This window comes from Calonectris borealis, chromosome 2 (genome assembly GCF_964195595.1).
Source record: "Calonectris borealis chromosome 2, bCalBor7.hap1.2, whole genome shotgun sequence".
NCBI classification, from domain to species: Eukaryota; Metazoa; Chordata; class Aves; order Procellariiformes; family Procellariidae; genus Calonectris; species Calonectris borealis.
The window spans coordinates 2,620,777-2,692,865 of record NC_134313.1 but is presented as its reverse complement, the minus strand read 5'-3'; the positions used below and the strand labels follow the sequence as shown (position 1 = coordinate 2,692,865).

At 44.0% G+C, this 72,089-nt stretch overlaps 1 protein-coding gene across 1 annotated transcript; it reads right to left on the bottom strand.

Moving 5' to 3' along the window:
• Nucleotides 1–49,463: 49,463 nt before the first annotated feature.
• Nucleotides 49,464–55,707, bottom strand: ARC (activity regulated cytoskeleton associated protein). The gene is made up of 3 exons (XM_075144551.1): nucleotides 52,387–55,707; nucleotides 51,637–51,805; nucleotides 49,464–51,247 (listed from the first exon to the last, which is right to left on the bottom strand). Exon 1 carries the CDS (start codon nucleotides 55,174–55,176, stop codon nucleotides 53,962–53,964), a length of 1,215 nt encoding a protein of 404 aa, XP_075000652.1. The 5' UTR covers nucleotides 55,177–55,707; the 3' UTR covers nucleotides 49,464–51,247; nucleotides 51,637–51,805; nucleotides 52,387–53,961.
• Between the last annotated feature and the right edge of the window lie 16,382 nt (nucleotides 55,708–72,089).

Sequence of the window (72,089 nt, the reverse complement as noted above, 5' to 3'; positions counted from 1 at the left end):
TTCTAAACATAATATTAGGAAGTCTAACACAGCTTTAGGAAATGCTATTAAACCTCTTTCTTTATCACAAATCTATTTCAGACTCCTATCAGCATTTTAGAGTTGAAGTAGTGCCCCACATGTACCATTCACAAGAATGTTTGCATCTTCTTGCTAAAGACATTTGAATTTCAGTGAGGGGACTTAATGGTCATCACGGCCAATGCCTGTAGAAAACCATACCAGAGGGAGAATTGATGGTGTGCTGAGATCACTGGTTTTCATGCTAACGTGGCTGTCTGCTTGTCTGTGTCTTTTAACACTGTTTGCAAACTGCTTTATGCAGGAACAATCTGTTCGTTCAGTACTTACTGCGGTGGGGTTTTGCTCCAAGTCTGGATGCTTTTGTAACTAAAATGACACGCATTCCAAATGAGAATAATTTGGGTAGATTACAGACTCCAAGGGCTTGAAGAGCTGAACTTAAGAGGGGCTGAACAACCCACTGGAGAGGACCCTTTTATGCTGAATATTATTCTCTCTTTGCTAACTCACAAAAAAGTGAGTAGGATCATTTACCTCTTCAAATCAGGATTACAAATCCTATTTTATGCTCTGCCAGTCAAAGGATAGGTGAGAAAAACTCTGACCACTGATCTTGGTTATATTCAATGGAGGACTAATAACTACATTTTCTTCAATAAACATGTTCCTAAGATTTTCATCTAGACAAGTCTCTAGTCTCTTTTTGGAAGTCCTAGTAGAAACATAACTGCATATTGAGGGTAATGCACATGTTTATGAATGTAACAGTAGATAGTTTGTAGGTCTGGATGATTGGTAGATCAGCGTTGTCCAACCTGTGATGTGTCAACCACTAGATATTCTGCAAAAACACAAAATGGTACTTGGTAAATGATTGCAAGAAAACCCATCAATGAGGAGAAAGGATGATACAGCAGTCGGCATGACAGTGATAAGCCAAAACTGTGGGGATATAAACCAGTACATGGATAGTTAAAACTGAGACTCATTTTTAAGTGTCTAACAAACAAAAGCCACTGCAGCAAGACTATGCAAAATTTGTTCTGAAAAACGAGCTGGCTGTTATGTTAAAGAAGGTTATGAGTCCCTGGTGTGAAAGAGCAATTCTTGTGTTCCTTTGTTCACAGTGCTTATGCTTCTTAGAAAGTTTTGGGCAGAGAAGCTGGAAGAAAACCAGTTCATTTGACTAATTGGCTGCTGAACACTCTGTCAAAGGAACCTTACACTTCCATCTTCTCATTGAAAACAGAGATAAAATAGGTGAGACCTGGCCAGGTGGGAAAGTCAAGAATGAACAGAAACCAGGAAACTCACAGAAAACATGTGACCAAGCCTCATGGAAGGAAAGAGGCTTCTCCCTAGGGACCCCAAAATACAGTTTTGTTGCAATACAGAAAATACTGGAAATTGCTGGACTAATGATAGGAGAAAAGGACCTGTTTTCTAAGAAAATGATCAAAGGACATCTTTGTTTCCAAACCTAATTTTTTTCCCTTTTTCCCAGCAGATCCAAAGGTCTTTCTTTAAACAACACAGTTATCTAGCTTGAGTTCAGGAAAACATACCTTTAGAGACGCAAAGACAGCTTAATGCCTTTTTTGTGCTCACTTGAATTCAAGTTTTGAGAAGATCCACTTCAAAACTCTGTCTGACTCTAGGCCCCATCACATCAGCACTGAACGACCTCTCCAAGCCCTTCCAGCCATTTTGTCACCAGTTCTACCACGTTCTAGGGATGGTCAACAGGTTGCCTCTCCTTGCTCAGCTGGACAAGTCTCATGCTCCGAGATGTTATTAGGATGAGTGACATCTGTCTATTGCTGTTGCAGCATACATGCACAGCCTTTATCATCACAGGGCAACCCTCCCATCTCTCTCTCCATTGTACCTCTCTCTTCTGTCTCTCTCCGTTGCCTCTCTTGTATCTTCCTTCCGGCAACAATCACATGTCTGCTCTCAATTCCCTTCACCTGTTTCTGTTCTTGAATCAGCTGGTACTCATTAGGCCACCTCTTAATTCTTCTCCACATCTCCCCCTTTTTTGTTTATGATTTTGTAACATTGCCAAAGTCCTATACGAAACTCCCGATTCTAGAATTCTTCTCCACATCACCCCCTTTTTTGTTCTCAATTGCCAAATTGTCCGTTATGTTCACTAGAACAAGTTCATATTCAAATGAAACCTGTGACCCATATTCTTTTATTGATTTGCATACCTCCTTAATCACCTCATATGGTAGACAAACTTAACATATTGCTATTTAAGTCAACCGTGCCAAGGCTGTTCTTTATAACTGTGCATCAAAGGGCAAAACAGGAGGTGTACAGGGTTTTTAAGTAAGTGGCATAGGAATCCAGTTTTGGTAGCTCAAGGATAATTCTCAGTGTTGTGGAGTAGGGAAGATGGAGGGCTAGCTGGAAAAGACCACAGGGATAGTGTTGATATATGTACTAGACTGTGCCTAAAAGTTCGCAGAAAAAGGTATGTCTTTGTGAGTTTATTTATATAAATATCTCCATGGATCCCAAATCATTTGAATAGCTTGGTATATTTGTGTTGACTCTTAATTGGTAGATTTTGTGAGCTTTGCTTTTTGTTTTTAATTTCTTTTGTGTTGTAGTAGAGACTCATCTGTTACACGCTCCAGCCCCTGTGAGACACCAGCAGGCGAAATCTGCCCTTTGGTCTAATGCAAAAATAATGATTCACTGGAGTAATTGCTTTGGTTTCTGCAGTATTATAGAGACAGCCTTTCATTTAATCTATAAATCTTCCCCCCCCCCCTTCTTTCTCTCTCTCTCTTTCTTTCTTTCTTTTTCTTTTTTCTTTTTCTTCTTTCTTTCTTTCTTTCTTTCTTTTTTCTTTCTTTCTTTTTTCTTTCTTTCTTTCTCCCTCCCTTCCTTCCTTCCTTTCCTTTCCTTTCTTTATTCCTCTCTTCCTCTCATTCTTTTCCCTCTTTGAGATTTTTAAGAGCTCAGGCAAGTTTCTGTAAACCCCATCTTTGCTGACTCATGGGGATTGAATTTACTTCTCAGCCCTCAATTCAGTTTTCATATATTTTTAATGTCCAAATGGAACTCTTTAAAAAGTAGCATCTGGCTAAGCATCGGAGTTCAAGACCAAATCATCCACAAGTGCAACTGAATATAACAGCACAGAGATCAGAGTTGTATCTCTTCATTTTGAGACTCTGCCTCTCAGTTGCTGGCTTGGAGAAGCCTCCACTGAATCCTTAGTATCCCCTCTTCAGAAAACCCAAGCAAACAAACAAAACTCATAGCTTGTGTCAGGGTTATGGGAACTGAAAAAGATGATATAGTCTTAGGAAGTGCTAATAACAGAGTTAAGATAATCCACCGTCTGCATTCCTGTAAAGGTGGTTTCTCCCTGTAAACTAGTGTATTGTGATGTGCAGGTGACGGTATCCCTGCAACAGGCAAGCAAGAATGGCTGAAGATCAAGTTTTTAACTGGTGGCGTACAGGCCATATCCAGTCCATGCTAAATAACCAGATCACCTGTTGGAGAATAGTACGTAGGGAGGACAAACATATGGAAAGGGGGAAACTACCTCTATTTCTGAACACAAGGTCGTATCTAGCAGGATTCTTTCTCAGTCTCTAAGGCCACTGCTCAGCTCAGCTCATATGTGTATTCCCAAACACTGTTCCTCCCAAAATAAGGTGACTATATCCAAAACATCTACCGGACATAGTCTTTAGCCTATGCTGTTCCCCAAACCATACGTTGAGTTTGTCCTGGGAGAACTCTAGTTGGCACAGGCCAAAACATCCCAGAATGAAACAGGACGGACCATTGCAGGCCAGCATTTGCGCTTTCGTGCACCTCCCTATATTGAGATCACACAAAATGTTCTGTGGAGCTGTTCATAGGCTAGATTGGTCTCAAAGAGTACAAATAGCATTCAAAGAACTACCTTCTCCAAGTTCATTATTGTAACATCTTCTACATACAAGGAAGAAAGGTCATGCTTTTTGAAGTCTAACAGTACTTTATTTTGACAAACAAAGACCATATCCAAGAGTAAGTCACACAACAGGTAACAGGATATAGCATGCCCAGAGAAGCATCTATTTCCTATGCTCTCATATTGCTGCATCTCTCTAACCACGCCCTCTGTCAAAACAAGCAGCACCTTTCCTACTCCAATTTCTTTTTACTCCATCATTGGGCTATCAAAATAAACAAAAATATCCAACTGGTTGTTTTGCATAAAAGACTAAGAAGGATGATATCTTCAGAGACTTGCTGTGTCCTTCCTACAAAGAAGAGAAGTCTGGCATTTACAGGAGACTGCTATTTTTTGTGATCCCAATTCTATTTCCTCCTCTTTGTGTGTCATTGACACTGCGGGGGTGTTATCACTGAGAGGCAATTCTGGCTGTTTGCATAGCAGCATAAAACATATGACCATGGTAACTGCTGTACCCCAAGATGACTTGGTTTACCAACCCTACATGTATCTGGTTGCTTTCACAGGATTCAGTGCACCCAAAGATGCACGTACAAGAATGCTTACAGAAAATGATTTTCTATATTTCTCTTAGTGGCTTGATGCTTTATGGCCGTCTCTGTTTTATGCCAGTGAATTGAAGCAGAAGAGCCTGAATTAAACATAGACAGTCTAGGAAATGTGCCAGCTAATAAACGCTACAGTAAACAGGGAATCCCACATGCTTGCAGGTGTCTCTCTTGTTTTGTGGGACAAGAGCAATGTGTTTAGTACTATTATACTATTATAAGTCATTTCAATGAATCAATATTAGCACAGATTTCTCCCAGTAGAGTTCAAAGTGGAACAGAAGGATATGAATAGATGTGCATACAAGCTGAGAAACTCAGGTTAAATTGTTCTTTGGAATAAACTCAACATACAAGAAATTACATTCTCTGAACTATCTTTTGCCATTGTTAATATAAAAAGAACCCCAAAACATAAAAAAGTTTATTCTTAACATCTTTGAGAAAGATATGGCAGGAGCGTTGCTTACCCACTGCCAGATTTTAAGAAAACGAGAAACACAAAATGGTTGTTGTTTGGAAACTTCACAATTTTTCTAGTTACCTCTAGCTACCTAGGAGACTTTCAGGGTGATCTGAAGGCAGTTAACCCCGACTGCCAAAAATTGTAAGTACAGATACTAGGAAATGTTAACACCCTTGAGAGTGAGAGAGAGCAGGCAACAGAAATCTTGCTGATGGTGGACGAGCTAACCTAAAATATTGTATCTGCAACAAGCACCCACCATTTGTTAATGGAAGGAAGCCATCTTAATATTTTCCAGATATGGATTATTGATTCATCAGGCTGGGACAGCTAAAAATATGCAGCATTTTAGCTCTATTATACCCCTGTGATTAGTCTGCTTTCGCATGTACTGTGCATGCTTACAGTGACTTTGGACTGGATTCCTCTGCCTGAACAAGAATAACAGCCCAAGGCGAAAATCCATAACCCAGACCTTTGAGTAAAAAAAAATAAGTAACATCACTAGTTTTGGTGAGGAAAATGGGCCTTGCTGAGTGTGTCAGTACGACCTTCTGCACTTATCAGCTCTTCGTTGGGAAGAAGGGAATTAAATCTCTCAGCTTTCATAGCGGCCAGTATGGAAAAGTATTTTGGAAAACTGAGAACAATCAAAGCCCGGGGGACTTGTGCAAAGCATTTGACACTGTCCCACACAACATCCTTGTCTCTAAATTAGAGAGACATGGATTTGATGGATGAACCACTCAGTGGATACGGAATTGACTGGATGGTCGCACGCAAAGGGTTGCGGTCAATGGCTCGATGTCCAAGTGGAGACCAGTGACGAGTGGCGTTCCTCAGGGATTGGTATTGGGATCGGTGCCATTTAACTTCTTTGTTGGCAACATGGACAGTGGGATTGAGAGCACCCTCAGCAAGTCTGCCAATGACACCAAGCTGTGTGGTGTGGTCAACATGCTGGAGGGAAGGGATGCCCGTGCAAACCTCATTAAGTTCAACAAGGCCAAGTCCAAGGTTCTGCACATAGGTCAGGGCAATCCCAAGCACAAATACAGGCTGGGCGGAGAATGGGCTGAGAGCAGCCCTGAGGAGAAACACTTGGGGGTGTTGGTTGAGAAGCTCAACATGACCTGGCAATGTGTGCTTGCAGTCCAGAAAGCCAACTGTATTCTGGGCTGCATCAAAAGCATGACCAGCAGGTCAAGGGAGGTGATTCTCCCCCTCTACTCCACTCTCATGAGAACTCACCTGGAGTACTGCGTTCAGCTCTAGGGTCCCCAACATAAGAAGGACGTGGACCTGTTGGACCAAGTCCAGAGGAGGGCCACGAAGATGATCAGAGGGCTGGAGCACCTCTTCTATGAAGACAGGCTGAGAGAGTTGCAGCTGTTCAGCCTGGAGAAAACAAGGCTCCGGGGCGACCTTATAGCAGCCTTCCAGTACCTGAAGGGGGCCTACAAGAAAGCTGGAGAGGGACTTTTTACAAGGGCATGTAGTAACAGGACAAGAAGTAATGGCTATAAACGGCAAGAGGGTAGATTTAGATTAGATATAAGGAAGAAATTCTTCATTACGAGGGTGGTGAGGCACTGGCACAGGTTGCCCAGAGAAGTTGTGGATGCCCCCTCCCTGGAAGTGTTCAAGGCCAGGTTGGATGGGGCTTTGAGCAACTTGGTCTAGTGGAAGGTGTCCCTGCCCATGGCAGGGGGGTTGGAACTAGATGATCTTTAAGGTCCCTTCCAACCCAAACCATTCTATGAGTCTATGATTCTATGAAATCAAAGCTAGAATTTGACAAAAAGATTCACAGAGATGGAAAGGACTTCCTGAGGTCAGTTACTCCAGGCTTTGCCATGAGGCATGGTCAGTTCCACCTAGGTCCATCCTGATCCACTTGTGTAGGATGTGCCGTTATTCTTCCCACACTAAGCAGTTTGCACCCTTTCCAACAATCAATCCCTGTGCTTCATTAGCCTTCCTGATGGAAGGATTTTGATAACTTCCAAGCTTATCTCCCATGCTTGAATGTAAAGTCTCTCATTTCCTAGGCCATCCCCCATGGACCTGCACTCTGGACTGTTCCCTTTGTCCCAGCAAAAGGCTTTTACATACGTGAAGACTGTTTTATCAACTACTTCTTTTATTAAGCCTCACCATTAATGACACATCTGAGTGCTCTCCTTTACATAGTTATTGGCTAGGATTTTTGTGAGGTTTTGAACTGCAAATGGTGGTGGGTGAGCAGATAGCGTAGCCTTCAGTACACTTGCTACAAGCCTGGAACTTTGCTCTTGTGTCTCACCTCCAGATAACTTCTTGATAGCGTGGATTAGGCATTCAAAGGGATTCAGATGTTTTTGGTAGCCTTTGGTGACATAAAATTAAAAGTCTGGGTCATCAGTCCCCAAATCTCTGTCAGACTCTTGCTAGACTTTTGGCACCTATCTCAGGAGCAGATAAAATAACCCTGGTCAAACTGAAGACATGGTCCAAAACACTGATTCTGATTAGCCCAGGGCATTTCAGAATGACACCTCCCCCTTACAAACCCACTAAGCCTGATACATACATCCTGCTTTAAATGCAATACCTTGAGGAGAGATCCTTGCAGACAGCAACGCTACACTTTCAGGACATGGAGGGAGGCAATTAAAGGGTCAATGCCAGCCACACTAGGGTCTAAGTTCAATTAATTGATCCTTCTTCCACATGAAAGTAAAAGGGGCAGATGTTGTTGGAGAAAAAGCATTAGAGAAAAAGACGATGCTGCTGGTGAACCAGGTGCTCTGATGGTTTCTGGGATGATGGTTCGTACTACCTGTTAATCATACACTGACTTCCAATTGCTTCTTCCTTAATTTTTCTCTTTGTAGCCTGTTTAGGTATTCAACACATTTTTAATACTTTCACCATTCAGAAAGCTCCTTCTCGCTTTTCAGTTTCAATGAGAGGATTTCTGTTCCATTGTGATTTTCAGACACTTCACATTAATATCCCATAATACTTCTCACCAGAAAGATAGTCTCTTAAATTGCAATGTGCATAAGCGACATTTCAACATGACTGCTCTTCATTAACACACAGAGATTTTTCAAATCCTAATTAGGAGGCAGAAGAGGAATCTGTTCCAGTCCTTTCAAGACCTCCCTTCCCCCACAACTTCTGCTATAATTTTTAAATACCTTTCCCTCTGCCATTTTATCCTACACAAGTGCACGATGTCAGCTTTTCTGGATATCCTTTGCATTTTCAGAGCTTATGGGGCATGGAGGTATCTAAATCGTTTTCCATATGATCAAGAAGTGAAAGGTGTTGACAGCAGGTCAAGGAATCAGTGTGACGCCTGGTTGACAGTGATGTCCACAGCTGCACATTGGACCTCATTTTGAAATGTGTCATCACTTGCACAGTCCCCATGAGCTATTTTCCATGGTCTTGAAGCACTTTTCATCTTGGCTATTTCTTCTTATACAAGAAGCGGAAACTCCAACAACACAGAGTAGGAACTGGAACTGGGAAACCTGCCATTTTCTTCAAGCTTAAACAGAAATGTATATTATATTGTGTGTTGTATCTTACATTAATATGCCACGTCATATTGCATCGTAACAAACTGCATTGCATCCAATCATCTTGTGGTGTTCTGTATTACACTGTTGTGGACTGGACTGGAATGTAATCTATTTTGTGGCAATATTTTATGTTGTAGCGTACCCACCTCTCATCTTACAGACCAGACTGCGTTCTACCCTGGCTGAACTGATTAACCAGACAGTCCCGATAACCCCATGCTAGCAAGTGTTATTCATTTGCGAGCACAATCTGGACTCACTTGTCTCGCTGCCAGGTTCGGGGAAGGGTGGGAAAACAAAACTTCATGCTCTGACTTCTTTCTGTTGTTCAGGTGGGATCGCAACCACAGTTGCTGTGACGGCTTCTGGCAGGCTTCCAAGGGTTCAGAGAAATTCAGCCATCTGGAAAATGGGTCTTTTTTGTGATGAAAAAAGAAAAGGGGATAATGCCCATTTTTGGTGTCCCAGGCCAACAAAACCAGGTAAACTCCACATTGGTCACATTAGAAATAGGTAAACTGCACCTGCTCTTAACCACAGCCTCATGTGTTACAAATAAACATCTCGAGGCAATTCAGGCTGCTTTCTGCTCTGAGGAGAAGGTTGAGAACTGACTTGATCGGTGCAGGCGGTGCAGGGTCTCTAGGGAGCAGGGTTTGAATAGCAAGGGACTCTCTACTAACACAGACTGTGTAATATCCAGTAACTGCAGGTGGAAGCCAGACATTATCAGGTCAGTGTTAAGCATGTACTTCTGCCCTCCCATCCTCTGCAAGGAGGTAAACATGGGGGAGGTATGGAGATACAGAACATAAGGAGATGGAGACAACCCCAAGGAGGAAGAGATCCTTTCCCCATTTCCAGAAGCAGAGTAAAGCTTCATGTATGAAACCATAATACTTATTTTTAAAACCATAAGAGCATCCTGTGTGCTGCAGCCATAAATAGGAGAGGCATCAGGTTGACATGACATGGTAGCAGGATTGTTGGCACATCCAGAAACTGGCCATTCCTGCTGCCTTCTCTCTCTACCGGGCAGTTGCATGAGGTGTATGGGGGCTGCAGCAGGAGATGGGTTGCACAACTGGACTGCAGAGATGTGGGAGGTCCAGGCATGGCTGCAGAGAAGCTGGTGCATGAGTCAGGGTGAGCTGTGCAAAAGCCAACAGATTAAGCAAAGCATAATTTCAGCCTAAGGGGTAAAATGGTTTCTCCTGGGTGGTAGGTGGGTAGGTGATCCTCCTGTGGCTCAGGTAGGGCTTGCATTTGCTGTTCAAACCCCGTTTCAGACTGATCTCAATATTCATCTCAGAAAAAAAGGCTTCTTTGGCTGGTTTTGAAGAAGTGATATTTCTATGGAAATGTCTCCTTTCAGGGGATTTGACTTTTTTAATAAACTCCTTCCCCTTCACTCCAATCCCAAACCATCACTTGACATTTTTCAGTCTTCTACCAAAGCCCTCAAATTCTTACATTTCATCTGAAAAAAGTGCCAGTTCTGAAGAAACCCTGAAATGTTCTATGAGAAAAATAAAGAAATGTTGCAACCATTTTCCGTGCAGTCTTGCTTTTTCCTGTAGGCTCTGTTACAGTAAAATACATGAGTTTTTCTCGGTGCTGGTTGTAGGGAATTTTAATGATGTGGCCATCAGGATCCCAATTCCCTACTCTAGTTTGCTAAACATTTCTCTATGTAGCAGCATCGGCTGTTCCAGTGTTGCTCCTCACTTGTACCACTGAGAGAAGAGCCAGCCCTTGGGTTTTGTACATCGCGGTGCTCCTGGAGTGGCATGGACTGGAGTCCATCTGCGTGGTCTGCACATGTTAGTGTGTGCGTACGTGTGTGGATGCACATACGTGTTCTTCTGCCTGTGATTTCGTGTAAGTGTGTGGCCTTGCTTGTGCACATCAGTGATCATGGTGCTTTCATGCTTATGTCAGTGCATAGGTATGAAAGTCTGAACCTGTATGAATCTGGGAATATCCCCAAATGTAATTTTGGAAGGTTAGAAAACTTGTGCTATGTGCATGTTCAGTGTCCTGTGTGTGTGTTTGCATGTTGGCACATTAAATATTTAAAGCCTCCATGCGGTAAGGCTCACCTTCCATGTGATTTATATACTCCAACCTTGTCAGAGACAAATTTTAAAAACTGGTGGGACCTCTAAATTCAACTTCTATAAATTCTGTTGAATTAGCAATTGGTACACTGGAGAAACACAGCACAGGTCATGATTTGACATGTCATAGCAGCGCTCACATCTTTACAGAAACGTTATTCATTGCTACTGTGCTCCTCATTACAGAATTAATACATTAATCTGCTAAGAGAAGCGGATTTTGCAAAATCTGGTGTCATGGCGATTCAGTATGTCTCTGTACTTATGCTGCATTATATTACAGAACATTTTAACATATGTTAGGGTGTCATATTTATGGTGAATTACAGTTAAGGCTGGTTTTGCTTAGCATGGATGGCTTACAAGGCAGACCTGTCATTGTGCATATGGTGGGTTATAGCTAAGTCTTCCTTTATGTTCACTGCCCTGTACTTATATTTACAGCAAATGATTTCACAGATTTCCATTCTGTATCCTTGGGATTTATTTACATAGAGAGTGGAAAGAACATTGGTTTATTTTCTTTACTAATTTGTTGCTTTTAATGCTTGTCAGCTAGATTTCATTTTTGCAAATACACAAAAGAAGGAATATGCAAATCCAGCTTACATTTCTGGACATTTCCCCATATCAAAAGGATTCAGAATTAAAAGAAAAAAAAGAGAAAAGCTGAATTAATTTTATTTGGAAGGAACTCAATTGTACTTCAGTATTTCTTTACACAGAATTCCTGGTTTTCCATCAAAAAAAAACCTCCTTCCATAATTCCTTACATTTTTCACCCAGAATGTTTTCAGGTGTTGGAAAAACAAGATAGGTTTTTCGATATAGCTGCCAAAAATAAAAGCTGCTCACCTTTTAAAGTTGAAAATTCTCTCTTTCCAAAATCTTTTAAATCCAATTCTCAGGCTTTCCTATTTTTAATTAAAACTTGAAGAGTTCTGACAGATATGAACTGTTTGCATGAAAACTGATTCGATGAAAAAAGGTATTTTCCATCTCTGAATGTTTATTATTTCTTGCAGCAGTGCTTTGGAGTCGTAGGTGAAGCAAGATTCCTCTTACTCAGTATTGTGCAAAAGCAAAGACATTTTCTAGAGAGCTTGGTCAAGTTGTTATTTCTTGGTTGCAAATAGGGACTGTGATATGACTTCCTGCAGCATGTATGATAACAAAGGACCTCATTGCTCTAGATATTTTATACCACATTACTCATGCACCCCCCAAGCGTACACCCTAAATAGAAAGAACAGGCAAAGAGTCTCTTTGCCTTTTTCCTTCCCCTATTTCATGATGATGAACGTGAAGCTTTGGGCAATGAAAGGTACTATCCATAACATTTTTTTTCCCTCAGTAAACAGCAAGTAGATTTAGGAATATAAATTTTTTTCCTCTCCCCACAAACATATTTTTCAGTAACAGTGGTGGATGTAAACGTCGCACAGAAGACAATGACAATCAAATTACTCAGGTTTTTCACAGAGTGAGTGACTCTTGCTCCTTCCACCCTATCTTTTAACTGTCCAGGTTTTACTTTTTTAGCTCTTGCAGAGGCTTAATGAACCAATCTGATGAATTGCAAAAGATTTCTTGTCCCTCTGTAAGCACCGTGATTGAAAAGCCAATTTACCTATGGAAACAGGCCAGCGTATTAACCATCTTCACCTTCCCCAGGTTGGACTCTTGTTCTTTGGGGTGATGTAGGTCCAGCATGCAGAGGAGTCACTTTAAATGAGAGTCACTTTTACTGTTACCTTCCTTGGAGGAACTTTAAAACTGTTCAGTTTGCAGAATTTGTTTAAGTTTGCTAGTTAGATTAGAGGTTGTGCTGAGACTTACTTCGATACTCCCCAAAGAGACATACCCGCTGTGCTTCTGAGCAGCAGGAAAATGTTTACCCAGACCTTACACAAATAAGAGGTTTTTATTGCTGTCATTGCTAACAGCATTCTTAAAATTTATAAATGGACTTTAGATTACATTTTAAAAAAAAAAGATGAAAAAGCAACATTATAAAAATCTTAATAAGAAATGGTGAAAACACTCCTGCAATATTTGTTTCCTGTAAACACAGGCGAGCTTGTGAATGGGGAAGCTCTGGATTCCAAATGTTTATATACTGCAAATAAACCCCTATTTGTATTTTCACATCTCCAGGACATTTTGTGAAGGAAATTCTTAACCTTCACATATACTTACCCAGCACTGAAATGCAGCAAACTCTGGGCAAGGATTCATGTTATTGGAACGGGATCCACAATGAATGAAAAGAAAGAGAGCAGGAATGATACCAAAGAGAATTCCCAAATCCTTGAGGATTCCTCCAATGCATTTCCAGAGAGATTTGGCTTAGATGTCTTTCTCGGCCAGATGTATGACTAGACAGAGTCTTCTACACCTTGAACTCCATGGCTTTTTCATGGTCTTGCTCACAAGCGGATGACACACCACCCCAAACCTGCTGGGTGTTTTGGGAAGCTGTTCCAAAACCTCCTTTGGCTTTGATGCTTAGAAATGTTTGCATTTCCAGCCAACATTCATTTGAGATGAGTTTTTAGCTCTTTGTCCTGATGCCAGCTTTATCCTGCAGCTAAAATAATTCTTCCTCCTCCCTGCTGCTTGTCTAGAGGAAGAGTCTGTAGACCAGGCATACTCCTACTCAGTTTTCAGTTCAAGCCAGGCTCTTCTAGTCTTTTCTATTAAAAGAAGCTCTTCTTAGCTCTGACAGTTCTTCCAGGCTTTTCCTGCATGCATTTCATGTTGCACCCATCTTGCCTGAGTGAAGGTGAACGGGCTGGTTTGTAACATTCCCAATAAGCTCTCAGCTTACATATATAGGAAAGCTTTGTTCTCGCTACAATATTCTCTCCTGATACAGTTATACAGCATCACATTCACCTTTTTCACACCTTCAGCATGGTTATGGGTCATAACTGTCCTATGATTAATTTGTAAATCCAGGTTATTTTTCTTCTTTTCCTTCTTTTCAACTTGTGAGTCACAGAAATAAGGCAAGGAAGAACACGGAGGAGTGGCTTAACCTACTGTTTCTTGAACAGATCGGTAAGGTTCAGAAGGGGATCTGCAAAACGACTGCAGGAGAGAAACCCTCTTCTTCCTCTCGCCCTGCCACACACACTCACACACATACTCACACACTGCATTCACACAAATAAGCAAATACATAGGTGGAGGAAAATAAAAACAAATGACCACCATACTTAAGCCTAATTTACTTGACAGTAAATTCGGTCAGTGTCTTACAGACCAATTCCTGATTTCACTGCCAAGCTTGTTTTTTGTTTTAAAACCAAACCAAAACTTGAAGGGTCATCCTTGCACTCCAGAGATGGTCATCTCTTCCCACTCGAGCGTGAGAGCTTTTATCCCAACCTTTTCCTGAAATTCTCCACTCATGGAAGCTCATCTCCTTCCCCACCTATGCAGTGACTGACTGTCTTGCAAGGTGTTTCCCCTCATGTGTACGCCTCCCTTGCTGCAGCTGTAGCTCGTGACTTCTCATCTTGCACAATGTTTGTGTCCCATCCCTTTGGCACATTTAAGATATCACAGAGGTGGCAGTTAGATGGCAGCCATGTTGATGGCAATATAATTTACTGAGAGTTTTGTTTTGTGAAGCCAGCCCAAGACAATGATAAAATTATGATCTGAAAGTGGATAGAGGAACAATAGAAGGGATTAATCCCTGTTACTCACCCAAAAGATGCTCCTTCCTGTTGTACTCTTTTGGGACACTTCCCCTTGTGCTCACCTTAACTCCTAACTATGCTTTATAGAAATATTTCATTTTTGTGTTTGTACGTATGTATGCATATGCCTCCATGTTTTGGACTAACAAACTCTAACCCTTTGTTAAATCTATACTTAAAAGAAGACTAAGAAATGTTGGTGTGAGTCACAATGTTTTCAAGATGGTGTTGATGCAACCGGTTTGTCAGCCACTAGTGACTCCTTTCTCTTTTAACACATCTGCAACTAGCCAGCACACACTATTTCAGTGAAGAGAGAGAATCTCAGGACATGGAGTCACACGATCGTCTCACCTGAGGCCCAAGGTCCCACGTTACCCACCTACGCTAGGAGCCAGCTCCCAAGTCCTCCTGGCTCCTTGCTTACATCATAATAAAAGTGAATTCCTGCAGTTAATGATCACCTGTCTGCCAACTTCTTTTGCATAGAGGTCACTATGCAGTGGCCACTAAAAATACGTGGAAAAAGGAGAAAGGGAAGAGCTGCCAACAGAGTGATGTGTGTCAGACACCCCAACAGATCCCAAGGCAATGAGGCAGAGACCTCTCCCCAAGACTTCTTGCTTGGCAGCAGGGCACTGGGACTATCTGTCCCCAAACAGATGAACCCATGACTCAAGCTCATTTAAAACCTCCTTTTTTAATTAGGCAAACAGTTTTATAGAGCTGTTTTGGCTGCTGTGTGGATAAGGCTGAGGTAGGTTATGGTTTTTTAATGCCACAACGGGAAAAAGGAGTCTTTCACTCAGAAGTGACATTTTCTTTTCATTTTGTCTTTTGTAACTAAGATAAATAAAACAAGCATTCCAATTTGAGACTGAAGTTTGTTTTTTTGAACATCCTTCCTCTAGAAATGAACTTGCAAGAGAATTTTTTCCACCAGACAGTTCAATTTCTGTGAAAACAATGGTCTTGGGAAAAGAAAAAAGGAAAGTAATTTAATTTTTGTCTTTTATCAGCTGGTCACATGAGATATGACCATGCAGTCACTGCTGCTCCTCAGTGCCATCTCTCAGAAGGCTCAAATGCCTATGAAACTTAAACTTATCGGCACTACAAGACCATTTCATCTGGGTCCCATCTAATATGGTTGGTGCCTCCAGTTCTCATTAGCTCAGGATTAGGTGAATAATGAACTGTAGACACAAGAACCTAAGTACCAAGACATTTCAAGCTCATAGGCAAGTCAAGCAAGCCTTTTTTAAAAAAGATTCTTGAATACAGATGTCTAAATTCTGCTTACTTGGCTCTTTAGTCAAATATCTGTTATTTTTTATCTTGTTCTTTAACTAATCAGTGCCTCAGTTTCCTCTCAGGTTAAATGAGGATAAATAAGGTCATCACTTCAGAGGAGGAGATGGGAAGGGAAAAGGATATTTTAATCTTCCCAAAATGCTCTGAGGTCCACAGAGATGAAAATTCTCATTTTATCCATTCTCCAAGAGTTTTCATGATCAAGAGAGCTTGTCCCAAGCTCAGGTCTTTGTTCTATGTGATTCTTCAGCCACAGAGAATAAATTTCCTGCCATTGAGCACAGTCTAGAGACTTAAACTCCCCATCAGGGTAAAGCTGTAGACATGAACCAGGAAAGAAAGGTAAGTTTGGACATCAGTGCTGAGCTGAAACTCAATAGTTTCATACTCTTTCCAGGAAAGCTGAGAGCAAAACAAGCAGCTCATTCCTGTTTTCCATGGGTGTTACCATGGGGAGCAGAGAAAGTTCAAGTGCAACCCCAAGCAAAGGAGGGAGGAGCTGGGAGGGCAAAGGAAGATGCAGCAAGGGCAGATCTAGGGTGGGAAAAGACATGCCCTGACTTAGTCCTCCAAGACAGCCATTGTTCCCAGCTGAATATCTTTCTGCCAGTAAGAAAGAAGCATGGCCAGTTCATAAAGAAAATTGTGATGGGGAAAATCTTACCCCCATCCCCTTTTCCCACCTCTCACTCACCCCCATTGAAGAGGTGTGACAAATGCCCAGGGCTTTGTAATGGAGAGAAGGGAGGAGTGAGACCTGATTGCTTTTCCCAGCAGGGAGAGACCTAAATTTGCATTTAGAAATGCTTTTTTGTCAGCAATGTTTTCTACTGGGTGTTGAGAGACGCCTCTGGGTTTGGATTTTTTTCAGGGGAAAAGATCCAACAGCAGCTATTTTATAATCAGAAAGGAGCTGTAAATAGTGGGGGACACAAGCCAGGGCTGGGAGATGCTTCACAAGCTGCATCCTCTGCTAGTGCAGGGGAAGGAAGGGTAGAGCGTTTGCATGGGCATAAGGCAAGAAGAGCCTGTCGCCATGTGCTGTGGGAGGCAGCGCACACCCTCAGCACTCAGTAAATGGCAGCAGTGGGACATGGCCAAGGACTTGTGTTATTGCTCCTGGGTAAGTCAGAAATGGAGGACCAACAGAGCTGGCATGGCAGGCTGGAGCTGTGATCTGCCTTTTTCAGAGGCTGCGACGGGTACATTGGAAGTTGAAACGTTGTCCTGAGCCATCAAGGGCAACATCCTGCTGGAGGAAGTTTTCTTAGGTGCTACAGATTGCTTTAGAGTGTGAAAGCCTAGAAAAATATACTTGTTGTGTATGATGGTATTGCCTATTTATAAATACACTCTTACCAACAGGAATATCTGTGCTGTCTCATGGTTTTGATTTTAATGATAGCCCGTGGCTAGGGCATCCATATTTGTGGGATCAAGTTAATCTAATTTCCTATTAGCTACAAAAAGTAGCTATTATTACAGTAAGTATTTCCTTAACCTACAAGTTCAGTGTCTGGTCTGCAGAAATCATCCATGGTCTTTCCATCACCATTGGTGAGAGGGATGTACTGTGAAAGAGCAGTTCAATCCACTGTCATGGGGACCCATCTTAGGACAAGAAAGTTGCTGATCTCTATGCATGGATGGCAGAGGGATTCTACAGTATTTATTCTGACATTAACTCTCCGCAGACTAAAGGCACTGCATACACATGCCCTTTCCCACTGTATTTCATATATCGATTGCTGCATTTATGTTCAAGAAAAAAACAAAAGAAAAAAAGGAAAAAAAAAAACAAAATCAGAGAGACTCAAAGTGTTAAAAATGAACCTACTCTTCATTAGGTACCTCATTAAGCAGTAAACTAATGTTGGATGCTTGAAATAAGAGACCTCAGCACACATATAGTGAGCAATGCCCATTTCAAAAACCTTTTCTTCTTCCCTATCTCTTATTTTTTGAAGATGCAGGCTGGGAGAAGAGGTGAAACCCAAAGAAATGTGCTGATGTGAATGCTTGGGCTAACGAGGGTCAGGGGCTGAAGGGATGGATGAGGACTGTAACTGCAGATGAATAACGAGTGGAGCATGGGTCAAGGAGGAGAGGATGATATTAGCAGCAGGGTCAGGGAGCCAGCAGGGATCATGTCCCTTTTCTTGAAAAATGAAGAGGTGAGGAAGAGGGAGGGAACTGGAGGGGGAGGAACATCTGTCCTCGCTTCCTGTGATTCAAGCGTGGTAGCCCCAGAAAGAGCAAGAAAATTCCCACTGCCCTGATGGTGTTCCCTCATGTCTGTGACTGCCATGTAAACATTTTAAAGCTGGTGTAAGACTCAGTGGGGGGGAGCTGACAAAATTATCCACATTACCCTATCCAACTTGTTTTGGGAAAGACATCCCTCAGGAACAGAGGTCCAGATCTCCATATAGCCCCACCAAGTACCTCCAATGGGTGATGGAGGTGGGAAGACATGATGATAAACCTTATTCCTACCTGTCCTCCTCCACCCTGGACACAATGCAAAGATTAGCAGATGGGATAGCATCTGGGATGACTGGATGTACTAGCACTGGTGGTACCTGGAAAAGTGGATTCACCCTGCAGACCTCATGTCAGATTTGTTTTGATCTTGTGCATTGGCTCGTTGTGCCAGCAACAGGCATCTGCCCTGTGGAGGTGAACATTACAAGCTGAGGAGCATGTTTGATCAAGAGATGCTCTTCGGTGCGTAAGAATATGCAGAAAAACTGCTCCTCATTTGCAGCATTCCTGCGAGGGCTCTTTCTGGTTCTGTGATGACTCTTTAGGGACCAAGGGACAGACCCTTACACCGTGAGGGATGCATGTTACTCATATGTGAAGCCTCAGTGCAATCTGCTCATGATCATTACAACTCCTACCTGGAAGATACTAGGCTCTAAGAAGTCAATCGCAATGGGTTTTTGTAGCTCAGGATAGAAAGAAGATGTGGTTTTAGTTCTGGAAGTGCTTTCGTTGTTCAGGTCCAGGAATATAGAGACTTGTAAGTCCTCAGCATCAGCACTGTTCCAGTCTATGTAGAATACCAAAATGGTGCTAAACGGTATATTGATCTCTAGCTTCCTCCTAAAAAAGGACAGAGGGAAATTTGCGCAAATTCTCCTACACCTCTGCTCCCATTCACAAAGTGAAATACCACTGTGCACAGGGCAACAGTACACTTTAGTCAGAAACTGGCTGAAGATCTGACTGGCAAAACTCAGCTGCTAACGTGTAAGTAAGATAAAATGAACAGTAAGCAACCTGAAATCTCTGGAAGATTGAAAAGGACAACGGATCACCCAGACAGGTTCTAAAGTGAAGGGCTGAAATATTCACTGACCTCAGACATGGGACTGTAGCACTGAGTGTAAAGAAACCTGTCAGGGCAGTCAGGGGTAGATGAAACAGCAGAGCACAGTGAGGCAAAGCTGGAGTGCTTGGTGGGACCAAGCAGACCTTCATCTGACAGCTGGTAGCATGAAGCTGGGTTAAACTTTGTTAAACATTAAATGAAATATAGATCAGATCTTTAGGAGCAAAAGACAAGGAGATCAAGGGTGGTTCTGAAACATTGAAATGATGGCAGACAGCATTGTCTGAAAGTCTTGTCTCTGCTTGTTTACTAGCAAATGCAAAATTAAATAGCTCTGTACCAGACTGACATGATGATATCAGAAATGCATCCTTGAAGGTGAATTTCAGTGAAAAAGGATCCATAAAAGAACAGGACACCAAGAGAAGAATAATACATAGCACTCTTTGCCTCTTAGTCATTAAAATCAATAGTAGGGGTGTGTCACCCAATGCACTGCTGGGTTGCCATCTGTCAGCAGGGCTGACATGGATGGTTTTGTGAGGTTCACCTCAACTGAAACACCTTGAAGATGGTTTAAACTATTATATTTTACTACATACCTGGGTCTGACTCAAAGCGCAAATAGAATTGGGTACCTGGGCTCAGTCAAATTTGAGCTGTTGGACTATGGCAAAGCGATCACCATGGAGAACCTATTGACCTGTTGTCAAACAAGGCATGAAATTACCTCAGTCATTTCACTCATTACTGTGAGTCATTTCCAGCTCTTGTCTATTGCCAAAGGTTTTGGCTCAGTCATTTCTAAAGGGGTGCAAATCACTCGTAGATGAACGGTATCATACCATTGTCCATAGTCGGACCTGAAACGGACACTGAGCTAAAGCAGTCCAACCAGAACAGGTCTGACCTTGGCTCTTCTATCCATGTTGCGAATTCTGCTTCTAGATACTACAGCTTTACTATCCGTATATACTGACCTCATGTTCCCCGCCAGAATTTAATGCACTTTATATTTAAGACCATATAAGACTTCTATATATATAAGACCATATTTAAGACTACTCAGACCACTTCCTGCAAATAGCTAATAGATGGGCAAGACCCTACTACTGTGTATAAAGTCTGAGACTGATGAATGAGTCTGCTAAAGAGGCCAGACCTTGAATCCCTACTCAGTCAGTACAGGCAGGCACCTCACAGTAAACTGTTTGAGTCCAGTCCTTACTGTTCCCCAGTAGTTGTATGGTGCAGAGAAAAGGATTCAAGTTCACCCACGCTCTCCTGATCAGCTTTTGCACTGTCAAAACTGTGTTTCACTGAAAGATATTGGTTTATTGAAGCCAAAATGCTTCTCACACATCTTTTTTGATAGCAAGGTGTTTAAGTAGATTGTCTGATTAGGTCAACAGCAAAACATCTGAATCAAAAGTCACCTGTTCATCGCTCCTGTTTCTGGAAATAGAGGAGGCTTTTGGAGGTCCAGAAATCTTCTTATTATGATTCCAGAGGTAATAACCAATCATCTGTGCAGGAGAGCAGAAGAGAACTGGCAGGACAGAGGGCTATCATATGCCAAAGACAGCTACAAGTTTGGTCTTGCTGGCTTTTTTATTTAATCTTAAGTCTTGTAAATTTTCAATTTCTTCTTAAAGCCTGACTTACAGCTTGGGAATTCAGGAAAAAAAAAAAAAAAGAGGGGGAAGCTTCTGCTCCTTTTCTCACAGAAAGTAAATAAACAAAACAAGCTGGAGTACAAGCAAGTGATTTGATTGAGGATATGATGACAGAGCAGAGGTGAAGTTCTTCAGGTCTCAGCCCAGAAATGCAAGGTCTACCTTGGACCCAAAGCTAATTCCCAGTCGGATAGCTGTTTGGAGAGCTGGTCTTTACACTGTGACATCCAAGGCAGCTGATGTAGCACTATCCGTGTCCTTTCCTAGCATGCTATTTCCCATAGTCAGTGACTGCTAACATTTTGAGGAAGCTCTCTAGGCTTGGGATATAGGCCTTGTCTCCAGGTAGAGTCAATATTGCTTTCATTTGTTTTCAGACTTTATCATTTGTGGGTGTAGAGGGATAGCAGACTTATTGATGACTGATTGAGCCCAGCACTGCAGCTCAATGCTTATCACTTCATTTCATTGCAGACAGCTGCCCCATCCCTTGCTGCATTGTTTATTTTTTGGGGTATTATTTCTGTGATGCATAGGATGCAACAGGCACCTTGCTATTCATTGCTTTTGTAAGGGGAGTAATATTAAGCCTGAAATATTGTTGCTGGTGATGATAAGTGAAATTCCTCTTTACAACTAAAAAATCAGAAACGTCCTAATATGTGAGTGAGGATTGTTCTGACACAACCGATCTCTGGATGTAATTGTAGATGAAGTCTGGAATCCGGCTCAGCAGCATCTGCTGACTGGCACTGTAATCTTGCTTTATAGTTTGTGAGCAGTCACTGAGCATATGCATATTCATAAGCAGTGTGTTGGGAGCAGTGATAAGAGGTTCAGAGAGATTCATTTAATAAAGTCCAGACTACACAGCCACCAGCCCAAGTGCGTGGGTCTGATCTCGAGTGAAATAATCACGATGGGGGAGCAGAAGGAGAGGTAAAGTGAGATAACTTGGCACAGAGAACAACGGAATAAAAGAATGGTTTACTCCATGCCACGAAGCGAATCCCAGAGCACAGCGGAGAGGTAATGCCAGTACTGCAGTTAAACAGCACAGTTGCTTGTAAATAAACAGTAGTTCAAGGAGGACTTTCAAAGGCATGAGCATGCAAAAGAGAGGGGTTTTGGCTCAGTTCATGGAGCAAGCTCACATGGGAAAGAAGGAGCTCATACAAGCTGGCAACAAATGTCTTTGTCTTCACCTCCCATGGAGGAGTAGTTGTGCTCACATGGTGGTAGCTGGCAATATCTGTTGTTGGTACAACCTAGGCACAAGTGCTTGCTCAAGGCTGCTCTTTAAACTGATGTCCTGCAGATGGGACCCTGCAGACAGATGCACCCCACTGTCCTGGTTTTGGCTGGGACAGAGTTAAATTTCTTCCTAGTGCTGTGTTTTGGATTTAGTATGAGAAGAATGTTGATAACACAGTCATGTTTTTAGTTATTGCTAAGTACCCTTTAGTCAAAGACTTTTCAGCTTCCCATGATCTGCCAAGTGCACAAGAGGCTGGGAGGGAGCATAGGCAGGACAGCTGGCCCAGCTGGTCAACGGGGTATTCCATACCATGTGACGTCATGCTCAGTATATGAATGGCAGGCATGGTCCAGGAAGTAGCGATCACTGTTTTGGGCGTTGCTCGGCAGCTGGTGAGCAATTGCATTGCGCATCACTCATTTTGTATATTCTATCATTATTATTATTATCATTTTCCCCTTATTTTTCTGTTCTATTAAACTGTCTTTATCTCAATCCACAAATTTTACTTTTTTTCTGATTCTCTCCCCCATCCTACTGTGCGGGGGGGGGGGGGGTGTGAGCGAGGGGCTGTGTGGTCTTTGGCTGCCTGCCAGGTAAAATCACAACACCCACCAAGTCAATGCAAAGACTTAGGGCAGAGCCATCAGGAACTTTTTTAATCATTCAATATCGAGGGGGAAAGAGTCGCCCACTTTTAACAAACTTGGCTCCTTGGCAGCAGTGAGTAGTGAATCCTATTTTTTATCCATGGATAAGCTCCTTGTGTCCAGGAACATGCTGTCTGCTGATGTCTACTATGAACACAAACCTCTGGAAAGAGTGTGTGGTGGTGCCCACCTGCTCCAGAGAAGTTCTGCAAAGCCCTAATGAACTCGTTCAATGCAAGCTCTAAACCGTGCCCGTATTTTGTGTGCAGTTCATGTTGCACGTTCTCCCAAGCTTTCTGCTTCGGTGATAAACAAGGAGAATGCAAACAGGAATAGCCACAGCATTGAGATACCAGGCTACCATACAGGGAAGGCAAATACACAGCTTACACCCAGCAGCAGCTTCTCTTTATTATTATAGATATAACAGTAACATTTAGCTCTGACTGGAGCCCTGTTGTGCTGGGCTCTGCGTACACATGTAATGAAGCAGTTTAGGAGAGATTCGTCAGACAAATGGAGCCATCTGTGACAGTCACCCCGAACTCCCTTTGCCATCAACAGACACTTCCAGAGAGTAATTCCTCTTGTCCTAAAGTAGCCAGCTAAACAACGAGAGATGAATCATGGTTTAAAATGCCTGGTTTTCTCCCTCTATTAAAGGGGCTAGCTGAGCAGTGGAGGTCTACAATGCATTTCTTTACATGTATTAGAGATGAATCATTCTTCGCATTTGCTATAGGCCACACAATGAGTAAGTGGCAGATGACTGTTTTGCTGCCTATGCCCAAGATGTTAAATTCATCCAAGGTTGCCTTTCTTCTTCCCAGGAAATATTTTCCATTCAGGCAACTCAAAGCAGTCTGCAAACATGAAAAAATTATTCTCCGTTCCTCTGGGGTATGCACCTGGCACAGACCCACAAGGAGATTTTGGGCTCTGTCCATGCCTGGAGACAGCAGGCAGAAATGGTCATTTCCTAGAGTCCATCTCTCTGTGTTAACACTAGAAAAAGCAAACAGTGCAAGTGTGGGTCTCTCTGTACCCTCCGGTATCAAAAAAGCTGCAAGATCCTAACTTGCTAATGGGTCAACAACGCAGTTAGATGTTGTTCTGAAAGGAAACAGGGTAGTGTACTGGAGGTCAAGAATTTAGGCATAGTGCCCTTGAAGGCAAAGACAGAGAAACAGCTCTGAGCATTGGCTTCCCAATGGGCAAATCAGGAATAACAGGCACTGGACTTGGGCAGGATGGCTGGGAGAGAGAATTGCAAAATGCCTGCTGGAGCTTTGAGCAAGGGCTTGGTGTGGGCAGTAAGTACTGCTAACACCTGGGCAATCCCCTTGCCTTGCTGGTAGGGCTGAGGCTCCCTTTAATTGCATTCAAGTGGCACATTTTAATGAGAAGTAGCTATGTTAATTGCCTGGGATGTTCCTTCCTGATAAGTCCCTTTCAGAGCTGCTTGGTAAATGGGTCCCTTTTCAGGCCACACAGACACTTTAAAATATCCCCAGACACTCACTTGCTGCCTAAGAAGGAATCCACTACCCCAGCTGAATGCTAAAGAAAGGCTGCACGCTCTCCACATCTAACATCATTGCAACCCAGAGCCCAATTATATAGCAAAACAATCACGAAAGTATCTACAGTAGTGCAAGGGAATCTCACCTGGGGATAAGTCTTTGTCCGAGGACCCTGTGATATGATGTGAGCCTGAAATAAAGAGGAAGAATTTTAAAATTTTGCGTGTCTTTATTTATTGAGTTGACCTGATTAGCCTGGCTAGTTTGGGATCCTTGCCTCTCAGGAGAGGTTTCCTTGAAACTCTCCAATATGTATGTTTAAAGAATACAGCATTATCCACAGAATATCTTAGATTATATACATGTATAATTTTCTCTTCCCTTATCACTTCTTAATAACATCACAGGCAATTTGCGCTCAGACTTGGCTATAATTGGAAAGAGAAGTACCTCCTCCAGAATCAGCCATGGCTCACAGTCTCTTCCTGCCCTTTTAAAAAATACGTTTTCAGTCTGGAAAGTCCAGAGGAATGTCAAAGCATGGTGCCATCTCAGCTGCCGAGTCCTACCTCTTTGCAAACCAGCAACTGAGTTACAATTTGCTTTCATCTTCATTTCAGAGCTTATGGAAGGTGCTGTGCTGTGCTTAGAGTCTGGGACTTACTGTACCAAGGAAAAAAAAAGAAAAATCACATCAAAACTGTCATTCCCTTTGGCAAGCAATTGTATTATAGATGCATGAGGTGTGGTCTAAAGTCTCTCCCCATTTATTTCTCTATCTTTCGCCTACTGTGGATTTCTCCAGCTCTCATTCATAATGAATTCTGCTGTTTCATGGAAATGACCCACGTTGGGCTGCACCAGGATGGCAGTGTCTGTTTGGATTACCTTTGGGAAGGTGCTAATGAGAGGTGGCAGGGCTATTACGGAGGCGAGCAGCTCTGGGGAAAAGCTACGTTTCAGCTGAGCACACTTGGGATACCCAGAGCTGACAGTGATCACATAATGCAATTAAAAAGCAAAGTTCAGGAAGTGTCAAGCCATGCAACGCTTGGTCTGTGAAGCATCCAGGAGAACTTCCTTCACATCCCATTTATTGTGGGAGGAATACAGCTCGGCAGTGACATCCCTTTTTACTCATCTGCATTCCTCCATTTAGAAACAGGATGCACAAACTGAAGGCCACTCTAACCAAACAGAACTCCTGCTAAATACTTTCAACAAGATTTAAATCTTATGCGTAACCAGTAGGTTTTCCCTGTAACTTTTCACTCTAACTTGCCTTAGGAGATGTTGGGGAGTGGGGCAATTGGCAATAATTTAATGCTAAACTGGACTTAGGTAAGAGAGGTCCTATGAGGAACAGAGGGAGCTAGTACAGCTCAGTGGGGTGGGGGATCTTTCATTTATCGCATAAAGTTGGATGCAAATCTAGGGCCTGGAAGCCAAGCATAGATATAAGCAGACTAAAAATATGGTACAAACATAGGTTATTAGGATAAATAACCATGGGAATAGAATATCTTTTCTATCAGCTAGGTCTTTCTGAAAAGGATGGGAGTATTTAAAAAGATAATTATTACGGAAGCACTCTCAGTTGGGTAGATATAGGAATTGTTGGGAGACTTTAATAACCGGTATCTTGAAGTAGGTCAGGCCAAAATTTGCAAAAGTTAAGAGAGGCTATTAGGAAGTCAGCAAGTCTTTTCTAGCTTTGCACTTTCCTCAGGCGGGATAAAAACAGTTCATATATGAAGCCCATGATGTGTAATGGTCTTTTGAATGAACCACTTCAAAACGACCCTGCGCTTTGCCAAGACCTCTGCTGGTGCAGATGAGTCAAACCCATCTCTTCGTTCATAAAATGAAAGTCAAATCCACCTTTCCTTTTGTTTTTCTTGTTTGGATTTTTGTAGGTGGTGTTGTAATGTTACATCCACACCCTGATTCAGTCCTACAGAGAATTAATTTATCTTTATTGAATTTTACAGCTGAGGTGAGCTTTGCCTGCATATTTTCATAAATGTTCTGTTACAGCCAATGGAGAACAAACAGTTGATTCAGTTGTTGAATACCATTTAAAATACCAAGGATATTATGTTGTCCTGCCTTTACCAGTCAAGAAGATTATGGGTGGCAACAGAATTGACTTCCTAGAGTCAGCACAGAATATTTTTTGCAAGGAAAGCCATGGATGAGGGACTCTTCTGTGTAACTGCCAGCTGAGCTCACATTCATTCCTCCGTTTGGAGTAAAAAATATTATGTGAAGAGCTAGTGACAATGACATACCATCAGATGACTTTCTAGAAAGCTCACTAGTTAAAATAGGCATAAAATGATGGAGTATTACATGGCAGAGAAAAATAATCAAACAAATTTTTAGGGAGGAAAATCTAAAGTTCACATTAGGAATAGTGTGCACATTTTTTTATTAATTTTTCTTCTGAGATCTGACAAATTTAAGAAGGCTACAAAAATAATAATTTGCTTTACCAACTTTCCTTCTACCAAACGGTCCCTACCTCTTTATATGCCAGCTGGAAGCGTGTGTTGGGTACTGACATACAGATTATTAGCACAACATGTATTTTTCTTTCCTCGAGAATGTCTATATCCAGCCTGGAACAGTGTGTACTATTCCTGTTCGTATTTATCTCATCAGTGCATTTACATGTTGACTGTGCTTCTTCCTCGAGAAAACCATGCAATGGAGAATTTCAAGGTCAGATTCTTACTCTTTCTTTCCTTGAATACAAACCTTATCCTTAAACACATTTTTCTACAATTTACCAAAACCAAAATCAATTTCGTAAGTATGAATATCAATTGTTTTTAAAAATATTTTATTCAGTTAACTGCCTTTTCACTATGCACTGTGAATGACTTTCCTGAAAGGAGCTGAAAGAGAATATATATATAATGTTGTGGAAAACTCAGGAAAAAACTCAGAAAGCAACAACAGCTAGACTCAATTTTGATTTAGGATTCAGCCAAGAACCAGAATATTCTGGCTAACAACAGATAAGTTTGCACCTTCTGGACACTGGCTTCTTTTCAGAGCTCCCATGTCCTTCCTTTTTCCCACCCAATGCCTTCTGCAAAACAGGGTCCCTTTGATGTTATATTAACCATAACCGATATCCAGCTGAGCATGGCTACCTTGGCTGAACAAGGCAAAATACATACACGTTAAAAAATTGTCTTCTGATTTAATCCAGATCTGCAGTCAGAATCAGGCACATCTAGGCTGTGGCATACATTTGTGTTGCAATTTTTTTTTTTCTTCAGAGGGGATGAGTAGGAAAGGGAGATAAGATAAGGGCTTTTTCTTAACTTTCTTCTCTCCACCAAAATCACCTTAAAAACAATGGGAGCTCTTTAAGCATTGCGTACTGAGCTCTGTTTGGTTTCTGCCAGCTCACAGGCTGTCTACTCACTGGAAAGTCACTTTGCTACTTCTAGATAACCTCTGTACACATCTCTAATAAAGTCTAAGACTATTTTTGGTGTGGGTTTTTTTTGCCTTTTCGCCTTTTCATGCCAGCATATTTTGTTGGTGAGAAGCATCAAAACAAATACATGTTCAGTCAAGGACCTAATGCTTTCCCTTATAAGCCCCAGACGGCGATTATTCCTTTGAACAAGGCACTGGTGGATAAGGCTGCATTAAAAAAACCAATGCTGGGTGTGAATTTGAATGGTTCTGGGTCACACTCAAGGACAGTAAACCTGCTTCTTTTTGTTGCTTTTTACAGCCAGGGATTTTCTTTAGTTTTCCTTATCATAAAATTTAACCATCTCTGCTATCTGTGACTGTCCTTCCACTTATGGACAGGGATAGCATTGCTGCTATTGGTGTTGCAGGACCATCCCATAGCCCAGTACAAAATCAAGGCTCTGCTGGATCCGGTGATGTGCAATGAAAAACTTCTCTTCGCCCTATGGAGCCATCCGAGTAGACAAGATGAAGGGAGGAAATGGAAACCTGAGGAACAAGGCGATTTGTCCAAGGTTTCTAAGCAGCATGGCAGCAGAGCTAGCAAAGGAGGCAACCCCTTCAGGCACTCCATTCAGCTCCTGCTGTGGTGGCCCATATGTGGCCTCATGCTCAGGGAAGATTTGCCTGTTCCCTCTGCAGCTCCATCTGCTCCTACATTGCGCTTTCTCCTGCCCAGTTGAGGACAAGGACAAGAAATTGGGAGACAAACAAGAAATACTGGGTCTGGACCTTGGCCCGATGATGTCCAAGGCTGTCAGATGACATCGTTTATCATCTGTTGTTGCTGTTCTGAGGCTTTTTGCTAGGGGATGTCCAACTTGAGGGCATCCATGGAGCTCTCCCTGCTTAGTTTTGGCCTCTATCATTTTGGTGAACAGCTCTGAAGGGAACAGAGACAGCAGTTTTAGTTTCTAGGACTGGGGTAAGACCCCCTTTCTCCCCCTGGAAAGAGCATCCTGGTCTCTTTTTCCCTTTTCTCTCCTGCTAGCCCTATTCCACACGCACATACCCAATTAAGTCCAGAGATGCTTTTTCATTAACGGAGCTGAACTAATGTCGCCTGTTTTCCCCTTTATCATTTTGATAAGCTCCATCTGTCCCAGGGGGAGGGAGGGAAGAGTTTCAGAGTATAACGATGGACTGCTGGAGCCATCTGAGAAAGAAAACCAGAAAAAGGCAACGCGCACGACCACAAAAAAATAAAAGAGAACTGTAAGGGGGGGACTCAGCCATAGTGTTGTACAAACTGGATAATAGATTACTGACTGGTGCTCTGTCTTTGCATGAGGCCATTAATCATGACTATTGCCTGGCTTGATTTATTTTTAAAGACTGCAGTAAGCAGGCAGTATCTGTGAAGGAAAGTATTCAAGCTTCACATATGTCAGGCAGAGAGAGCAGAGTGAGTCGGGAACAGGCAGCAGACGGTGAGCTTCAAAGGAACAGACAAATAAAAGCCCCCTGCAGCAATGAATGCCTCTGAGACAAAACGGGAAGCCTATAGCCTGCGATGCTATTCAGGAAGATTTTATTAGTAGGCTGTAAAGCTCCAAGCAGGAGAGTTGGGCTGGTTCATTTTAAAGGGATGTGAAGGAGAGTTTTAGACTATCCTAGGCAATTCTTAATCCCTGCCAAAACTAGGTGTTTGTCATGTTGCAGCCTCAACTGTATTGGTTTTGCTTGGCAAGGAACACATCCATTCACACTGGAGAAGCAATCTCACGGAGTGAGAGTGAGAGACTTGCAGTCACCTTCCATTTCACAGTCCCACGTAGCCAGGACTGGATATTAGGTATTTGTGGTGCAACACCACGGACCTTCTCCTGTTTTGGGTGCCCACATGCTACCGGTTGACCTGAACTGGGACCTCTTCGCCAGCTGAGTAAAAGACTGAGGAGTCAGTCCTCTAATTAGGCCCTGTATCCATTGAAAGCACATGAAACGGGGTATCTTTTGTTACAGGAAAGCTATAAAATATGAGAAATCTTTATGTGTATTACAGCTGTGCTGAATAGCAGAAATAGAGACCTCCTACCAACTGGTGCTCTGTATATACATACATACATACCTATATATATGAGCGTATGGTCTGAAAAGACCAAGGCAGAAGAAGAAGAGAAAGGGGTTTGTTTCAATAGGAACTGACTTTAGGAATGGGATTTCTGTCAGTCAGGTTTAGCTGCTGAAAAGCTGAGAACGTGATACCTTTCAAAACTCACTGTATCCTTAGGCAAAATCATGAGCTGAAACAAAAAGTCCTTGGGAGATGCCTTTCTCTCTCTGTTGTCCAGAGAGAAAACCAAGATGTCTAATTTGCGTCAGGTGGTCAACTTCTAGACAAATTTCAGCCTCTTTTTATGAGTTCTCAAACTACTATTTCCTCTTTCCCCCCATGTAGGGTGAGGGGGGAGAAACCAATGGTCCTCTGGCTACATGCAGTTCCTCATGAGTTGTTCAAGTGTGGTTGCAATGCAAGCCCACCAGTATTAGCTTTAGGTCTCCACACTAACAATAGAGCTGAGTTGGCATGGGGCTGCTGAATAATTTAAATATCCAGTCTTGGGATGAAGCAAACCACCAGGAGCTTCTGAGCATGGCTTTGCAGAGCCACACAGCACCCAGTAGTCTGCTCATCTTACTCCTTTCCCACAACTGGGACTATTCCAATCTCCTATCTATAACCTATCCATGAAGATCCCCCTTCCACCAGGTGCTTGCAGTCAATACATTAAGGATCTCAGCTACCGGGAGATGTTGTCTGGCACCCACTCCCCACTTATGCTGCCGAAGATCTATTTATCTGAGGAGATAAAAACATCCTAATGTCCTGCACAGGACGAAGGTGTACTAGTGTGAAATTGCATTCAGAGGCGTATGCCCTGATTACCCACAGGCAATCAAAGCAAATTCAGCCAAGGCAAATTATCAGCATAGCCAGCAAATGGAAAGTCTTAACCCATCCTGCCACCCCCGTTTGACTACTATTTCCTTTTTTTGGCTGTTACCACAGTGAAAGTCAAGTAGGTTGATTTCAGTCTTGTGGTGAGACTACTGAGGATAAATCAGTCACTTTTGGGGTATTTTTCCTTCCCAGAGCACGTGACTTAGAAAAGAGCTGCTTGAGAGTGAGAAGGGTTTGAAGGAGACACCAGATTGCCAGCCTGGGTGCTTGTGATTTGAACACAAACAACTTTTTCAGCATCACTGTGAATAGCTCATGAGCAATCAGTGTGTGTGGAGTCTTCTCAGCATCATTTTCCTAGTTTGAAAACCATCCCAGTGGATCCACACTGGGAAAGGTGTGTAATTAACAGGTCAACAAAGCAGTATCTCACATCAGACCAAACAGGCAGCTCAGCAGTTCAGGGACTGGTGAAGAACCTGGGATTCTCAGACAAAAATCCTTGTCTAGAACTGAGTCATCATGACAGCATTAATGACAGGGGATAAAGTCAGGGAAATAATGAGGAAATGCTTTTACTATGTCATTACAGGAAAAGGGCAAAATGCAAATTAGGCCACTATTGCTGAGAATTAGAGGTGAAAGAATGGATGTGTTGATTAAAACTGGGAACTCAGGCAGGCTAAAGCTGCAGAAAAATGCGTTGTTTTCCCTTGAAAAATCCAAAGCCAAAGAAAAGATAAATACATACATTAGAGAGTCCAAAATGCTCTCTTCCAAGGGTGGTTTTGGACTTACTTGTTAAAGACATTTTAAAATGCTCAGCATGTCATTCCAGATAAGTGGAAAAAAACTGGGGAATAAATTGTTAACCAAGATAGCTGCTTTTCTAGAACACTCCTGAACTGACCTAAAGGCTCATAACAGCAGTAGAGCAGGAAAAGACAACCCAATGGACTCCAGGGCCAGGACCTTTTTGAGAAGACCTCTTACAGAAATAGGTTCTCTAAGACCTGAAAGCCCCTTGAGGTGCAATTTCAGGTCTGAATTCCTAAGTAACTTCTCTACAGTCATGTTGCTTCATCTCCTACAGCCAGCACAGCCATACCCGTCCTACATGTCTACTGAGTCCTGAGCTGGTATATTCAGTCCCACACCTATAGCATATGTGTAATCACCTCTTAATTATGAAGCAGCAGAGCCTTGTCCCAAAGCCTGTTTCACACAGTGTGAATCTTTCTATTGATGTGTGTAAGGCTCTGGGGTGGAGGGTAAATGTGTAGAGACCTTTCCTCTTCCTCAGCACCCTGAGCAGATCAGGGCTGAGATGTATTGCTGAGAAGAGTAGAAAAGGCACAAACTCAACCTGGATGCAGAGATGCTCAGCTACTGACCTGTATATTTGTTGCATGCAGAAAAAAAGTGGTTCAGCATCTCTCTTCATCATCCTCACTCTGCATCTTGACTCAGAGACTCCATTGCATAACAACAGCATCAGCATGGAAAACCCTGCTTAATCAAAACCACGTGAAAAGAGCTTTGGGTTTGTTTGCTTCTTGGAGCCTATAAGGGTATTTTCCTTTTTAAAATTCTGGCTCTGTCTCTCTTTCTCCTCATCATTTAGTACCTCGGAGCCTAATTTCTAAAGAAGTTAATGGTAGGGGAGTACTCATCATGCAGATGCCAAGGAAGCAGTCTCCCTAGCAACAGCAGCCATGGAAGCACTCAGATCTGATTAGCTCTTCAACCCATTCATGTCCCTTGCACTCCCAGCAGTGTCCTGCCTGAGGAATAAGTTGGCCTCTGTATTATTTTACGTGTCCTGGGGTATAGATAGTTCCCTAGTGAACATTTGAGCTCACCCCTGTCAGAAATCTTCCAGCTTCGTCATTCGAAAGTGCATCTGTTGAAAACTCAGCTTCAGTGTTCAGAAAAAGAGTCCTAGCAAAGGTATAGAAAGAAGAATATTTTTGAATTATGCAGATACAGGTGGAATGTGGGGAATTTTCTTCAGTGGTGGTCCTCTGCAGCAATATAATTCCCTCAGTGAAATTCAGCCTTAGAAAGGGAGAAACCTACTCTCTGAGGTCCTTTTTTTCTTCAAGAGGGGTGTTAGCAACAGAAGGATTTGCTTGTAGGGTACAGACAAGTACTCTCCAAAACCATAGCTGATGCTGTCAGATATTCTAGCAGCAAGCTACAGTCCTATGGCAGCTGCTATCTCTGGCTAATGACCTACTGAGGAGACCTAGAGCAGGTCTCAGTGAAGTTGAGAGATTTATATAATTCAAAGGAGGACATTACTGGGTGTAAAATAAGCCTGATGAGTGGGAGGACACACTAGACAAGAAAGGGGTGTGCAATGAGAAAGTCCTGGTGCAGCAAGTATGTTTAATGAATTAATAAAATCCATGCGAAAAAAACGAATAGAATCACAGCAGCGATCTTATTTAAGGCGTGGTCCCATGGACAGTGGTATGAGCGAAGAGGGAAGGAGTCAACTGAGCCTCCTGGATCTGAAAGAGAGGGTGCCAATCATAGGAAGGAATGTGGGAAATTTTTATACCAATTTTTGCGACCTACTTTCCTGTATTCTGAAACTATACCCTGAGGGGTGATATAGAATCATAGAATCATAGAATGGTTTGGGTTGGAAGGGACATTTAAAGGTCATCTAGTCCAACCCCCCTGCCCTGGGCAGGGACATCTCCCACTAGATCAGGTTGCTCAGAGCCCCCTCCAACCTGACCTTGAATGTTCCAGGGATGGGACATCCACCACCTCTCTGGGCAACCTGTGCCAGGGTTTCATCACCCTCATTGGAAAAAATTTTTTCCTTATATCTGGTCTGAATCTACCCTCTTTGAGTTTAAAACCATTCCGCCTTGTCCTATTGCTACAGGCCCTGCTAAAAAGTCTGTCTCCATCTTTCTTATAATCCCCCTTTAAGTATTGAAAGGACGCAAGAAGGTCTCCCCAGAGCCTTCTCTTCTCCAGGTTAAACAACCCCAACTCTCTCAGGGCCACGAGCCTGCATAGTAAGAGCCTTTCAGTACAGAAAAGGCTTCTGCAAGCAGGAAGGGGCTCTCTTGTTCTCTCTAACCATTGGTAAAAAAGCCCTAATCCAAATTGATTGGAGAAAGCGTGAGGTCTCCACCACTAGAAGAGCTTTAAAAATGGTGTAGAACATGATTTGTGAGTTGAAGTGTGGCAACAAATAATGTTCTCCTGAAGCAGGTGAATATGATCCTGCAACTCTCTGTGGTTGCATCATCCCACAACAAATGAAGCAGTTTCCCCAGAATTCCCTTTGCGATGCCACTGAATATGCTAGCACAAAACATCTGGCGCTCTTGCAGAAGATAACAGAGCAAATGAGTAGGTGGCCACTTCCCTTCTCATAGCATGGGATGAGCTATAGGAGAGTCTTTTCCAGGTTTTAGCAGGAGACAGGTTATGACTCATTGTGTTTCAGGACCAAAGAGCAGCAGGATTCACAGTCGACACCATTCTCAGTATTTCCTGCAGGGACACTTATTAAACCACTACCCCAGGAGTGACAGCTCCTGCTTGACTTGCAATCAGTTTTGGCAGGGACTTACTGAGTCTGTGAGGAGCAGGGCCAAGGTCTTAGTGGACAGTCATTTCCACCTTCACTGCATGGTAGTCATAGCCATGTCACACTACTTTTTATATCTAGCAAGCTTGTTAAGTGTGACGCTTGGCCCTTCACTACCTCCCCTTCATGCTCCCTTGGCACTCCACAGTCCTCAACATATTTACTGCATGGGAGCTTTTTAATTTGAAGATTTGTCTCTAATCTTTCAACCCTGTGCATAGCCAAAATCCATTTCAGATCCCAGACTCCACAATGACAGGCACAGAACAACTCATGAACTTCTTCCAGTAGCAAATTCAGCCCTTCAGCTCCTCAGATCCGGTCAGGATGTTGAATAACTCACCAATTTCGCTTCTTCTCTAGCCCAAGAACAAGCAACTGAGCAACAAAAGAGAAAGGGAAACAACCCACCCACAGAGCAACTCTGATGGCTTTGTTTCCTGGCTGGCTTACGGCAAGAAAAGCAAAGCAGCAGCAAAGGAGGTGTGAGAGGGGTGCTCTTCTGGGGAATGCTCAAGATGAGATGGTGGAGGGTCCTGAGATCACTTGCCTAACAGGCAAATTTGGGCCTTTGTTTCAGAAAAGTCAGGACTGGACGCAGTCATGATATGACATTCTTTGTACTGGGGAAACTTCTTTATCATGCTCCCCCACAAATACCTATGCTGCACTTGGGGACCCTGTTTACTCCCAAAGCATCCTCTCTGCTTGTACCTCCCTTGTTTAAATCCATCCTGGGAGGCTGCAAATCCTCATTATATCCTGACATCTTCTATGGAGGGAAACTCATTAGATTGATTTTTCACCTACATCAATAATTAAATCATTTATTATATGGTGGTAAATAAGTAAAACCAGTCAAAGGGTATAGTTCATTGACTGCGGCTAGAGGGGAGAGAAGGAGGGAGAGGGGACAACAACGTCAGGGTCTGCAGTCCAGGGAAGCTATAATATTTTTTATCTTTTCCAGAACTACAATGGTAGTAATATGTTCAGCAAATGTAAACTGTCAGGATGGGAATCTATGCAGAAAACCTCTCCATAGGCACCGTCACCTCCGTCTCGTTTCCATAGAGACTTGGGTCCCTGCTTCCAGCAGTGAAAATCCTGATTGACACTTTGTACCTTCTGAGAGGTAGAGCCTCAGCATCATAGAAACAAGCTCTGAATGTTTATTAAAGCCCCTCATGGCAGGGGGCTGAGCTTTTCAGGGTTTCCCTATTTTATTTATTTTAAAAATGGTTCTTTTTTTTTTTTTCCCAAAGCTTCTCTCATGCCATGGAAAAGGTGCTGGCTTGACAGCTTTGGAATCTGTGATCACATCTTGGTTTCAGCCACCAGGTAAAACTGCAGACAAATGGCTAGTTTGCATTCTGATTGTTAGAGAAAAGGATGAGTAGGAAGGAAAAACAAAAGTACTTGATTGCTACTGATAATCAGAATTGTGAGGAAATCCGGGTTAAGCAATGACTTCATGAGGTGTGGGTAGTTTTGGAAGGATCTTCCATGAAAGCAGAAAAAGGTGGTCGCCTAAAGTCATGACAGTGTGGAAATGGCCAGACAATCTGATTTTTTTCTGTACCCTGAATACATTGCAGGATTTAGGATGAATTGGGCCCATTGAGTGGAGCCACTTCTTTCTTGGATGGGGAATGAGCCTGATGACTGGTCTCAGGACCCCCGTGTGATGCTGGTTTTGGACATTAGGCACTAAGTATGTCCAGTCCCTGAAGAGACATCTCTGGGTGGCTTGACTGGGTAAAAAAAGTTAAAAAATAATATTACCAGACAGACTCTTCCTCTTTGTTTTTTATTGCTTCTAGGCCCTATTTCACATTGCATGTTTTTAGCCAGCACAGCTCCACTGTCTTGTTAGAAGGGTTGCCAGACAGTGATTTCTGCTGATAGAGGTGACAAATGTCACAGTTTTCTTGGGGGTGGTTCCAGGAGAAATCAGCTGTACCAATGTCCCCGTGTTTTGCAGAGACCCTTGGTGGTCTCCTCTTGCACCATCCAGGTTGGTCCAGGAGGGAAAGTCTAGCAGGAATGTTGAAAGGACCCAGTTTCTTTATCTAGTCTGATTAAAGGTAAAAGCAACAAAAAATAGTGAAAATTGTCAGGGGAAAAAAAAAAATTGTCTCTGGTTTCCTATTACAGCATGGTAGGTCAAGACCAGGTCTGGAAAGTTTTTTGGATGGGGCACTGACTGCAAGTGAGCCAGTTTTTCTCCACAATTTTAGGGTACTATCAGGTTGCTGAGAGGTCTGCTAAGCTATGGGGACCAGGGCAGAAGGGCGACCACTGCAGGTTGTAACAAGCCCACCCTTGGATATGGTTGGTACATAAAGTCACTCCCAGGCCTTCCTCCACCAGAAGAGTGCTAAAGGAATCCCTGTACCATCTAGAAAGTCTGCTTTGGTATTGCCCTCTCCTCACCAGGTTTCCAGGATCAATTACTCCATATGGCAAGAAAAAATCCCCATAGTGCTTGTGAGTCTTTAAAGAGAATTTTTGGGCAAGACATGGGTAATTGGGAAACCAAGGTGGGGAGGAAGTGTTTTGGTATCTACCATGTCTGCCTTCATTGAGGGCTCTTTTACACTATTGTCATCTTCCCTGTAACCACAGTTGTGATGCAGGGACACAACACAGCTAGCTGGTGGGAGGGCTAGAGGAGTGCACAGGGTGGGTAGGACATCGCTGAGATCCTGAGCCAGTGGGAGATGACAATACAAGCCACAATCACCGTTAATCTACCTCTGCCTCCACAGCACAACATGCACAGCTTTGCCATTCAGAGCCTTTTGGCAATTCCCATTGTTCTTCTTCCCTTTGTTTCTACTTCGAGATAAAGCAAGCACAAATAGATCCTGAACTCCAGGCCAGGCTATAACGTAACATCAACATAGACCACCTCAAGTACTGCACTGATATCACTGCCCAAGCTGAGGACAGCCTTCCAGGTAACAACCTGAAGTTTGGCTTCTGCTGGTGTCAAAATTGGCAGTGAATTTGGGCCCTCCAGTGAGTGGATTTGTAATTTTTCAATTGTGGAACATAGGCTCTTGTAATCCTGGTTAAAAAGAGGGTTTGTTCCTTGACCCTGTTGGGACATGGTTTAGTGGGCATGGTAGTGTTGGGTTGACGGTTGGACTCGATGATCTTAGAGGTCTTTTCCAACCTTAATGATTCTATGATTCTATGAAAATAACTTCATTTTGGGTAAGGAAGGGATTCACACCATTTCAGTGACACCCAGAAAATTCTGCATCACTGAAGTGTGCAGCATAGTAGCACAGAGAATTTATTTTTTGCAACAAGGGAAATAACGGAGTTTTTTAGTTGAATAATCAAATCAGGAGAGGGCAAAATGAGTCAAGATCAAGTCAGAAGAGAACCTCTCTTGATATCTCAATGGATTAAATTGAAGATGAAAAGAAAGATTTCTTCTTGCACCAACTCAACACATGCCTCTGAGTCCCAAAACAGTTCATTCCATTTCTTTTTTGAGTTTTCTAACCTTTCTCTTCTTCTTTTTTTTTCTTCCTTCTTTCTTTTGTGGTTTTTCAAGTTGAAGTCAGTTTTTAAGTGATGTTTTTTAGTAACAAAAAGTCAAAAAGGTTCATTTTGAAAATGTCAAGATTCTATTTCTTTAGAAAAAAAAACCACTTTATGCTGGCAAATGGGTCTGTAAGCTTCAGGACTAAACAAAATCTGATTTTCTGGGGACTTATGGCTTGTGTTTCAATTCTTTTATCTAATATTGGCTGAGCACATTCATTCTGTGCCTATGTGGGAGCAATGGAACTACTGTCCTCTATTCAGCAACTCCATATCAGAAACACGTAGGCTTTTAGTGACTTTGGGAGTCTCTGTTTCTGCATGATACAAGTTAACAGGTTGGAAGTTAATAAACATGCAGGGGGGAAAGATTGAAAAGCACACTGATACTGCATGATCATTTTAATTTTCAGAAATGTGGTCGTAAAAAGTCCTAAATGTAGCTTAAAAAGTAATGAAAATGGCTGTCCCTTCCATAATCGCCTACCTTTTTTTCACCTAAAATTGTTTGCTGAATTGAGCCCAATTTTGCACATAGCAATCCTCCTTTCAATTTTTAATGATTAGATATTAGCTGTAAAAAGCATATCACCTGCCTGCAATTCGTACTTAGTACGAATTAGTATCTGTGGGAATAGGTCTAAGATAACATCCTGCTCCATGATCAGAGTGAGCACCCAGAGCTCACCAGAGCATCACATTGACGTGATAAGTGGAGCCATTATAGCCGATTGTGTCAATAATGAAAGTTTCACAGCCTCCCTAATTACACATTGCTTTGCTGGAAAAAGTGGCTCCACGGGAGCAGTTAGGCTGTGCACAAACACATGCCTGCCTGAAAAGTCAATAAATATGATTTACATGACTGACCGGTGCAATCACTTTGATTAACAAAGAAGGGGATAGAAGGAAAAAAGAGAACAACTATTTCATATATGAATGCAATACTCTGAGAAGGTCCATCTTAGCACTTTCTTTAAGCTGTCCTGAATAAGCAAATTAAGAAGCTCATCAGTATAGCCACGATAAAGAGAGAATGAAAAAAAATATTATCAAGTAAGTGTGAATTGGTTTTTTCTCAATTCTGTAAGTGCTTGACCCCACATGCCTTCTCCACCAATGGAAGGATTGTGAATATCTCTGCATTTTGGATCATGCTCCAGAAAACACAGGGATGGTTCCCACTTTGATTTTGGAGGGGGTTTCAATTAGTTTGAGGCATTTAATCCATCACTGGGCTATATCTATCCCAGGTGACTCCCTACTGATAGAGCCAGGAGCAGTAATAAGGCATTTCTTCATTAAATGAAGGTGTAGGCCCAGTGACTCTCTAGGGATTTTCATCTGGAACTGTCAGAAAGAAAGTAAATAACAATTATTAAATTCCAATCTGGAAGGCTCTGGAACAAAATTGGAAACCTTCCGAGTTTATCCGGCACAGTCAGGCGTTTCCCAGCCTCATCTACCTTTCCCACCTCCCTCAGGAGGGCATCCCCATCCTGTCCATCTTCCTCCACCGTAACTTGGCCATCAGTCCTCCTCACTTCTCCACACTGACCTCTCATCACCCCTTCTCTCCTTGCCCTCAGACCTCCTCCACTGAAGCAACCACTGATCTTGTATCACCGAAGCTGTAGGAGTGGGCTGTGTGGGGATGGATGATGACAAGGACAGATTTTTCTCTTTCTAGTGTTTTTTTAGTTTTAATTCCCACAGCGTACAGTGGAGTTCTGCCCCCCTCTGCTGGAAGAGCTCAGCACCTCCAGCTGAGCAGCTCTTGGTTTTTCTTGCAAGGCACTGGATTGGTCCTTGCAAGAGACTCAGCTCTTTGGCCATGTCCATAGACCACGCAAAATCTAACCCTGCTCTCCTACCCAGTTTGTCCTATACCATCCCAGGATGGGATGACACTGGCTGCAGGTCTGTCCCTGTTGCTGGTCTGTCCCCTCAATGCTTATTTTTCACCTCTTTACTGATGACAGTAGTTGAATGCACAAAGGCAGAGTTCAGCTGTGGACCCAATTGCATCTTCAAGGTTTCTTTCTCACTCTTGATAAGCGTTTGTGGTTGAATGAGCTGTAAAGAGCTGAAGACACAAGGGTTAGCAGCTGTCGTTTAGGCATCTTTGGCCATCAGACCATGTTCTGTCTTTCCAACCTGAGCTCAAAATGGATACCTGGGAGGTGCATTCAACAATGCACATTTAGTGCCTCTTGTGAAAGAAATGAGTCCGTTTGTTTCTCCAGCCAACCTACCGAAGTGCACATTAGTAGTTGCATCACACCCTGGACTGTTAGTCCTAACACCCTCCTTGGAGAGAGACCAGGGATGGAGCAGGGAATGGGGGCTAAATCCACCTGAGTGCAAAATGTTTTCAGAAGAGGAGGGATTTGCAGAGGCAGAGCCAAGCCCTCTATCCCCATGGACTGAAGGTCTTTGAGGTCAGATCTTTGAGCCCATCGGCCTATTGTAAAAATACTCATTTCAATTTAAAACACTCTGAGCTACATCCCCTGCTATGTTCCCTTCCTCCAGCCCCAATGACCCAGAGGTGTTTTAGGGGTAACGAACCTAAGAAATGGAGAGTAACCCTGCTGTAGGGGAGTGCTTCAGGTAGCAAAGCACCAGCCCAATAGTAGCTCCTGGCTCTGTGTGCTGCTGAGCACTGAGTCTTCTTGTTACCACACAGTTACCAAGCAGTGCCGCTATGCTATGAAATCCTCTGTATAGCCCCAAACCATGATTGGGTTAAATTCCAATCAAACTAATGATCAAAAGAAATCACGAGTTGCTAGGAGTAATGTTTGAAGCAAATAGTTATTATAAATTCAGGTAGAGTGTTCTGTTCATGTTTCTATAGTACAGTACAGTACAAATAAATTTAGGAACATGAGGGACTGTTGGTTTGTTAAATATTAGAAGATAATTTAGCATACTATTGTAAGAAGCAACTGATGCTTAGAAGAGACCAGTTGAAGCAAATCACCTAGGTCGGATAGAAGCCAAGAGGCCACTGAGTCTGCGCAAAGTAAAAGGGTCAGCCAACGGTGACGAAGAGGAGTCACTGGCCTTCATCTCCAAGACCCCTGACGACCACCACCAAGCAACAGTGCGCAGGCGCAAATGGGAGGAGAGCTCATTTTAATACGAAGCGAAGACTGGTCATGCATATGTATTAGTAAATGATGTAATGCTATGTATATTTATGATTTTGTTGTATAAATTTATGGTGAAAGGTGCAACAAATTGGACACGCTGTGGTGGAGCGATCCCCCGTGTCCCCAGCGCTGCAATAAAGAATGCCTGCCTTTTAACACTACATTGGTGTTACGAGGTTCCTTCCCGATTTCGGTGACAGTTTTGGCGACCCAGATGGGACCCTGCTTGTGAATCTCGACGGATCCGTGGGATCACAGGACCTCCAGCCGGCACCGAGGGATTCTCGGGGAGAACCTCTGATCCCCGGACCGAAGAATTCAAAGCAAGTCCCCTGGAACAGGTAAAAAGGCATTCTTTTCTAAAAAGGAAAAGGGGTAGAGTCCCCGCGGTCTGCTCGTAAGGCGCGGCGAAAGCTACGCAGAGTTGGGCTGAGAGGTACCTAGTAATAACGCCTGCCCATAAGTCGCGGTGAAAGCTTCGCAGGGTTGGGCTAGAGACCCGGGTAAAGGAAGGGGTAAGAGGCCCCGGAGAGGGAGCTCCACCAGGGGTTGGGGTCCCTCTGACTAGTGACTGGTGATAGTGCACAATCACACTCAACTAGTCTTTGGAGGATGGGTACTTTTCCGAGCAAGAAAGCAGTCCCACAAAGAACACCCTTGGGATGTATTTTGAAGCATTGGAAAGATTTGGGGGGTGATCCTTTGACTCGGAAACAGCTAATTGAATATTGTAATAATTGGTGGCCCATGTATAAATTGGAAGATGGAGAAAAATGGCCAGAGAATGGAACATTGCAATATAATACCATCCTACAGCTGATGTTATTTTGTAAGAGGGAAGGTAAATGGGATGAAATGGCATATGTTGACTTGTTTTTCGCATTGCGAAACCATCCGGAGTGGCAGAAACGATGTGGAATGCGATCATATCATTCTATGATGGTATTGAGTGATGAGGAAAGTAAGAAGGGATCAAACAAAAGTGGTAAAAAGAAAAGGATAGAAAATGGAACTGAGGGAGAAGACATTGAATTAATGATCGCTCCTCGCCGAAGGAGGGGAGGGGAAGATCAGGATTTAGAAGATGATGAACTCCCTGTTCCTCCAGTAGAAGGAGGGATAGGGGGATTCAGCCCAATTTCGGGAAGAACACGGGGAAAACAAGGAGAAGTGAGACCTACTTCCCTCCAAGCTCCTCTTCGAGAAGCAGTAGGAAATGAAGGACCGGTTTTGGTTAAAGTTCCATTTTCTATCACTGAATTGAGATCATGGAAAGAGCTTGCGGGTACTTATCGAGAGGATCCTGAAAGAGTGGCTAAAGTGATCGAAACAATAATTAGAACCCAGGATCCAGATTGGAGTGACTTACAAGTGATATTGGATGCTTTGCTTGATGATACTGATAAAGGGATGGTATTAAATGCTGCTAGGAAGCAGGTAGAAGGGGCACATGCTAGCGGGGGTTTACAGGGAACAGTGGAACAGAATTTTCCATCCGTGAATCCTGAATGGGACCCTAATCAACCAGGGCCCAGAGAGATGTTAAATAGATATCAGAGGTGGATTTTATACGGTGTGAGACATGCAATGCCCAAGGCAATGAATTGGTCAAAATTATATGATGTAAGACAAGAACCAAATGAGTCTCCCTCAGCCTTCATGGAAAGACTGAAGGTGACTGCTAGAAAATATACTAATTTAGATTTAGATAAACCAGATGAAGAAGCGCAATTGGCCTCTATATTTATGGGCCAGTCGGCCCCAGACATTAGGAAGAAACTTCAGAAATTGGAAGGTTCTGAATCTAGGAATTTGGGTAAAATGCTTGAAGTTGCATGGACTGTGTATAATAATAGAGAAAAAGAGAAAGAATTAAGACAAGCACGAAGGGATGCACGAAGGGATGGAAAATTGCTGGCTGTTCTAGCTGGAAATAATAGGAGGGGTAGAGGTAGAGGAAGAGGACGTGGAATGAATGTTGGAGATAGAGAAAGGGTAAACCTCTGATTGGCGGAAGATCAATGTGCCGCGTGTAAGGAGCATGGACATTGGAAGAAAGAATGCCCCAAAATTAGAGAATTAGATCCAACTCTTCAAGCAGTTAAATTGATGACCTTGGACGAAGATTTATGAAGGGGACCGGAGGAATCAACCCTAGCTGAACCTCTGGTAATGTTAAGGCTAGGGGATGAAGAAATAGAATTTTTAGTAGATACAGGAGCTACCTATTCAGTACTAAATATGTGTAAGGGGGGACTTAGTAGTAAATCAGTTAATGTTGTTGGTGCGACAGGGCAAAGAGAGAACCGACCCTTTTTAGAACCATTAAAGTTTAAATTGGGAAAGCGGTGGGTAACTCATCAGTTTTTATATATGCCAGAATGCCCATTGCCCTTATTAGGGCGAGATTTGTTGAGTAAGTTAAATGCACAGATAACTTTTAGAGATGGGGAAATTAAATTGTTAGTACCGGAGTCAAAAATTATAGAGGCAAAGGCGTTTATGTTGCAGGATTTCCCCAAGGAAGAACAAATTCCAGAAGAAGTGGAAAATGCAGTAATTCCATTGGTTTGGGCGAATGGAAAACCAGGACGATCTAAGTTGGCAGAACCGGTAAAAGTAAACCTGAAACCTGGAGCCAAGCCGGTAAGACAAAAACAATACCCCATTAAGTGGGAGGCTCGGAAAGGATTAGAAGAATTGATTACAAAATTTTTAGAATATGGGCTCTTGGTAGAATGCGAATCAGAATATAACACTCCCATATTGCCAGTAAAGAAATCTGGAGGAAAAGAATATCGATTAGTCCAAGATTTGAGAGCTATAAATCAAATAGTGCAAGATATGCATCCAGTTGTAGCTAACCCATATACTTTATTGACCTCTCTAAAAGAGGAACATAAATGGTTTACGGTACTGGATTTAAAGGATGCCTTCTTTTGCATACCCCTGGATGCAAAAAGCCAAAGCATATTTGCTTTTGAATGGGAAAGCCCTACCACAGGACGGAAGACACAATTGACATGGACTGTACTTCCACAAGGGTTTAAAAATAGCCCTACAATATTTGGAAACCAATTGGCAAAAGAATTGGAAATATGGAAGAGACAGAATCAAGGGAAAGGCACATTGTTACAGTATGTGGATGACATCTTGATAGCGGCAGAAAACAAAAAGGAGTGCCTCGAGAGTACTATTAGTTTATTGAACTTCCTGGGCCAAGGTGGATATAGAGTCTCTAAGACTAAGGCCCAAATAGGAAAAGAAACTGTGATTTACCTGGGTTTTGAAATATCCCAGGGACAAAGACAATTGGGGAATGAAAGAAAGGAAGCAATTTGTCAGACCCCTGAACCCAATAGCCCAAAGGAATTGAGAGCCTTTTTGGGAATGGTTGGATGGTGCCGACTTTGGATTGTGAACTATGGACTATATGTAAAGCCACTATACGAGGCTTTGAAAGAATCCAAAGACCGGTATTTGACCTGGACACCTGAATGCCGAAAGTCATTTAAAGAACTAAAGAAAGCATTGATGATGGCTCCTGCTTTAGGACTACCTGATGTGACTAAGCCGTTTGAGCTGTTTGTGCACGAGAGACAACATCTGGCTCTGGGAGTGCTGACACAAAGACTGGGATCCTGGAAAAGACCGGTTGGGTATTTCTCCAAACAACTTGATAATGTGAGTAAAGGATGGCCGGGATGTTTGCGCGCTGTAGCAGCAACAGTGTTGTTGATCCAAGAGGCTCGAAAGTTGACTATGGGACAGAAGATGGTGGTATATGCCCCACACATGGTGATAACTGTTCTAGAGCAAAAGGGGGGTCATTGGTTGTCCCCTAGCAGAATGCTAAAATACCAGGTTGTCCTATTGGAACAAGATGATGTGGAATTGAAAACCACACCAATTGTCAATCCAGCAATATTTCTAACAGTAGAGAATCCAGCAGGAAGTTTAGAACATGATTGTTTGCTAACCATTGAACAAGTCTATTCCAGTAGATTGGATTTGAGAGATGAACCTCTGGAACATCCTGACTTGGAACTGTTTACTGATGGAAGCAGCTTTGTCCAGGAAGGAAAGCGAATGGCCGGGTATGCTGTTGTCACCACCACCGAGGTACTGGAATCAAGGATGCTGCCTACAAATACCTCAGCACAGAAAGCAGAACTGGTTGCATTAAGGCGAGCTCTGCAAATTGCCGAGGGAAAAAGGGTAAACATTTGGACTGATTCTAAATATGCGTTTGGTGTGATCCATGCTCATGGAGCTATTTGGAAAGAGAGAGGATTGTTATCAGCTCAAGGAACATCTATAAAATACAAGGAAGAAATTCTCCAACTTCTAGAAGACGTACAGAAACCGAAAGAAGTAGCAGTAATGCATTGCAAAGCCCACCAATTTGGTCAAACAGTAGTAAACATAGGTAATCGATTGGCAGATAAAGCTGCGAAAGAGGCAGCAAAACAAGGCATCCTTGCACTAGTACCAGTAAAACACATAAAACTCCCTGATTCAAAACCAAAATATAGTAAATTGGATAACCAATTGGCAGAGCAATTAAAGGCATCCCAAAATGCCGAAGGATGGTGGGTAACACCGGAAAAACAAGTAATAGTGACCCCGCAGGTTATGATAGAACTTGCAAGAGAAAAGCATGAGCAGACACATTGGGGAATAGATGCAATGATATCTAGTTTGAAAACATTTGCAGTTTGCGTGGGAATGACAGGAATAGTTAAATCAATAGTAGCTAAGTGTCTAATTTGTCATAAGAATAATCCTTTGAACCAAAAGAAGCCACCGTTAGGAGTAATAAAGCAAGGAAATTCTCCTGGAGATTATTGGCAAATTGACTTTTCTGAGTTACCCAGGCAAAATGGGTGTAGATATTTGTTAGTGTTGATTGACACATTTTCTGGATGGCCGGAGGCCTTTCCTTGCCGCACCAACAAAGCCAAAGAGGTAGTCAAAATATTATTGAGAGAAATAATACCTAGATTTGGAGTACCGATAGGAATGTCTTCTGATAGGGGACCGCATTTCGTGGCAGAAATAGTCCAGCAAATTAGCAAAATTTTAGGCATCAAGTGGGACCTACATACCCCCTGGAGACCACAGTCAAGTGGAAAAATAGAGAGAATGAATCAAACATTGAAAAGACAGATAAGTAAAATTTGCCAGGAAACATCTTTGAGGTGGCCACAGGCTTTACCGTTGGCTCTTTTAAGAATTAGAATTCAACCAAGATCAAAAGACGGTGTAAGTCCATATGAAATTTTGTATGGTAAAGCATACCAAATTCCTTTAATCCCAGGGGATATGAAGGTAACTGGGGAAACTGATTTGAAAAGATATTTGATTTCTTTAGGGAAAGTCCTTGGAGCACTCCGAAGATATGTGGTATTGACTAGATCACTTGCCTTGGATACGCCTGTACATCAGTATCAGCCAGGTGATCTTGTATATGTAAGAACCTGGAACTCTGAACCACTGCAGGAGAAGTGGAAGGGACCCTTCCAGGTACTGTTAACAACTTACACTGCAATCAAAGTAGAAGGAGTGGAGCCGTGGATACATTACACTCGAGTAAAGAAGGCCCCGTCGTGGAAAATTATTAATAGGGATCCAGAAACTGCAAAATTGACTCTAAAATGTGTCTGATTGTAAGAAAATGTATGTTAATCTGGCAATTAATATTGGTGGGAACTTTATTTGGAGAAGAAGGAAATCAAATGAACAAAACAGAAATTGAAGATTCATCAGAGCAATTGATACACATTCCCAAAAGGACTCCGGAAGAAAATCTAATGATAGGATTGATAAAGGAGTTTGCTAAATTGCAAAATGTCACCCAAATAACGGCATGCCTCCCAATTCCGAGAGCAGTAGGTGAGTCGATTCCATGGGGAATTTTAACGACAAATTTGAATAAAGATGAGCTTCATTGTGAGCAACGTCCAAAACAGCAATGGCAGGAACGCATTGATTACATTCAGAAACAGTGGAAAAGTCCCGGAAGTAGGTCAGATTGTGAGAAACTTCCAGGGTCTGTTTTCACTAAAATTGGAAGATTTAATAATGTGGGATGGTGCTCATATAAGGAGCCAGTAAAGAAAAATGTTAGCCAAATAGTTATGGAATGGGATTGTAGACAAACCAACCAGACCGCTCAAGGAAAAGTTGTATGGGATTCCGTATGGTCAATGACAATTCTGTCTCAATTTCAATATATCTCTAATATATCTTGGTGTTTTACTTGGGATGGAACAGTTTTTCAGGCTCTATCAGTTATTAATGATAAAGAAGCCGCTTCCCGAGAAAAGGAAAATATAGTATCTTGGTGGAGTTGTAAAAAAATATATAATTGTAGTACAATAGACAAAACAATTCAAAATATTCCCCCTTTGGCAGCTGCATTGAAATATGGGTGTTGGTGTAGAGGTCTTAAAAATGATTTGATTCTTAATGATCCATATAAGCTTAAAAGAGATGCAGTTTTTAGTTGCAAGAAATCCACTATTCAAAGTCCAGGACATTTAGTTTGGGCAATGAGTGATGGAACCTGGACCACCCATTTATCCATGGATAAAAAGGTGAGGCAAATTACTTTAGGAATGCCAACATTATGCCCAATTTGGAAAAAGGCTCCTTTTAAGGGTGCTCTTGAAAATTTAAGATTGGTTCGTGCAAAGAGGTCACAAGTTGAGGAAGAAAAATGGAATGAACCCTCAGTAGGAGTGAAAATTGGCTGGGCCTTAGAGTCCTTGTTAGCTCCCCTATCAACGTATAGGAATAGGGCTTGGTTATATAAATTAACAGGGCAAGTAGAAAAATTAGCTAATGTGACAAGAAAAGGGTTTAAACAATTAAATTTACAACTCCAAGCCACTTCAAAAATGACTTTGCAAAATAGAATGGCTCTAGATATGCTTCTGTTAAAAGAACATGGAGTTTGTGGATATTTGAAAGATAGAATTGATCATTGTTGCATACATATCCCAAATGTTACACAAGATGTAGAACATGATTTGGATTTGTTAGGACAAATAGAAAAGAACACTCAAGAAATTCAAACAGACATGCAAGAAAATTGGTTTGACAAAATCTTTAGTGGACTGGGATGGAACCTAAGTTCCTGGGTAAAATCTTTAATTAGTACTGTATTGTGTTTGTTAATTATTTCCCTAGTGATATTGCTTATCTATTATTGCTTGAAAAGAGAGTTCACAAGGAAGGCCGCCGTTGATCGGAAAATCACTCTCGCACTAGTAGGAAATAGTGGTGACAATTACAACCTAGCAAACACGAATCCTGCCTTTGTAAATAGTTAATATTGTGGAAGTATTGAAATTAAATAAAATTTCAAGACTTCCAAAGGGGGGAAATGTTACCACACAGTTACCAAGCAGTGCCGCTATGCTATGAAATCCTCTGTATAGCCCCAAACCATGATTGGGTTAAATTCCAATCAAACTAATGATCAAAAGAAATCACGAGTTGCTAGGAGTAATGTTTGAAGCAAATAGTTATTATAAATTCAGGTAGAGTGTTCTGTTCATGTTTCTATAGTACAGTACAGTACAAATAAATTTAGGAACATGAGGGACTGTTGGTTTGTTAAATATTAGAAGATAATTTAGCATACTATTGTAAGAAGCAACTGATGCTTAGAAGAGACCAGTTGAAGCAAATCACCTAGGTCGGATAGAAGCCAAGAGGCCACTGAGTCTGCGCAAAGTAAAAGGGTCAGCCAACGGTGACGAAGAGGAGTCACTGGCCTTCATCTCCAAGACCCCTGACGACCACCACCAAGCAACAGTGCGCAGGCGCAAATGGGAGGAGAGCTCATTTTAATACGAAGCGAAGACTGGTCATGCATATGTATTAGTAAATGATGTAATGCTATGTATATTTATGATTTTGTTGTATAAATTTATGGTGAAAGGTGCAACAAATTGGACACGCTGTGGTGGAGCGATCCCCCGTGTCCCCAGCGCTGCAATAAAGAATGCCTGCCTTTTAACACTACATTGGTGTTACGAGGTTCCTTCCCGATTTCGGTGACATTCTGACTCTTTGGATATCAAGCAGATCTGATTCAGGCTTAGTGATTTCTTTACCTTGCCCTGACTTGCCTCAGCTCTTCCATGCGTATTACCTCTCAAGCATGGGTGGGAATGTGATTGCCCTCTGTTTCAACAGCCTTTCTCTTAGATGTACCCAATAAGAACCCTGCACAATCCACAGTCTCACAACGGACCGTCTCTCCCAGTCTCATGGGTGACATTTGACTCAATCTGAGATGCTTAAAACACTCCATATTTTCTATATCCAACCCCTCTTCTCCAAAGGCCCGGTACATTTCATTTTTACGTGAATCTTCTGCTTTTCCTGAAAAGGAAGATTTCATGAGTCAAATAAGCCTAAATGGCTGACAAGACTAAATCTTCAGAGGGTAATGGATACTTGAGTCTCACATGAGCCAAGAAAGAAAGACCAGAAAGCAAGGCACAAAGCAATTGAAACAGATATTTCAAAGTTTTATTGTATAAATCTACAAAAGGCTTTGCTACAATAGCAAATAGAGTGTAGCACTATTCTATTGACAGGTTCTAGTGGCTTAGTGTGATCTTGTAACTCCAACATGACACATGAGGAATAAACTGCCTGATACAGTCAGATCTAGGGCAAGTGATGTCGGTTTACAAAGACCTTTTGGCTTCAACCCCTATAACCTGTAGTGGTTCAATGTATTTGCCTTTTGTACAAGGTTTTTTAAATTAATAATATCTCTAGTAAAAATAAAAACTCTAAAGTAGTTTTGTCAGAGTCAAATGTAAAATTGCCTAAGGAAAAAAAAAATCCAGTGGTTGAAATTCGTTAAAGTTTCACAGACACAACACATACACACTTCTTCATTCACGTGACTCTGCCCCAGGAAAATAAACTACCAGTCCTTCCTGGAGAGGCTGGTAATATAAACCAGGGTGCTACAAGTAAAGCTCCAATCTGCTGGGAGCAATAATTGAAATAAAATCAGTCCAGGAGATTCAGTTCTGCACATTCCAAAAAGTCAGCTGAATATGTATAAACCTCAGGACCAAATGATCAAGTAGCACAGACTGGCTAATTCATTAAAAAGGCAGGAAGTCTATGGAAAAATAAAATGCATATTGAGGCAGTCAGACCCCTTGGAAGGGACTGTGGAAATTAAGCACCTCAAAATCAAACATCATTTTGGCCTTGGGATGATGCCTATGAAGTCTGCCTTTACATGGTTTTACATAATTTTCCAGTCCTGGACATTTTTGCTGAGCATTGTTGGAATGCATGTTAGGTCCCATTGGCTTAGTTCAAATGTAACAAAACACAACAGAATTTGGTTAGGTGGATTTGATTGCTCAACACACATACACCCGCACTGACACGCACACATGCATATCCGGGACAGTTGGCTCTGGAAGAGAGAGGAACCAACTGGACCTCTTCAGCTGAGATGTGAACCAAAACTGTCTTGTTCAACTCACTCGAGCTCTTGTCTTTTGTGCAACTTTTGCGCTCCTTGGGTCTGGATGGAAACAGTCATGCCAAAGCCAGCACAAGAACCCCAGTTCTTGCAGTAACTCTGGCCCATGCAGATCCAAGAAGCGCCTGCTGCCTCACAAGAGTCTCCCTTCTGGCAAGACAGCTGGCCAAGTTGTGCAGGCTCAAGCAGTTCAGACAAGCATCTGGACCGCAGGATGCTTCTCCGAACCTCCAGAGCCCTTTGAGGTTTGAAAACTGATACCCGCATGAAATGAAGCTACCCTCAACTCAGGAAAAATGAGTTACAGCATTAACAGCATGGAGGGTTTGTAGCCTAGGTAGGGTCAGTCATTTGGCAAAGTTAGTCAGGAAAGTTTTTTTAACTGATAATCTAGCAAAGATTTCCTTAGGTGAGTCCCAGTGGCCCCAAATGGCAGAGGTATGGTATCATCTCAACAGACAGTCAATACAAGCCCAGCATCCTTGCATGTCCCCAAAGCCCAGACTTGGTTCTTCTGTTCTGCTTCTTGGTTTCTCTTTAAATTCTCAAGACTTTCTTCTGTGCTTGGAGTACCTGGACCAACTCAGTCTTTTCTTCGTCCTGTTGGAAGTGACTTCCCCCTTTCATTCTGGCTCTCAGCACCTTGAACATGACATTGCACTGTGTGGGAAGCTCTTTGGTGCATGATTTGTCCTCTGTCTTCCTGCAGCACTCTTCTCCCCTGGGAAAGCAGGACTTTTGGACATAGAGAAGGAAACTCAGCAGAATAGCAGGGATCTCTGTAAAAGAAAAAAAAAATGCAGCAGCTGAGGTTAGATATCCAAAGTGGAGAGGACAGGGGATTTCTCAGGAGATGGAGTTATATTCTACTGTGCCCACTAGATGTCTGCTGCCTGGAGGTCCCACTAGGTATTGGTGTCTAAGCATTTGCCAATGGTCTGGCAGAAAGCAATGCATGATGGCCACTGTCCCCAGAGCATTAATCATTGGGGCTTGGGTTCCTACATCAAGAAGCTGATATCCCACCTATTTGGTGGTGCCAGCCTCTTGCAACCGTTAGGGCTGAGGTCTCAAGACCAGCACCGATATTTGCACCTGGGCTATATTTTGGGTGAGGGCACTGGGGAGGCTAAGAAAGGCCCACAAGGGTAAGATGAGAGGTAATTACCTGTGCCAGTCTTTCCTTCAGACAGTGGATCCGACAGTTGGTGGCTGGGGATCCTGACAGCAGGAATGATGTTGAATCCCTGGTTCTGAAGCTTTTTCCCTTTGGTTTTCCTTCTGAATCCTGAGCACTGTGAAGTGATTCCTTCTCAGAGGAGGATCTGAGTGAGTCACTGTAACCAAGAGAAGATAATGCTTGTAATGCACGGCCAGCTCATCCTCAGCAATGACACCCACTCCCCCACCACTCATCCCAGGTCATCAGTAAGAAATGCTCTCTTCTCTCTGCAGACACAGCCACTGCCAAACTAACTCACTCTGAACAAGTGAGAGGAGAGCCCTCGCTGTTCCTGAGACCGACTCGCTTCTAGCAAGGCTGCAGAGCAGACATGCATCTCCTTTGTGCTATGCATGGACCTGTGATGTGTTGTCACAGCTGGAGACTCCAGCCCAGAGCTTCATGGGACAGATCCTTGGGCTAGGCTAATGAAGAAGTTTCCCATTTCCTCCCCATATTAATCAGAAAGTGCAAGATACTGTCCTGTTTGGAAACTTCTCCCACTCATTGTCCTTTATTTCCCTTTGGCTGGCCTTCCCTTCCCCTTTCTCCCAACCCTAACCTGTCACTTACTATGCTTCATATCCCATTTCAGATTTTTTTTTTTTTATCCCAGTGCAAGGTTCCAACTGGACAGGCTATGGCTAATGTAGGTCTGAGGCGTGCAGAGAAGAGAATGTCAGAGAGTTGCCTTACCTTCAGTCTCTTGGAAGGAGGCACACCAAAGGCCTTCTGAGCCACCGGTGGCACATGTCACTGCTGTAGTAGTGCCAGGATCATCCCAGGGGCACTCCTGTTGCTGCATCCCTGCTGTATCTCTTGCAGAGGTGTTGTTTATTTGGTCTGGTGGTGAATACAGATGATGCTCAAGATGTGTCCAGCCTCAAGAAGCTTTGAAGAGCCAAACTTCCTGAATATGTCTTACAGCAGTTTCATCTCAAAGTCCTATCATCAGGTGTCAGCCAAAGCAAGGTGAACGCTGAGCATTACTGTCTCAACATGGAAAATGTCACAGAGTCCAAGTCCGTCTCCATCCATGGCACGGGGATGTTGTAGAAAGTTCTTTGTGAAGAGACAACGCTCTGTCCTCAGGTGTTCCAGGACAGGGGTACCAGACTTTCCAAGAGCATTTTGAGTCTGTTTATGTGAGTAGAAACTCTTTGTTGTGATGCACCGGCTGAAACTGTGCTGGGACACACAGCTTCTCTCTTCACTTCTTTTGTTTTTAAATGGCAAAAGCTCCTGTTGCCTCCACACGTCAGCATGGACTCAATTTGCTGCTCTGAGGATATTTTGCTCTGGATTTAGGATGTGTTTGTTTGTTCCATTCAAAGTATAAGGATTTATTTCCCTTACCTCCCCCCACCCTCTCAAAATAGCTCTGGTGCCTCCTCTCTCCACCTTGACACCCTCTCTTCTCTGAAAAGAAGTGGACTGCCCCTTCAATATATGAGCTCAGAATTTAATTTGAAACTCTGTTTCCTGCTGAATGCACAGTATAATGTGCAGAGAAAGGGTGAAATTTGCCTCTACACTGCAGTGGCCTTGATTGGAGTGAGCAGAAACTAAGACAAGAAGTAAGCCAGTACGAGCCTCTTGAGAGGAAAAACATTAAAGCAGGTATTAGGTGCACCGAAATGAAAAAACACTAAAAATAATCCAGATTCTTAAAGTTTTCAGTTCCTGAAGTCATAGGATTTCTTCTAACAAAAAAATAAAAAAACTTGTTTAATCCTTTGGAGCAAGTAAGAACAGGAGATTGCCAAGTGAACAGAAGCCCAGTAGTAAATCAGAAAAGGGCAAGGGTCAAAAGAAAGATGTCTCCTCAGGACAGGGACACCTCTTCAGAAGAGGGAGGAGGGAAGGAGGAGGAGACATCCAGATCGGTAGGAACCCTCAGCCAATTGCTGCACTCGCATGAAGTCCTTGAAAGCTGCCAGTGCGAAGCGGCTGCCTCTGAAGTTGGGAATTGTCTCTAGTTTCTTGTCAGGGATCTCATAAAATTGTTCGTTCCCCACGGTGGTGCAAGCAGTATCTCCAGCACCACCGTATTGCATGGCTCAGGTGAGGTGGGCAACCACATCCTAAGGTGCCTCTCCCCCATCGCCTCCCTCCCCCCACAAGCAAAGTTAATTCCTCTGCTATGGGCTGTTGGACTGAGCACACCTCATGTCTCGTCTCAGCCAGAACCTCTCTCCAAGTGAGAAGCTTCCTAAATACGCCCCCTTCTCCCTTTCATGTAACCCAGACTGCTGCCTCCCTTGGACTAGCTCATATGACAGTAGCTGGTGGGCTAGGGGGCTCAGGTTGAGTCCCATTGCTCGGCACGGGACTGGCAGTAGTCGAGGGAGGCACGCTGTCCACAGAATCTCCTGATTGCATCTCAGGGGTCCTCTGTGGACTGGGCTCCTCAGAGTGCTCCATGTTGCCTTGGACTTCCTTCCCTCTTTGGATCAGCTGCTCTAAGGTCTTGGGCAAGGGGTAACTCAAGAAGCGCTTCAGTTTGGGCTGGAGGGTGCCTACTACATACTGGATAATTTCCTCCTCATCTGCATCAACATAGAGGGTCTGGTACAAGTCTCTCTTGCGCCAAAGGAACTGGTCCAGGGGCTCCCCCTCTTTCTGGGGCAAATCCAGCTCCCTTTTGATAGCATCCCTAGTCAAAGTCCCCTCGCTGTACTGCAGGAACTCCTTCTTGAACTCGACCCAGTTCTTGACAGAGTCCTGCTTGTATTCCCACCACTTTTTAGCTGGGCCGTTCATGTGGTTTTGGATCTGAGACAGCCAGTATTCCTCTGTTCCACCCACCTGCTTTAAGTATTCCTCCAAGTGGCTCAAGAACTCCCTGGGATCCTCAAAGACCTGGGTCTCCACTGGGGAGGCTGGAGCATCCTCTGACACGGAGACCCACTGGTAGGAATCATGGCCCTGGGGGATGCTGGGCACCTCCCCGGGAGGAGGGGTCAGCGCATACATTTGGCTCATATCAAGTGCATAATCATAAATCTCCCCCTCACTTGGCCTTATCTCTGGGCCTCCCACCCCAACGGACACAGTCTGCTTGCCATGGTCCCCAGGACAATATTTGCCTCCCATGGACTCCAGACGGTCCGCCCACCTCTCCAGACGGAAAAAGACCTCCTTCCAAACATTCATCTCTCTCTTGACCCACCTCTCCAGATGGGCAATGGTTTCCTGGCACCTGGCCAGGCAGGCCTTGATGGACTTCTTCCATCTTTGGTTATCAGTTGGGACATGGTCCTCTAAGTTATTTTCTAACTTCCCCACTGATTTCTGCAAGCCTTTCAGCTCGCGCTCCACCTGCTTGGAGACCTCGGACAGGAGGTGCCGGTGGGTCCTCCTGACATGCTCCAACATTTCTGCCCTACATTTCCCTATCTGCAGGATCACATTGGGCTTGTTGGCAACTCCACGGTGCCCCTGGAAGGAGTGGATGCCCGCATTGGTGACATTATCCAGCTGCATGGCTCCGACCAAACGAGTGTCAAACACAGAAAGAACGGGGTTGTAAGCCCTGGCGCTAGAGCTGGCTCTCAAAAACCCAACCACAACACTTCCCGAAAGACACACAGAGACTTCTAAACCCCCCGCAAAGGACTTTTCGACACAAACACAACCAAATCAGATATCACCACAGAGCGAGCTGTTTGGTCCCCGTGGATTGCAGAGAGAGTTGTAGGCAAATTTCTCCCGGTGCCCAGCTGGAAACGCCGGTCTCACGTGCTCAGGGTGTCCCAGAGAGAGCCAGGATCCTCCAGGAACAAGGAGAGGAGTTGGCTAAGATGTCCAGCCCCACACTCGTGCCCGCTACCTGCTTATCCGGAGCTGAGAATCTCGAATGGCAGAGAGTCCCCGCTGAAGAAAAACACACAGAGATGCACACAGAAGCTGGAAGCTGCTGCAAAAATCCCGGTGATTTCTCCTCTGGTAAACTTGGCGAGTCAAAAGCGCTTTCACTAGAGATGCAAAGAGCTGCTTCTCTTCCCTGTCTGAACTGCCACTAGTCCAGGCTCTTCCATCTACTTATACCCCACACAGCTCAACATGTGGGTGTTGCCCTGCCTCCTCTCACACTCGCAGCGCAGCGTTTATTGGAGGAAAAGCGAGGCCGGTGTCTGTGGCAACCCAGATCTTGGCAGCCTCCCCTTGCTTCCCACCCCCTCGCGCACGCCCCCAGACTCGACGCGAGAAGCACTTGAAAGGTGCTGGAGACAGTTGGGTAGATGGATGAGTAATCGCACCTTCCGCCTTTCAGATTGCAGGAAAAACACTTATTCATTCCACAACTATTTACTCAGCAAGGTCATCATTAGCATGCTTCCCCTGGCAGGACTCGCAGAGGGGGAGATGAGGAGGAATTCAGTGTGTCACACCAAGACAGACGCCCACGGGCCCCCGCACACCCTCACAGGCACACACACACACACACAGAGTGAGCTCACTCCTAACGCAAATCCTTGGAAATGGTGGTAAATCAGCAGGGAAAAAAAAAAAACAAAAAAAAAAAAAGGAGAAAAAAAGAAAATAAAAGAGGAGGGGGGAAGGAGAGGGGGAAACACTCAAAGGAGCCACTTCAGTACAAACTGGAGCACTCTGGACTTTCTAAACAATTGGTAGGTGGGAGTCATCCCCGCTGCTTAATTGCACCAGACCAATCGCTATCTTGGGAATATTCAGTAAGGGAGGGGGACGGCATCCTGGTTTTTACACCAAATTAAATCCGCCCATCAAAAGCCTGTTCCGTAGTTAGCTTGAATCAGATGTTTAATCAGTTAGCCAACCCGCAAGCGCAAATGAAGCTACATTTGTTCTTTGCTCTTGACAAAGCAGGAAAAGCCAACCATAAAAGGAGTCCCCGGTTCTTACATAAACCAGAGATAAAGGATTCCCTAATCCGAGAGAGTTCCCTGCCGGAACACCCTCGGAGAGATGTTGAGGACATCCGGGGCTTCTTATCCCCTCTCAGTGACAGTGGCCGGAGGCAGTGGGATGCTGATTCATGAATATCATCTAAAAAGGGGTTTCAAGCCTGTTGTCAGCAGGGAGGTGTCTTGCCTCCGCGCGGGGTGGTGGGCAGTGTGCCAGGGAGGCTTAGGATGGGTCCCCGCTCCCGCGGCTCGTGACCACGTGTTTCCCGGTGGGACTGCAGCCAGCCTGGTAAGAGCGAAATGCGGAGGAGACGGATGGTCTTTCAGTGAAGTCCTGCTGAAAGGAGGTCTCAGTGATCCCGTGCATTTGGTTAAAGCAGAGTCCCCTCGGAGCAAACTGGCGGTGGTTAAGCTGAAGGGCATGAGGGACAGGGGTCAGGATTCCCTTCCCCCCCCACCATGTCCATGTGCTGCAGGAAGGCATGCGTCTGTTCCCTACAGTTGATGGCACATGGACAAACACTTCTGCTGTATGGTGCTCTGGGGAAGCAGGAGGGTTATTTAGGGTAGCAGCAAGCTGACAATAGAAGGGCTGCATGGTTTGGTTGAAGGTGGGGAGTGCCAGTGAGTGGGGAAGGGGACAAAAGCCTGAGGGTGTAAATCAGGATTCCTAACCCAGCAGACCCTCCCAATATCACTTTATCCCCCCACACATATCATGACAGTGATATGACTGGTAGAGAGCTATATTCTCTGCCTTGCTTACTTCTCCACTTTCACCCAGCTTTCCTGAGCATGAGATTTTTGTGCATTCGTGTTTGTGTTTAGAAAGGGTCAAATGTCAATCATCTGAGGGTTTGGGACAGATCTAGAGCCTTTTATGCTGTGGTTTCTATATCCCAGAGAGTCCGCCTTAAACCTGCATTGCCAGTAAAACATCAGGTGAATTGGGAGAGACTGTGCAATCTGTGTATCTCTGGATCAGTGCAAAGATATTCTCCCCAGGTTTTCACCCAGCCCATAAGAGATTGCCAGTGGATAGGGACAAGTTGTAGACTGGATTTAACTTTGCAAGGTGACCTGATTTCAACCTCACCTTGTCCCATCAAATGCCTGAGTCTGGGATGAAATGGCTGTAAAACCTACTCCAAATCTGTCTCTTTCCAGCCCCTGCTACCTCTCTTTCCCTCTCCCTTAGTTTTCAGTGTGGGGGGATTCATCAGAGTCTGAATGGCCTCATTTGGCTCTTAGGTCCCATATTAGGATCTCAGGATTATTAAGTCTGGAAGGGACCTCAGGAGATTTCTAGCTCAATGTCCTACCCTAACTTAGGTCAGCTACTGGGTCAGATGAAATGGTTCAGGTTTCAGATATTGAAAACCCCAGGGATGGGGATTGCACAACCCTCTTTGGGCAACCTACTCCACTGCATGACTGTCCTTAGAGGGAAAACCTTTTTCCTTAAACCCAGGCTGAATGTCTTATTTCAATTTATGCCCGATGTCTCTTGTTCTCTCACCAGCCACCTCTGTGAAGACCCTGGCTCTATCTCCTTGATAACCTCCCCACAGGTAGGGGGGACTGCTGTTAGGTCCTCCTGAAGCCATTGCTTCTCCAGGATGGACAAACCCCGGTCCCACACCAGGTACGATCCAAGTGCTGTAGCCCTGACCATCTCAATGGCCTGTGCTGAACTCATTCCAGCTGATCAATGTCTTCTACTAAGGGGCCTAAACCTGGTTGCAGCAGCTAGATATGGTCTAATACGTCCTGAATAGAGGGGGATAATCATGTCCATTGATCTCCTGGCTGTGCTCATGCTCCCACAGTCCAGGATACTTTTTCTGCTGCCAGGACACGCTGCTGGATCATGCTCATCTCACTGTCCCCCAGCCAGGTCCTGAGCCCCAGCCAGGGACTCTTTCTTCCCAGGCACAGCATTTGTCCTTGTTGAATATCGCAAGGTTTCTGTTGGTTCTTTCCTCCAGCTTACCCAGGTCTCTAGGTTCATCTCATTCTGCAACCTTTCCACCAATTTCTCCTCCTAATCTGCGTGCTTTTCTTCTGTGGAGGTGGTGGGGGAGACAGAAGAGGCGAGGAGGAACGGGGGTTTTCCTTCTGGACCTACTGGGGAATGACTTGCTGATTAAGACATAGTGATAAGCATTTTCATTGTATTTCTAATTAAAGTAGGGTGCGTGGGTAGAGGAGGAGGAGAGAGGGGAGCCGGAAGCAAAGGGAGGAGGGAGATGTAGAGTGCTGAGAGCTGACGGGGAAAGGCAATTTGAGGCAGACAGAAAATTTCCGGGCACAGAGAGACAGACGGGCATGGAAGGACAGGAGCCATGGACTGGGGCAGGCTGGAGAGGAGGTTCTCATTGCCACAGCAGCTTTATCCCATGGCTTCACAAAGAGCTAGCTGTTGAAATCAGCTGCCTGGCCTCAGGGGAGCTGGCAATGGGATGGACGGAGGAGACTGCAAGGCATGTGGTGCTTTGGGTTCACAAGAGGTCCAAGACAAGAGGGGGGCAAGAAGACCAGAAAGGGAGGTGGGAAGTGAGTATGAGGGAGGAAGGAAAAGAGTGAGCAGTGAGCAGGGATAGTTTCCTCCAAAACAGCTGAGCAGGAGCAAGGAAGGGAGAGAAAACAGCAAAAGCCACATCTCAGAGCTCAGTGGGGATGGTATCAATGTGGGTTGTCTCCCTAGAGCTTCCTGAATAATTTTAAGGCACAGTAGATTAGAATCAGACCCCAAAAAAAAAAAAAATAATGAGGCGAGAGAAAGAGAAAAGCCAACAGACTAATTACAAGCAGACAAAAGGAGCGCATGGCAGCAAGCAGCAACAGAAAACCCCGCTGCAGGGAGAGGGACCATATGAAAGGGACACTGAGTCATAGCGAGCACTGGCACCTTCCCCAGTGCTGTCACAACAGTGCTTTGCTGAGGACACGATGCACACAGAGCCCGGTGGCACTCGCCCCTTGCAGCCGTTCAGCATGTGGGCTTTCGCTGCACTTCACCTTAGAGTAACCTTGATGGGGTTTGGGGTTTTTTTTCGGTTGACGTCTCTTTGCCACCTCGTCTGGATGAGTGTTTTGCCCAGATCTATCGTATGGCTCAGCTTCTTGGAGATGAGCTTGAACTGTGAGCCAGATGAACCTGGTGGGTGAGTGAGAAGAGGGGGATTCCAGGGCTTGGGAAAGTTTATGGTGCAACCGAGTTGTGCTGTTTTTTAGAGGCTTATGCTCGGAAGAGCTCTACTAGATGTTGTATTAGCCTGCTGTGACGCCAGGGTCCCTCTTCAATTATGCATTGCGATGGGCATTGCGTTCCTTCTCTGAATCACTGTCTGGAGGACCCTGTCTTTCACCAAGGACTCTATGAAGTGCCTAAAGTTAGAATTCTGAAGGCCAGTGTGCAATTAATCCCATACTCTTGCAGGAACTCGTTTTTTCTCCTGGTGAACAAGGGATTTTCTGTGTTATCCTATATCTGCAGTGCTAGAATTTTCCCTTTCACTTCCAGAATTGCTTCCTCCTTCTACAAGAAAAAAGAAAAGAAAAAAAAAAATGAAACCAAAACCCCTTCCTTCTGCCTCCATGCCCTTTCAATCCCTATCAATTCTCCTATAGGTTACCAGACAAAGCTGGCCAGTCATTTGTTTAGTAGCAAAACCCTCAAGAAGGGAATAAATTTAAGAGAAATCAAGGTGTTGGGCTTTTTAATTTATTAAAAAAAAAAGAAGAAAAAGAAGGAGAAAAAGAGTAACACATTTAATTTACACCATACGTCTCTATTCATCCATCTCCAGCACCGGAACACTCTATTGCATTGAAGCTGGCACTCACAACGCAGAGTTTCGCATTCAAACCACGGTTCGCGTCAGTGGCTGCATTGTTCCTGGCCACCCATTGTCCTCCGTGGCTGGGGCCCACACGTCACTTGCTGGGAGGGTGGGGAAGCAAGCAGGAAACTGAGGGCTGCCCGCTATCAATATTAACAATAATCATCATAATTATTATTATTAGTACTACCACTCCTTCTGGTGCAGAGGAGCCTGCAAGTTCTCTCCTTTTTTCTTTTTGTTTGAAAAGCCCTACTTTGTGGGGAAGATAGAGTGCTTTTTTTCAGACTAAAAATATCTCAAATATTTTATAGTTTTTTCCTCCCCTTATTTAATGGGATGTTTGTTATTTTCGTTTCCTCACAGGGCAAAGGAAATGTTAATGAGTGCCTCCTTGTGCTGAGTTTGCCTCCTCAAGCCTGCCTGAGGCTAAATCAAGAAAGTCAAAGGAGGTGTCAGTATTTTTCACAGCAAGAACTTGAACTCTGGTGTTGGCTGTTATGACTCTCATGAGGTCAACACAAACAGAAGGACATCTCCAAATGAACTTCGTTTTCCTCCCGTGCACATCACTGACGAGCTGGTAGAGTACATTTGTTGCTAGCAAAAAAAGCAAGCCCCGTGTTGAAGGGCCTGATTCATACCTGGTTTATGAAATTTCATCTGCCTTTATGCCACGCGGCTGAGAGTTGAATCTGGCCCGCATCTGGCTGCACGCTTTACTCTTCCTCCACCTGCTCCCCTTCAGGATGCCCTCTAAGTGTTCTAGTAAATGTTTTTGAATTTAGTGCTTTTTTACTCCTCCTCAGCAGTAAACGCTGCAAATCACAGGTCTGCTAAATAAGGAAAAGCAGTGGGGTGGCTGTGAAGCTCACAGCCCTGGTTCATCTCCCGGCGCGTCTAGGCTGATGGAGTCCCACCTGTCCAGGAGAGCTGTGCTCCTCACCGTCTGCCAAGATGATGCGCCCATGCCGCTTTAAGGAGTATCTGCTGTCCACAGAGCCAGTCCCACCCTCCCCTGCAGCCCTGGCTCTGCTTTACTGTGTCTATCTGGGTTTAATGTTAACAGCCCCATGGCAGGGTGAGATGAGGTCCAGGGATGGAGCACTGGGAGATCACAGCCACACATGGGAAACGGGACATTGCCCTTTTTGGGGGCAGATTGCCATGCTGTCAAACCATACCCTTGGTCACATGGTGAGCCGGGGGAAGTTGGGCAGCCACGTGTCTTTGGCAGTACCAGCCACTCACGTGCTGAGGAGCAAGTGGCTCAGACCTGCTCCTGCTCCTCAGAGACATCATGCTGTTCCCATGGGGTGAGACTGTGTTAAGTCCCTCCTTCACTTTCTCAGCACCCACATGGATTCTTTCTTCTCAACTACGGCATGTGGGAAGGGCATTAGGGCTGGTGGGAGTTTTCCATCAGTGAAGCTGGACTGGCTTATGGGAAGATTTCCAAGCTGCAGACTCCCTGCTATGGGCTGTGAGGAGGAGGAAGCTGTGGGAGATTCCTGTGGCCATAACAGAAAATACTGCCTTGTTGTGGTGGTTAGCAGCCGGTCCTAGTCCCATGGAGAATCCACCACAGCCCCTTTTCCCCATCACATTAGATAGTCCTACCCCTCCTGCTATGGTAACAACTCTGTTCCCTTGAGGGGAAATGCTAAGGAGGAGAAAGCTAAGGAGTGCTCAGACAAAGCAGATCCAGATTTGGAGGGGATGCAGAAGCCTCTTTGCATGTGGTATCATAGATATTCTCCAAGATGTGCAACAGCAACAAAAGCCATGTTTGTTTGGACACCACCATGATAACTTCATTCTCAAATTCCCTATTAACTACCTTCTGGCTCATGCCCCAACTGGGTTAGAGATCTCCAGATTCATAATGGGGACACACTAAGCAGGATTTTTTTCTCTTTTCAGGCCCAGAACCCTTCATCTGCAAATGTGCATAGTTTAGTCTTCTCTTCAACCAAAAATATTCTTCTCTGCCTGAACCATGGATCAGTTATTGCCTCGCTGAATAGATTGGTAGTTTTTCTCTTTTCAGGCACACATAACCCCCTCCAAATATTTTATTTGCCCGCATTCAGACTGAAATCCCAAAGCATTTTCAAACCTGCCTACCCCAGCCTGGCTAGGATTTGACCATGTAGGTGTCTTTGGACAACACCCCAGGCAGGTTCGAAGCCATGCTCTGCCTAATTTGGCACTAGGGTTTCAACCCAAGTCTCCTCAGTGCTGAGATATTCCTAAAGGAAAAGAAAATGCTAAATGCATTATTTCAACTCATGTTGTGGACATCGTTTACTTGTTTCTTTCTTGTAGTGCTTGGACAGTGATTTCCTCACCCATGGACCATGAACATCCTCCTGCGATGGTGGCGTACGGGATGCTCTGCCTCGCTGTTAATAGGAACGTGCGTCTGGCGCTTTGCAGTGAACTCCATTAAGCATCGCAAAGGGCACCAAAGGGACACAAGGCCTTTCCATGGTCACAGTGGGACATGAGGCTGCTGTTGCCAGCCAAATCCATGACTCCAGAGCTTTGTATGATGATGTCTGTCAGTTCTCAGCTCAGTTCTCTTGCAGCCATCATCATCATGTGGCCATAAACTAGGCCACCGCTCACCTGTTTTTAGCAATTTTATTACTCAGTGGTTACTCGATTTACTTTTTTTTCAAATTTTTCCTTTTGCTTCTCCTTTTTCTAAGCTATTTCTCTTATTTGCTTCTCCCCCAGGCATCATTGTTAACAAAGGATTTCCCCTAAGCATTCTCACTTTCTGTTGCTAATCTCTCCTAGCCACGGGGAGCCACAATGCAGGAGTTGTGTCCCCTCGGCTCAAGATAACAACAGAGCAGCTGCCTCACGTGGTAATGGGGAGCCTGCATCACCAATAACAGAAAGGGTAACGTTAGGTCACTTCTGAAGGGAAGGGAACCTCATTCAGCGCATCCTCATCCCAGTCTAATTCAACCAGCTTTTCCATTTCCATTATTAAGTCCCTGTAAATGAAAGATGGATAATTAGGGGCAGCGGAGAGGCTCAGGGGAAACAGAGGAACATGAGAAACAAGCAGCAGACTGTACTAATTTCTTCTTCCCATATATATGAGGCCCCAAACATTGGTAAAAGACATGTTAGATGAGGGCTAGCAGTAGCTGGGGAGTGAGCTGCTGTGTAAAGCTCTCTAGGAGTTTTCTCTTCCCCTGAAAAAACTTTAGCACAGTGCAAAAGCTCCCCGGTACACCAGTACCCCCCACACTGAACATAACTGCTCGATGGTCTCAGGCTGGAGATCACCAGGTCTATGGGAGCAAAGCGCTGCAGAGGCTTCACATCTCTGCACGGAGAAAGGTGTGTATTTGGGAGCATGCAACAAATAGGAGGCTTAGGTGAAGGTGCATGTGTAGGTCCTGTTTAGAGCTTGAGACCTGGGAGGTCCATGGGGCAGGGGCTGCAGGTCCCACATGAGGTGCAGTCTGCTCTGAGACAGCGTGAGGAGGACAAGGACAGGGAAGGAGAGACCCTTTAAGGACAGAAGATTAAGAAGCATACGTCTGGGACAGAAGTGATCCTGACACCAGTCTTTTGCTTGCTAGTGTCTCCCCACATGATCACGGGAATTTACTCAATCTCCCTTCTCCTTGTAGAGGTTGTCTCTCAGGAGGGCTGGTCCCATCTGGATAGAAGACTGCTGAGAAGGGAAGATTTTTCCTCATCTGTTCAATCTTAGCAAGGCCAAATTGGAGGGGAAAAAAAAAAAAAGAAGAAAAAAAAAAAATCAGAGGCTGCAATTGCAGCCAGGGTTATTTATGCCTTATTTTACTGAAAGATCCCTAAGGATTGAAGAATGATTTTTGCATGTGCCTCAGACATGACCTGGGGAGAGATGGTCCTGCTGCAGGGCTATGGGGATGGGACAGGCAGCGCTGCCCTGTTGCTGGGCTCGTGATTTCAGCCCGGCAGATGCTGGGGAGGCGGTGGCAGCTTGCTCCCAGCACAATAGGATTTAGCTCTCCATGGGTCCTCACAGGAATGTTGCAACAGAGAGAGGGAAGGATCTGGGGGGAGATGCAGTGGCATCCAGCCAACCGAGCCAACGCTTCTCTGCCAATCGCCGCCGTTTCTCCCCGCTTGACACAGATGGTGGCCTCACCACTGACCTGCTCAAACAAACCCCAGCCCATGCTGTGGGGGAGGACGTGGTGTCCTGGATTTCCCACCTCGCACCCCCATTTTCTGTTTTTCAGCAGCCGGGTTTGGCTGCGGGGAGAAGGGGGAGGGAAAGGCAGCAGCTCCATATTAACGGGTTCCTTAACAAGAAGCTCGGCAGAGGTTAACATCCATCCCTGCGGCTACCTGAAGCGCCCTGAGCCATGCCTGAATGAGACACCGAGGTGGGTGGGTGTGTGGGGGAGAAGGGGTGAGTGGGAGCAGGGAGAGGGGGAAGACAAAAGGGATGAGCAGCGTGTGTGCCAGAGATCGGATCTGCCGCACGCTCCTGCCTTTCCCTCACCTGCCTGCAAAAAGGGAAGGGAGACAGCCTGCCTGTTGAGCTTTGCAGGGGGTGAAAATGGGCCAGGATAGCATCCCCAAGGCATTGCTAAAATAGGGGTGCTGTGGGCATGGCTCCCCAGATGTGGTGCCTGCCCTGGGGCGAGGGGGTTACAGCCATTTTTCCTCCTCCCCAGGCTCTGCATCAGGGAGGAGGAGAGGGAGCCTGCAGTGCTGATTTGCTCAGAGCCTGGAAGGCTCTCTGAAGTTATGCTTGTGCTTAGGGAGTTTGTGAAAGAGGGGAAAACTCTGAGATTTGGAGTTTTATGACCCCCACAATAAACACATGCAGACCCTTCCTTCCCATTAACCATTTGCTCTCCAAAATCCTCCAACTCCCTCCCCAAGTTTTGCATGTGATGGATGCGCACCATTTGTCTGCAAGTCTTGTGAGGACAACGCAATCTCATCAGGGTACGCCCGTGTTTCTGCCAGAAGTTGTGCAGGAAGCTGACTGAACACCACCCTCCACCCAAAGCTTTAGTTGTAGACACAGGGGGTCTTAAAAACATGTTTATCACTCACATTATTAACAAGGAGGCTGTCATTGTCCAGAATAGTCATAGAATCATAGAATCACAGAATAGCTTGGGTTGGAAGGGACCTTTAAAGGTCATCTAGTCCAACCTCCCTGCCGTGGGCAGGGACATCTTCAACTAGATCAGGTTGCTCACAACCCCGTCCAATCTGACCTTGAATGTTCCCAGGAATGGAGCATCTACCACCTCTCTGGGCAATCTGTGCCAGGGTTTCACCACCCTCATTGTAAAGAATTTCTTCCTTAGATCTGGTCTAAATCTCCCCTCTTTGAGTTTAAAACCATTCCCCCTTGTCCTGTTGCAACAGGCCCTGCTAAAAAGTCTGTCCCCATCTTTCTTATAAGCCCCTTTAAGTATTCAAAGGCCGCAAGAAGGTCTCCCCAAAGCCTTGTCTTCTCCAGGCTGAATAACCCCAACTCTCTCAGCCTTTCTTCATAGGAGAGGTGTTCCACCCCCTGATCATTTTTGTGGCCCTCCTCTGGACCCGCTCCAACAGGTCAATGCCTTTCTTGTGCTGAGCAAAAGGTCCATATCTTTCTTGTCATGGGATAGGGTGTCATTCCCGGGAGTTGAGGAAAAACACATTCACAACATCTTTCTTTTAACTAGGACATGAATTGTGATTTCTTCTCATCTGAAGAGTTCCAACCACCACATAGCTAGCTAGCCCAGCATCTTCTGCAAGAGCTTTACCATTTTGGATAACTGATCAAACATCCATCAGGCCAGACCAAGGTATAGCTTAGAATATATACCCCAGGCCATGCATCCCGTATCTCACAGGAAAGCTAACACCATCTCCCTGCTTCAGTCACACAGAAAGCATAGGGATCCCACAAGGAGTGACCGAGCCTTCTCCCGACCCAGAATTGCCTCCTCCGGTGTTCACCTGGGACACAAGGGTCCAGACCAAGAAAGGATCTGAATTCACCTCATCCAGCTGGCCACCCCTGTTCACCCAACCTGAGAGTGCCTTATTTCTTTGCTCAGCCCCATAAACAGAGGGTTTCCCCATCAGGCCCTGTTAGGGCTGGATGAGTTTGCTTTGTGGCCCAGTAGAGTGCAGAGGAGACCACGGAGGCTCAAAAAGCAATTACCCAAGAGCTGCCAGGTAGGGTCCTGCTCAATCTCTTCAAAGACAGCTTCCTCCCCTTAATTTGGGGACTGGATGACCAGCACAGAACTTTTTCTTTCTTCCTTCCTCATCTCTTCTCTCCAAATATTTGTGCAGATTGCCTGTGGCATTTAGAACAGCTAAAATTATCTCAGTTAAATATCTCCACTCTTTTCCTTTGTTCTCTTTTTCTTTCTTGCTCTTTCCTTCCAGGCAGCTGGAACACATTCTTTAGACACTCTTTAAAAACAAAAGGAAAAAAAAAAAAAACCTACCCCAAACACCCAACGGCTAAGACTCATGTAGCTTCAGTTAGGCTTTATTTAGAGACATGGATGAAATAGGTGATGTGAAAAATATGAAAAGACCCATTGCTCCAGTATTCATCCATAGAAAACAGGAATGTCGTCTTACTCACCTCTTCCACCAAAGTCATCCCTTTGTGGATTACAGGTCTACTGGAGCTCTGGGAGAAAGGAAAACAGGGTTGTGCACTGATTTTTGGGGCATGCTTGGTACCATGAGGTAGGAACATGGCAGTGCTACTGCGCCCTGGGATGTTCCCCCTGCCTGTCCACATGTTCATCATAACAATATCTGGCCCTTTTTATTGACCCCTCAGCTTTGTAAATTCCCTGCCAATCTGTTCTGGGAGAGAAAATTCCTTCCCAGCATCAAATTTGGCAGCTGCCTCATCCCTGTGCCTGACAGCATGAATCACCAGAGTTAAGTAACAAACCCATTTATGCATCAAGATACCATCACTGTCCAAGCAATCATTCTTATGCTTTTCAATGTGAAGCCAATTACCGTAGATTCTGCCTATACTCATCTTATTCCCCCTCCTTTGTTCCCTCATTTTCCTCCCAATAACTTCTGGATGTTTTGCAAAACAGAGAAAAACTTCAGAAGGGGGTTGGGATGCTAGGCAGAGTCAGAAAATATTTCCCAACCCCCAAGAAGGGTTGTTTACTACTAATTTTATGAGTTTCTGGGAAACCTCTCAGGGAATCTCACCAAACCCTGCTTGGCAAGAACAAGTGGATTGCTAATGAGGTAGTATGCCACCTGGTTTGTGTATTATTGTCTTACAAATATACCTACCTACCCCCACACACTTTAATGCACCTGTTATTTTTACAAGGGTTTTCTTGGTGCTGTTTTTCTGCCTTTTTAGTACCCATTTTATTGCTCTGGTCTATTGACAGTTATTAAAAAAGTGATTCCTGAATGTATTTGGTTTATCCTTCTGAAAATGAAGTTTTGATGGGTTGAAATGGCAGTGGGCGATCCATCTTGAAAGAAAGATCTGGGGAAAGCATAGTGCATTGTGAGTTTGTGGAGGCAGAGAGGGATCTGCAAATGCTATTAAGCCTGGGAAAAGCAACAGGACATGTACGCCGAGATAACTGCAGGATTGCAATATTCAGTAATTGACACAAAACAAATTTAGGCCGAGACTTGTGTCTCTCAGTGCTTAGCTCCAATACAAAACTCTCAGACTAGGCATTCTTCTGCTGTCTGGTCAGCCTGGGTCCATGCAGGACACAACCAAGGAGATGGTCATTGCCCTCCCTTTTTGCAGAGTAGCTGAGGTACTCTCATAAAGCTTAGAAAGTTCTGCTTCAAATACCTCCCTTTGCCTGATTGGAAACAAGAATTTGATGAACACAGACCTCTGCTTTTCCAGATTGTCCCACCACTCTGAGTGAAATACATCCAAGATCTCTCAGGTCTCTCTCTTTGTATAACGGAGTCACTAGAGCAAACACTAAAACTTAGTTTTCCCAGCAAAGAGTGATTCAGACTTGGGGTGAACTTAAATACCAGATCTGGGGTTTGTTCTTGCTGTGTCTCCCTACCACTGAGTATGTGGGTATTTCACTACAGGGCAGCTGCAAATTTTCACCCGGATCCAGATAATTTATCTTAGGCACCAGCGGGACCACAAACTGCATCCCTCCATCCAAGGTACATGTTTCAAGCATGAGGATACTGCACATAAGGACAGCAGTGCTGTTATTCATAGCCTGGATTCCTAAAAGCCAAACCTTAAATGAAAACTTTAAAGAACACCTAGTGACCCCCTCGCAAAGGATAGGCTAACAATCTCAGCATCTTTTAGACATCAGACTTAAGGAGGGAGAAGGAAAGGGCTATGTGACAGGTATAGTCTGGCAGACGGGCTTCATTAACTCTGTTTTTCAAAGATGCATTTATCTCTCCAGAATAACAATTGAGTTACGTCAGGCCCCATATTCCATCCTCTTTAGAACGTCCCGTCACAACTATTTCAGTAGGTAGCAAGCACCCACAGTCCCTTTTGTGCCATTATCTCGTTTCTTCCCTAACATATTAAATTGCCATCAAAGATGAGGTTTGCAAACATAGTTTGTTGCCTACTGGAGCCTTACATTTCAGAGCTATTGCTGCTGCTGTTGCATATTTTGTAGAATTTTTTTCAAGCAGTCCATTTTTGCTAATGGGCTCACTTGGGGGTCTGTTGAACTGCAGGGAAAATAGAGACAAGCAACCTTCCTGCTGGCAGACCTTTGCAAACCTCAAGGAACCTTTCTGAGAAACAGGAGTTCCGTGTTTTTAATGAGATCATTTTCAGAAAAATCTGGAAAAAGAGAAAGAAGAGAAAATAGCGACAGCAAAATAGAGATAATCACTAAAAATTCTTTTCAAGTAAACCAGAAGCCCACTCAGTGTAATGAGACAGAAGAATTTCAAGAAAACTAAAGGAGGAACATGTGCTTTATTTGACACATAAGAGCCAAGTCAGTATGTGAAAAGCAATAGCATCTTGACCCTGCAGTTGTCTGTCACTCCCCTGGTGCAGATAGCTGGATTAAGAGTGGAGAAACAGGACAAAATTCCATTAGTGGGATACTTTGGTGCCAGGAGGTCTGCAATGAAAACTAAAATTTATGACAAATCTGATGTGCTGAGTTGGGTAAAAAAGGTCAGCTCTCTGCACCTACATCTGGTTGATGCAATCACCCCCATTAAAAAAAAGAGTGCTTTCAGCAAGGGATGATGAACCCATGCTGGCCCACAAAGGCCAGCGTCATGCCTCTCAACATGGCCAGGCATGTCAACTGTTGGGATAAGCATTCAGTGGTAGCTTTCTGCATGGATGTAATGTGATAACTTTTGAAAGCTGCATCTGGCTGATGCCAGATGGGTATTTTAAAAAGCACAGGCAAATCAGCCTTGAATGATAGGAAAACTGGAAGAATGGGAGGAAAGAAAACGGGGACAGAGGGATCTTCTGTCATCTGTTTGACATGGCCAAAACCTCAAAAAACTGTGTGGGAGTGGTAGATCAAAAGGTTGATGGCATGAAATGACACCTACAGCACATCTCTGCCCATCGTGCCAAGGAGGTTTAACAGGCTGACCCTTTCCTGATGCCTCAAGAAGCCAGGGCAGGAGTATAGGAAGGTGCCAGAAACGATGTACAAAAGAACATCTAGCTCAAAACCCAGTCTGCAACATTTTCCATGAGTTAATGCCTATAGGCGACTATAATAGCAGAAAAAAGAATGCAGTGTTATAACACTAGATACTCTCCTAATCTCCAGAGATTTATGGTGCAGGCACTGCATGAACCAAAGCAGGTAGTTTCATATTTACATGCCTTTCGTGGAGTTTTTTCCTTCCATTAATCTGCTCAATCGTCTTTTGAATGTCTGTATACTTTGGGGATCTGTAATATTCTACAGCAGGGACTTGCACAGATAACCAGATGTCGTGTGAAGAAACTCCTCCTTTTTCTTTGTTCTGAGCTTGGCACTTGCTCATTTCAACTGATAATTCTTCATCTGAAGACATAATAACCAATCAACCCCTAATGACTTCTCTCCAGATCCTATACTGTCCTTCCTTTTATCCTTTCTTTTTCCAGACTGAACAAACAAGGTTTACACAGCCATTCCCTGCGTGGAAGTGACTTTATTACCCCTTTCCACTGGTTAGGTTTTTTTTCACATGCTTGCTGATATGGGGACACCAAAACAAAACAGGCAGTATTCAAGATGTGAATGAAACAGGAGTTTTTGCAGGGGAAACGAGGACAGGTCAAGAGAGGACAACATGGAACTTTGAGTATGGGGAGCCCACACCCTACAGACCCCCTGGTGTAAAGGACACACAAGTGACCTGAGGAAACCAGCAGAAGAAAATCAAAAGTGAAGTACAAGGCTACCTATTAGAAAGTTTCTGGCATAGGGGGGTAAAGTGGAGACAGAGATGGAAACAGGAACAGTCTCACTGAGGGAAGTAAGTATCAAGGGGACAGGGTATTTTTCCAGCAGGAGATCACGGTGGCTATCTGTCTCTCTTTCATGACAGTGGATAGGTCGTCAAAGCAGTTTTCCCAAATCTCTGCATTTGCACAGTGCAACATTGAGCTGGACGTGTGTGTGGTAGGGTGAGGTGTCCACAGCTCCGGCTCAAAAAAGCAGCATCTGTTAAAAGCAGCAATTTTGACCTGCCTACAAGACAGCTAGAGCAGTAATCCCAATTTCACTCCTCCTTCCACTTCCTTCACTCCCTTTAGCAGAACTGCCTATGGAGCTCCAGCCCCTAGGTCTGAAAAGAGCCAGAAGGACTGGTTTAATTTCTTTCTTTTCAATGAAGGAAAGTCTAAGCTTCCAACTTCTTCCATCTGACATGTTAAATTGGGAACACAAGTCTTCCTTCTGACAACTTTGCTCATAGACTTTTAGTTGTAATGTTTTACCTTCTAAATAAGCCAACTTCCCAGCAAGTCAGCTTCTCAAATTTCTAATTTAACTGCAATGTAGCACTTCCTTCAAGGCTGGTTCTTTATCAGATCCTTCACTTCATCATTTCTACCAGCACTGCTAACATTTGCAAAGTGGTAGTGTAGCTCATCTTTCAGTAGGAATTTTGTACCCAGCTGAAGCTTGAGTATTTCCAGCAAGGCAGAGTGGGTTGTCAAATACCACAGTTCCCATGTTGGGATCATTTCTTCCTGTCTGAGGGAAGCTGGTGAGAAACAGAACTGCTTTGGTTTCTGCAGGCACTTTCCTTGACAAGGGGAAAGCTGGTGAAGCAAAAATGGGACAGCTGGAAGGGCAGAGCTAAGTCATGGGTGAGCCAGACTTCCACACAAGCTGGCCTGGCAGGTCTTCCTTTCCTAGGGAGAAACCTGCAGATGGCTCCTTGTCACCCATTCACTTACAGCCAACAGGATGATGTAGGCTCTATGGAGTGACAGCTTCGTCCAGTCTCTGAGAAAATCTGCTTGGAGGGGTGTTAACATTGGAAATGTGGCTGTAAGAATTATTCCTATCTAGTGCATTTATCACCAGAGGCATTCTCATTCAACAGTCTTTGATAATTGTTCACCTTATTGGTCTCTGATAGTTGATGTTTGGGCCAGATGTTTAAACATAGGCTTAAGCATTGGTGATAGATC

Coding starts and splice junctions, on each gene's coding strand:
- ARC (XM_075144551.1), bottom strand. CDS start 55,176: ATGCAGCTGGATAATGTCACCAATGCGGGCATCCACTCCTTCCAGGGG.